Source organism: Bidens hawaiensis, unplaced genomic scaffold, assembly GCF_021521415.1.
Source record: "Bidens hawaiensis isolate Kalapana, Puna unplaced genomic scaffold, B.hawaiensis_p1.1 tig00021821_1, whole genome shotgun sequence".
Classification (NCBI taxonomy): domain Eukaryota; kingdom Viridiplantae; phylum Streptophyta; class Magnoliopsida; order Asterales; family Asteraceae; genus Bidens; species Bidens hawaiensis.
This window is the reverse complement of record NW_027493383.1, coordinates 233,537-305,625: the sequence shown is the minus strand read 5'-3', so window position 1 is coordinate 305,625 and position 72,089 is coordinate 233,537. Positions and strand designations below refer to the sequence as shown.

The window sequence follows — 72,089 nt, the reverse complement described above, 5'->3', positions numbered from 1 at the left end:
ACACTTAGAAAAATCTCTTTGTTGTTTTAGAACGTTAGAGAGAGTTTTTCGGTGATGCGCATCTTGGTGATTTATTTTGGGAAATTCTTCGCAAACAGTGAGTTTCACTTTCCCCTCTTTAAACTGTTTTCAAACGTTTTTCACTTGGGGGAGATAACATACTCCACAACGCATTTAAGATTTTGTTATAAATTATATATCACTTGTAAAGGCTAAGTGGCAAACGAAATATTTGAAGTCCTACACATCGAACCGGTTAATATTTAGAATAGCGAGTCACTGTTGAGTAGTACTACTGGGTTTGACAAACCCCACCCAACGCTAAACTCGACTGGAGGTCGAGCGGGTGTAATTTTGGCTAACACGTACCATGGTCTGGAGGACCTGGTGACAAGGCACTTACTAAACGAGTCAGCTTCGGTGTCGAACACTTAGTAATACTTGTTGTATAGACTAGCTACCTATCGATATATAATTTGACATAACACTATCTGGTAACGCTAAACGCCGTAACGTTGTTACGCAAAACGCTTAACGCAAAACGCTGTAACGCTGTAACGCTGAACGCCCCGCTAAACGATTTATTTTTATATAACTTGTGAACTCACCAACCTTGTGTTGACACTTTTAGTATGTTATTCTCAGGTAGCCGAGGCGGGCGCGCGGTTTAGGAACATGCATTGATTGAAAACGCTTTTGTCCTGCAAACTTATTTTTAACGGTTATCTTTGGTTTTAAGTCGTCCTGCGTGACGCAACTTTTGATTAAAGATTTTTACGCTTCCGCATTTTATTACTCGTAAACGTTTTCATGGTTTTGAAACTTTATTTTATGGTTTGATTATAACTGATGATTCCGATCCTGCCAGTTCACACCCTCTGATGGTAAAACTCCGTTAGTGGATTTTGAGGGTGTGACATTACACTTTCCACATATCTGATTGGGCGGCGCTGAGGTAACGTGGTAGCAACATGATTCAAGATCATTTGGAGGAATCTTGGATACATGAGAAATCTCTCACGCGCCACCGCTCTTCTTTGACGATCAATCTCGTAGAATACCATCTGACTAAAGCTGTAACGCTTATTGTAAGTCAGAGCAGTCATCGCCGACTGCATGGTTGCACCCATACCATCTGTACTAGCCTTTCTCCCTGACATACACACGATCATCACGTGCATGAGAAAGCGCCACTGGTCTAGCAAGAACCCCTTGCGTCTCTGAGTATCCCCCAAGGGACCAGAATATCCCATTCTTAGAAACGCACCATCTCGGAATGGAGCCACGAAATCTGTCGGATCGTCTCTCGTTTCATCTCCGAACTGCAAAGCCGCCCGGATCTGTTCAGATGAGAACTGAACTATCTGATTATTGACTGTTGCACGCATGACCGGGGGCTCGACTCGACAGTCATATTCCACTGTCTGCCAGAAATCTTCAATGTTTGGCAAAGATATCGGCAGTGTTGTGGTAATCGCGTGGAATATACGCGAGTGGAGTAGAAATGTGATGATCTCGCGGAAATCATCAACACCACTCGCATCCGGGTCCAATGTGATGTACATGTTGTGCCCCGGGAAAAACTGTCGGTTGTTGTCTCCACCTTCATCACCACCTGCACCACCTGCTCCAGCTACAGCTGCCATTTCTGCAACAAACAGGCTAAGTTAGAGAATCGTCGAGGCAAATCACAAGTTCGCCTGTTACCATGAGCGAAGTTGTGATTTATTCTGTATAGGCGAAGTTAGAGGTGGGGCGAAGTTGGGAACAACTTCGCCTGAACTTGAACTTCGCCGGATAACAGTTAAGTAAAAAGGGACAGGCGAAGTTAACGATAACTTCGCCTAACCACAACATCGCCTCAAATACTGTTACATAATTAATTATCAGGCGAAGTTAAACCTCAGGCGAAGTTAAGAATAACTTCGCCTAACCTGTAAGTTCGCCTGAATATGAATCAGCAACAGTTAGGTTTTCGAATCGACGTGTAGTTGGTGAATTTGGAGATTGAGGATCTCGTAATACATGTTTTTATGAAGTTCTAGACGATCAATATGATTACGACTACGTAATAACAAGTTTGAAAATCGGGTATTGAGGTTTCGACTAAACAGGGTCGCGAATCGGGTCGATACGGCCTTTGATTTACATCAATGACATAGATTATACGATACTACAACCCTACACACCTTTAATCGAATTAGAACTGAGAAAGATTAACACAGACGAATCGATATGTAACTTCCCTTAGGGTTTCAGTGAGTGAGTTCGCCGGTTTATGAAAATAATAAACGGTTTTACCTTAAAAATCCTTTATATAGGGTCAAGGTTATACAGGCGAAGTTATGGATAACTTTGCCTATTGCATGCGAAGTTATGGATAAGTTCGCCGGTATCAAACTTTACAAAACAAACCCCTATAATTTGAACAGTTTGCAATTAAGTTTTAAAACATCCTTTAAAGAGTTAAATGATACGATCAAGACCAAGTAACCAGTTATAAAATCATACAACTACATAAGTAGAAAAACTTTTTTTAAAAATAAAGTACACGGGATCAAATTTCAGTCTCGACAGGGACTACCATGTCTTAGAAAAGATCCGAACAGGAATCATACTAATTACGTGACTGTCACACAGATCCGTGTTCAGCTATGACATAAAGAAACAGGTTGTAAGCAGGTAAATAACTTAAAATGGTTTTCATCGTTTCTGTGATACGGGTTAGGTTCAATTAAGCTCAAAACTTAAATGGGCAACAACTCAGAGATTATGATGTCTCCTATCTATTCTCAAAGCGTATTTGGCTTTCCCCAAGTCACCCCGAGTTGACCTCGACCCGTAGTGTCTGATTAAATAGTAAGTACTCTTCAATCTTTAGACTCTTCATCCCGTTCTCTTTCTTACATCTTGATTGAGAAGTATTAACATTATAAACTCTAGAATGTCTCAATAACACACATTTTTTTTAAAGTATTTACACAACTTCAGAGTAGTAAACAACTGCAAGTCCCGAATCTGGATTACTGCAGTTTCTTGACACGCTATCTTCACGGGAATCAGAACACTCACGGGCTCGTGTATGACTGGGTAATCGCTTTTCTGCCTATCATTCTGAAAGATATATATGGAGACATGCACAACTCTTAAGGAGTTTCCACGTAAAATCGAGGAGATTTAGTTAGTATCACTTCTACTTTTACGCACCATGAAAAGCTACCATGACATACAATGACTGTTCTAAAGTCTTTTAGGCCTAATAACTTCACTAGTTAAGCACACAGAATCAGTATATCTATCACTTTCCAAGGTTGGATCAATTTTCTGTTAAACATAGTAAAGGAACTTCTTACGAAGTAGTAGACTTGAAAAATAATTTCATCTCCCAAAAAAATTTTTAACATCTATCGCCCCGATCAAGTCGAAGTCTTCAGGTAAACGGCTATCCTGAAGATCCAATGGATCAGCTGGACCGACCACATACGAGTATGTGTCCTTCTAACTAAGTATGAACGACTTTCAGCGAAAGAACAAAAACACATCATAAACCGCCCCGGTCACTTTCAGTCATCTGGTTAATGGCTATCCTCATATTCTACAAGTAGAAATGAGGACCAAACATATCCGAAGATATGTCCTTCAAACTGAGGCAACCGACATAATTCTAAGCGATAGTGACGTTTTTTTTTTTTCAAAGACAAAAAAAACACGGTTACTCGGGATTGATCATCCCATTCAGCTCAACAAGGTTTTGAAATCGAGTTTTGTCAAACGCTTTAGTAAACAAGTCAGCGAAATTATCCAACGTATCAACCTTTTCGAGCACAATCAATTTCTTCTCAGCACAATCCCGTATAAAATGATGACGGATGTCAATGTGTTTAGTTTTGCTATGCTTTACGGGATTGTTAGTTACTGAGATAGCAGCAGTGTTATCAATGCAAATAGGAGTATGAGTGAAATTCAGACCATAATCGCGCAATTGCTGTTGAATCCAAAGAACCTGGGAGCAGCAGTTCGATGCTGCCATGTATTCTGCTTCACAGGTTGAAATGGCGACTGAGGTCTGCTTCTTGCACTGCCATGACACTAATCTGCCTCCAAGAAACTGACATCCACCTGTTGTTGACTTCCGATTCTGATTGCAACCTCCATAATCAGAATCTGTGTAGGCGACCAACTCCAAGTCTCCTCCTTTCGTGTACCACAACCCTAGCTTAGGTTTGCCTTTGAGATAGCGCAATATCCTCTTCGCACCCTTCAAGTGAGATTCCTTTGGGTTTGCCTGAAAGCGTGCACAAAGACAAACTGCAAACATAATATCAGGTCTAGAAGCAGTTAAGTACATTAAAGAACCTATTATTGCCCGATATTGGGTTGGGTCCACGTCTGCATCGTTGTCTGAATCAACACCCAATTTATGGTAGACGCAGACTGGAGTATCAAATGGAGTGCTGTCCTCCATCTTGAAGCGTTTGAGAACATCATGGACATACTTAGTCTGATGAATGAACATCCCATCTTTCTTCTGATCAACCTGCAGTCCTAAAAAGAAAGTTAGTTCACCCATAGCACTCATTTCAAACCTCTTTTTCATGACGGCCTCAAATTCCTGACACATGGCGACTTTTGATGCAGCAAAGATGATGTCGTCCACGTAGACTTGCACAAGAAGAAAGTCGCTTCCTTTTCTCTTAAAGAACAGTGTGCTATCGATCTTTCCCCTTTCAAACTCATTCTCAAGCAAGTAGTCGGATAGTGTTGAGTACCAGGCACGAGGGGCCTGATGTAGCCCATACAGTGCTTTACTTAGCTTGTATACGTGATCAGGAAAGTCTGGGTCAGGAAAACCCGGAGGTTGCTCAACGTACACAACCTCATCGACCTTACCGTTAAGAAACGCACTCTTCACATCTAACTGGAACACCTTCATCTCCTTGTGTGCAGCAAATGCCAAAAACAATCGAATGGCTTCCAATCTCGCCACAGGAGCAAACACCTCATTGTAGTCGATCCCCTCTTGCTGATTAAAACCTTTTACAACCAGCCTTGCCTTGTTCCTGATAATTATCCCCTTTTCATCTCTCTTGCATTTGAAAACCCATTTTGTGCCAATCGCATGCACATTCTTCGGTTTTGCTACCAAATTCCATACTTCCATCTTCTTGAACTGGGCTAACTCTTCTTGCATGGCTTCGACCCACGAGCTGTCCTTGAGAGCCATTTGATAGTTCTTTGGTTCAATCTGGCTGATGAAGCAGGTGTACAAGCATTCGTTTATGATTCCTGTATCTTTAATGCTTGTGTAAACACAGGTGTGCTCATTCAAGCTTTGTCTTGTTTGTACACCGTCGGACAGATCACCTATCACGTTCTCCAAATGGTGATTTTTGTGAACTCTCGTAGTCGGAACCGAACAGACTTGCAGATTGTCTTCCAGGTTCGAAGGTAGCTCATCAATGGGTGATTGTTGTTGAGAGTGAAAAGGATTGAAGAATTCCTCTTCTGTAGAGGCAGCAGGGGTATCGACAACATTTGACGAGGAAGGCTGACATTCATCATACTGCGGTCGTTGCACAAAATTGTCTTCCCCATCGTAAAGCATCTTCGTAGCAATTCTCTCATCAACTTCTGCACAATCCAAGTAAGGCATGTTAAAAGATTTAAAAAGCCTATCATAGTCGAAAACCCCAGCGGGTCTCGTGCTTGGTTTTGGTGATTTGTAACTTGTGATATCAGTGTTACACACCACCTCAACCTTGCTGGTCGATGTATTAAAGACTCGTCTGTTGGGAGTCCCAACAACATATCCGACTAAAATACCTTCGTCGGCTATTTCACCAAATTTAGAATTTGTCTTTAATATCGAACACGGGGACCCGAATGGTTCGAGACCACTCAAGTTGGGCTTTCTCCCATGCATAAGTTCATAACATGTTTTATTCAATCTTTTAACAGTTAACACTCTATTAAGGATATAACAGGCTGTTGCAACAGCTTCAGCCCAGAACACCACAGGAAGTTTCGAATCAGCCAGCATGGTTCTGGCTCCTTCAATTGACGTTCTGTTCTTCCTCTCAGCCACTCCATTTTGTTGCGGAGTATACGGAGCGCTGTACTGGTGGTCAATCCCTTTCTGTAAGCAGAAGATCTCCATCTGATAGTTTTTGAACTCTGTCCCATTGTCACTCCTGATGAATTTAACTCTTTTCCCCATAATATTCTCAACCTTGGTAATCAAATTTATTACCATCTGAACCGTTTCATCCTTTGACTTCAGGAAATATACCCAAGAGTATCGAGAGAAATCATCAGTGATCACCAAGCAGTATGATGTTCCACCTAGGCTTTTTACATTCACGAGACCGAAGAGATCCATGTGAAGTAGGTCTAGGGTACTGACTATTGAATTAACCTTCTTGGTGTGATGGATTTCTTGTGTTGCTTTCCCTTTTTGCACGATAAGCATTGGTCTTCAAAGTTGAAATTCTTCAAGGGAACACCCAGCACCAGCCCATTCTTGACAATGTAGTTCATTTTCCGAAGATGAATATGCCCCATTCTCCGATGCCATAACTCGGACTTCGATTTAGTTGCTTTTGACAGAAGGCACGATTCTTCTGTTGCCATCTCAGTCGACCTCATGTCCATAACATACGTATTCTTTTCCCTTGGAGCCTTCATTACTATCCAATCCTCTGGTATCTTGAAACCAGGATATAGTATCGCTTCATTCTTGGTAAAGTGCACAGTGTAATCTTTGTTACAGATCTGCGATACACTAAGCAGATTATGCTTCAGTTCTTCAACGAAATTCACTTTCTCTAACGTCATTTTACCATTAGTCACCGTCCCAATTCCAGTAATCCTTCCACCACTCTCTCCAGCAAAACTCACTCTTCCTCCCTGAACAGGTTTCCATTCGTGTAACAAATTCTTGTTACCCGTCATGTGCCGGGAACAGCCGCTATCCACAACCCATAGATTGTTTGCAGCCCTGTTCAACTGTTCCTGCACGATTAAAGCAGAGGATTAAAATCTGGGGACCCAAGACCTATTGGTCTTGGGTCGATACATCCCGTACTTTGGCTGTCCAAAGTTAGTATTAGAATGATATCTGTAAGTCCTAAAAGGATACCTTCTTGTAGATTGACTATGAGAACATCCAAACCTTCGTGAATTAAATGAATTATTACTCATGATTTGGTTGTTAACAGGGAAAAACTGAGATCGATTTCTTTGAAAACCTGGATTAGTCCAATTTCTGAACTTTGATGAGTTTTCATTTTTACCATTATAGTGATTACTGTTAGTTCTATTCTCAGTTTTTGAAGGCCTCATACCTCTGAATCTCTGCTTCAGAGGGCAATCAGCAATCAGGTGTCCTAATTGATTGCATCTGAAACAACTTCTGTGTTCAACTTTCGTATCAATAGTTGTTTTAGATGTTGAGGCTGTATTACTGCCCGTTTGTCTAACATATGGTGGGACATACGGGTTTAGTGGAGAATTCTTTTCATTTGGTTTATGTTCCTCTCCACGTTTTGGTAACACTGCCTCTTGTTTTGTCTCACTAGACTCGGATGTCTTGTTCGAATTTGATGTGACAGGACTAGGAATAGAAATCTTAACATTAGAAACAGTCTTACTCGTTTCGCCTTTACTAACTTCTGGATCTTTAATCGTTACCTTAACCGGAATTGTCTGACCAAAATCAACATCAACAGATTTCTGATTACTAGGATCATAAGTATAGTTATGATCGTAAGGTGGTGGAACTTCATGATATCCAATTCCTCCCCTTTTAACTGGGGAACCTTGATCACTAACGAGGTGATCAAGTATAGCGGAGGAATTTCTAAATTGCTCAAGTTTTCTGTTTAGTTTCACCACTTTCACCTGGTGATCAGCTATCTGTTTATCCCTTTCAGCTATTAGTTTGGTTTTCTCTTCTAACACTTCATAGCTAAGATCAATTACTTGTATTTTCTCAGCTAGACTGGCTTTAAGACTTCTAATATCTTTCTCACTAGCTTTTATTTTTACCTTATAACTGTTTTCTCTAGCTTTAGTGAAATGATGATCTTCTTTTAATGTTTTAAATTGAGCATCCAAACTAACAAACTGATCAGTTATAGTTGTCAATTGTTTAGACAGATTTTCACATTTCGTACAAGGGAGTTTAGTACTTACCTCGGAGAGCTGGTCTGCCACTTCTGCCATGTAAGCTTGATTTTCTCCAGTCACTTTCTCACTTCCTGCAGTTTCGATGGTCACCAAATTGGCCTGTTCGAACACTTCCTCAACATGCAGATTCCAGTTGTACTCCCCGTTCTGTCTGGATATCATCGCCCTATTCTCACTACTTCCACCACTCTGTTGTGTAGACCTGTTCTGACTGCGTTCTACACGTTCATTTGTGCACTCTTTAGCAAAGTGGCCATTCTGTTGACAGTTGTAACACCGTACCTTTGACTTATCAAAACCAGGTCTTTCACCAACAAACTTTCTACCAGTCTTCTTCATAAACCTCTTAACCCTTCTCACAATCATCGCCATCTGCCACTGCAGATCCATCTCTTCCAGATCATCAGCATCGATCTGATCATAGTCTTCGTCTAAGGTTGCAGGGTCAACAATCTTACCTTTAATGTAATTTTCATATGAAGCAATGAAAGATGCATAGAGAGCAAACTGCTGTTCAGCAGATTTAACACTCATGGGCATCTTAGAGTAGTTGTTGTTAGGAACACTTGAGGAAAAACTACTCTTGGTTGCTTGAGGTTTAGAAGCGTTTGATCCACCAGCTACAAAACACACATCACCATTCATGTTGAGAGATACATGACCTTCATGTGTTGAGTTAGCACCCGAGTCTCCTTTTGAGTAGTAAGCAGATGATTCAGACTTCGAACTTGAACTTGAATTAACCTTTGCACCATACATTCCCGGATCTTGAACCTGATCAGTTGGTGTCTCTTTACGAACCATGTTAAGTTCAAACGTTCGTAGTTTGTTGACTGCTGTTTCCAAGTCATAGTCGGCAAACTCTTTATCTTCTCTCATCAAGATAGTGTACATCTCACATTTCGGTGGGAGAGCATCAAGAAGCTTTTCCACGATCTCATCTTCTTTGTAAGCAATGGAATAATTGCTGAGTTCGGTCATCAGATGATAATATCTCGTGATGATATCATCAAGTGATTCATTCTTCAAGTACTTGAACACCGAGAATTGGGTTTTAAGTAGTTTAATCTTTGATGCACGAATCCCCACATTACCCTCAAATCGGTTTTCAAGCGCTTCCCAAAGCTCTCTGGCAGTTTTATACTTCCTAAAGGTGTAAAGAATCTCTTGTGGAAGAGCCATTGTTATCGCTGCATGAGCTTTGCTTTCAGCCTCATACATTTTCTTTTCTTCTTCTTCCATCTTATTGTATTTCTTTATCTGTTCACGACCCTCATACAAAGCAGTTGGTGGAATGTAACCATCTTGAATGCACACCCACATCTTAGCATCTTGGTATTTAACATACTGTTCAAACCGATCTTTCCAAGCCACGAAATCGGTTCCTTTAAGCATTTTCGGTGCCTTTGTAGCTGAACCCGCTTCCACTTCCATTTTCACCAGTTCCGTAATATTTATAGAAATCATCTTTCACGAAACGAAAACACAATAGAAACCCGAAAAATAAAAAATTTATTCTTAACAGTACTGTAGGCGAAGTTGAAGTTAACTTCGCTTAAGTCTTATCTTTGCTTGAATTCGTAACTTCGCTCTCTTTTCTAAATTCGCCTGATTTGGCGAAGTTGTGGATAACTTCGCTTAAGTTAAGCGAACTTGTGAGGTAGGCGAAGTTGTGGATAACTTCGCTTAACCTTATATCTTCGCCTAAACCCTACAAACAGTAGCGGCAACTTCGCCTGATGAACACGATGATTTTGCAGGTTTGATTTCTGGATTTTGCGAGGTATGCGAAGGTGTAATGGGTTGTTTATGATGGTGGGAGGTGAGTAGGACACAAAAACTCGGTAAACTCGTCCCGCGAATAGTCGAACGGAACGATTTCTACACCCGCGTGATAATCCCGAACCACACAATCACGAGCAAAGGCTCTGATACCAATTGTAGGTTCCCAGCCGGATCTACACGGAATATCTCGTTCTACGTAGGTGCGGAATCCCTACGTAAGACGTTACGAGCGTAGAAGACGATAAGAGCTAACACGATCAAACACACGTTACAATAAACAAAGACACGTTGTATTGCAACTGGAAACACGTGATTCACTGATCACCGATTACACAAACTCGTAAACAACTCGTACAATGATTCAATTGAAACACAGCCGTAACCTAGCTGCTTATAAAGCACGACAACTTCGCCAAGCATGTTTAGGCGAAGTTGTCCCTAACTTCGCTTGTTCCACAAGTTCGCCTATACAAGCGAACTTGTGAGAACTTCGCTTACATACAAAACACAAATCCAACTAACTCGATTACAGACACTATATACTGAACTACTGACATCATGCACCAACAAGTGGATTTTGAGGGTGTGACATACTTCACATCCTTCGTTTAACAGTCATACCCCTTGCCGATACTTGCAATATCCGAAGATCGTTCACGCCCCGACAAGTGTTCATTTATAATCTTTATACATCATCCATACATTACATATGACATTTATATCTTTATTTAAAAACTGACAGTACGTGCAATATCTGAAGATCGTTCGCGTACGACAATCAATCATTCATATATCATAGTTATTTATATAGTCGTATCTTTAACTATCACCTGGAAGTACATGCAATATCCGAAGATCATTCATGTACTAACATCATAACATACATACATCATTCACATATCATATATACACATCCATCATACCTTTAACTATCACTTGACGGTACATGCAATATCCAAAGATCGTTCATGCATCGTCAAACAATCATCATACATAAATCGTACAAGGCATACACTTATCACTTAAGGTAAGTGTATTAACTATCACATCGAGTATGCACACAGCCCCGAAAATATGACAGGGAAGTGGGGCTAGAAATTCACTTGAATGCGGTTACGTTCACCATTAATAGTTATTCCCTTCTTGAGCTGTGCACGGCTAACTATATAATAATTACATGTATCAATTAACTATTACTACTCATATCGTATTTCTTTCTTTATATAACCCACAACAAACGGGGATCCGGGGGCAGCGCCTCTGGCAGCTGGGTTCTAGGGGCGGCAGCCCCTAGCAGGGTCCAAGGGGCAGAGCCCCTAGCTGGGGTCGAGCTGTCTTAACACATTTTCCATTAGAATTTGAATTATTTTCTAATTCGCTAACTCCTTCGCCCTAACGAATTAAGCCTAATTCGTAAGCTAATTCATTACTTTCATAATCTAGTTCGTTAACGGATTCGTCATCTGATCATCATCTAATTCGCTACCTTATTATAACGAATTGGGTAAATAACGAATCACTTGCTTCGTTATCTTTCCATAGCGAATTGGCGGGTAACGAATCACTTGATTCGTTATCTTAGCATAACCTAGTTCGTTATTTGAACATAGCGAGGGGGGGGGGGTGAATAACGAATCACTTGATTCGTTATCTGAACTTAACGAATGGTGAACTAATTCCTTATCTAATCCAGACTTTGAAGTCAAAATTGCCAAGAACAGCAAATAGTCAACAGACCCCATAAATCTGCAATTAACCTTCGATACTCAACGAAACAACACAAATTTGGTACCATTAGATTCGTATTCTCAGCGCCAACAAACCCTAATCATCAAATCCGTCTAACATTAACGTTTAGTGGGTGCGATTTACACCTAAGCACCTACGGCTCGTTTATCAATCGATTAACCCGTCAATCGTTTATGGTTTTCAGTAAGGTTTGTTGTGCTAGGTTCGTTTTTATCATTAACATATAAATCTAAGGTTTCCAGCACCGAACCTTAATGGACGATTTCTAGATATAAACGCACCTTAAACGAGTCAAACTACAAACACGAGCTGATCTTGATGCAGGTTTGGTCCGTTACTACGTTCTAGCACCAACAAGCTCGGGTTTTCGCCTTCGGATCTTGGTTCGGGTTAGAGAATAGTGTTTGTGTGTGTTTATCAAGGTGTAGGCTATGGTGTAGAGAATGGATAAAAATGGAAAGGATTAGGGTTTAAGGGGGTATTTATACTCCCTTAAGCCCATGGACCTAAGACTCATCTTTCCATTTTGGTCCATAATTAATTTCATCTAAAAAGCTTACTTAACCTATCATATTTTATAATTATCAACCAAACGGAAAATTGGGATGTTACAATAACATTCCATGTTTAATCAATTAACCAAAAATATACATAATCTTACCTCCATATACAAAATGTATGACAGAAGTATTTTTACACCAACATTGATCGATCTAAGAAGCAAATCCACGATCATTTTAAGTTTCATTTTTATTACTCATTGTTCCATTTATATGTATTGTTATTAATATGCATACATTTACATTTATATCAATATACTTACGTGTATACAATCTTATTACTTCACAAACGGTAGAATGGAGCCATAAAACATTTTGGTTGATGTTGATCGTTTGTCCACTGCTACAATAGTGTTTTAGTTTTATCACTTCTCAGGATTATTGATATTCTGCTTACCGGTAATCTAATGTACTTTCTTTCGCTAATCCCTTCGACTTTTGTAATGCACATCTATTAAAATTGTTTATGAGGATCTTCATATTAACATGTTGAATAAACATAAAACTCTCTACACAATCTGTTTATTACATGTTATAATGCATACTATTGTATTACCCAGTTTTTCAATCAAAAAACATGCATAACCAATATTACATCAGAATCTTAAATTTATTATTAGTAATTATATTGTTTAATTGAACATTTTATGTATATAGTTATAAGATAACGCTAATTCCAAAGTTAAGTTATTGTGGTGCACTTTTTTTTATGATTTACATCAGAATCTTAAATTTATTATTAGAAATTATATTGTTTAACTCTGGATTTTATGTATACTGTTATAAGATAAATGTAATTCCAGAGTTATGTTATTATGGCACATTTTTTTATAATATAAGTGACTAACATTTGTATATGCATTAGGATATATTGTTGTAAATTTTGATTTAAGATTGTTTAACCTTAATTTAAATATACTATGATGTTTAACTAGTCAGTCGAATTGACAATTACATAGTGTTTTTTAATTAACTATTATTTCTTATGACAGGTTGTGAATGAAATTTCCTTCTTTTAGTTGACAATTATCTAGCCCGTGATGTTGATGTGCTATATGGTGGAATTTTTGGATGATATGTTACTTTTGATGCAACTTTTAAAGTTATTTGATCATGGTTATGTTTATAATGGTTTGTAACTAGATGTATATGTTTTAGTATTCTAAATACTCTTGGAACGTTGTTTGGGTTTATGAAGTTGTATTAATCTTATGATGGTTAGTAAGATATCTTAATGGTGTGTTGGTTTATGTATAATCCTTTTAGTTTCATTTTCTGTCTCATGTATGTTATATCCAACATTACAATAATTAATAATTTTCAATTATATAATAATCATTTGAATAGTTATTCGTAAAATCATATTATACAAATTGTCCATACTTTATATTCACTAACAATAATCTTACTCCGCCCCTCCATGTATGTTTAATTAACATTGTTTATGTTAACATCCGTGGCATCCACGGGTCAATAACATTGAGTACAATAAACAAACAAAGGATATTAGTCTCCAAAAAAATATATATAAAAAATCAAATTCTCCAAATATTAAAAACATAACAATGAAAACATATCATCCCTTTATTAGTCAATAAATGCTAATAATAATTTGAAGAAGTTATCAATTATATCATTTGATGATAAACTGAAGAGGAAACTTGTGGATGCGTTTGACGTTGAGGATGAATCTAACATGTCAGCAACTAAGTGTAAAACATTAAATGTGGAAGAAAAGACCAATGTGTTTAGTGGTGTTGTTAAAGATGAAGTTGATGTCAAAATGATGTTGAATTTGTAACTCCAAAGTTGGAGGAAGTTTTAAAAGAATGGTTATGATTACCATTTATTGATTAATAAATAAAGATGATATGTTTTTATTGTTATGTTTTAAGATTTGGAGACTTTTTTTTATTTGTAGACTAATTTTTTTTGTTTGCTTATTGTACTCTTGGTATACGTTATAAAATGTTATAATTTTTCATTTATCTTCTTTATCTTTATTAATTTTCGTATGTTTTTGTAGTTGAGTTAAAATAAGTTATGTAAAATTATTATTTGTATTCAAATACGACATTTGCATTTAATTAAATTGATATGATTTTACCTATATATTACGTTTTATATATGTTCCATCCGTGTGTAATACGCGTACTATCCTAGTATAACATTAATCCACAAACCATTTTTAAATCCATAACCCACCAAACCAACACATGTTGCTTGCCAATCATTTTTATTACAAATTTTATTTTTATCTATTTAAAAACATGGAAATAGGGTTAAAAAAATAAATATGTTATTTGGTAACATATAAGATAGATGATTATGTTATTTACAATGGAACCACAGCCGCCGAGCGTGATTTTAAAGACTCATTTGAAGTTCTCGATTTTAACGAGAGCTCGATAAAATATCAATCTATATATTTTTTAAATATTTTTAAATATTTGTGATAAACTATAAAGTGGTTAAAGCTCTAGTGTAAAATTAATGCATAAAAGTTTAAAAGATACAAAACTTAAATATAAACAAGGTCTATACAAGTCACGAGTTGGGGCTCGATAGCCTTCGTGTAATGACTGTTTATATGTTCTTTAATCATATGTAAACTGTGGCTCAGAACAGTTTTTCAAATCGTTAATTTATTTAAATATATAGTTAGCGTGTCAAACATGATGTTACGTCATATGGTTCCTTTTGGTCACCTCGTGTGTATTGACCTCGTCATGCAGTTGGACAATTAGCCCATTCCCAATGCATACAATCTGCACTCTCTATCATGTCGGGTAATCATGCACCCTTGCATGGGCCTCGTATAGACGTAGTAGATCGTTCCAGTTGGACTCTCTCAGATAATGTGATCCATATCGTTTCAATATTCCTATATTTTACACAACTTTTATAGAATAATTGATTAAAGTAAACAAGTGATATACTTATTTAAAAAGAGACAGAATTACAGAAATTGTCCTTTATGTTTACATTAGATTTCAGTGGTTGTCCTTTATCTTTAAAAGTAACAGAATTTATACTTTACGTTTCAAAATGTTACACCGTTTGTCATTTTGGCCTAACCCAGTTAAGTTTTCTCGTTAAGTTAGGTCATGTGCGTTGCACATGAGGGCAAATTCGTCAATTAACATTTTAATAAAAAAACAAATTAAATAACTTGATATATATGTATATTTAATTTAACCCAACCCCCCTCCTCTCTTCCTCCCTCCATACCACTGAGCTCCATCTCCGGCGAGCCACCACCGTCGCCGTCTTCGATGACGAAAACATATTCACTCCCACCAGAAACCACCACCAACAATACTGCCGTAGCCCCGTGTCTTCACCATCATCGCCCGCCATCGTCTTCCACCTTCATCGCCGCCACCAACCCACCACGACCACACCACTAACTAAGAAGGACGCTTCCACAGCCAAACCCCACCAATGGTGTCGCCGGAAAAACATGGAGCACACCAGCCAAACCCCACCACCGGTCTTGCTGGAAAAAGGTGGAGCACCACTTGCAAAACACCACCGACTAATGAGAGGGGATGATATTTCATATGAACAGCGGCGCCAAAATCATCTGTATGCAATCCCCAAATGCCGGCAACGGTACCAAAATCAAAAACCCTAATTTCGTATTTAATCCCTAAATGCCAAATTTATCTTTCTATATTTCAATCAGATCTACCTACATATCAAGATCAACCTTACAAACCATAAACACCAACGATTTCGTGTCCCTGCAACTTTAATCGCCGGAAACATGGCCGTATTTTGTGGACTTCAGATTTAATGGAATACTCCGGCCACTCCAAACAACATCCGTACCTAAGGTGGCCGGATTTAACAGTGGACTCCGGCAGGGAGGGAGCTTGACTGGCGATGGTTTCCGATGGGTGGTGGTCTGGGTTGGGTACTTGGGTGAATGAAGAGAGAGAGAGAGAGTGTGTGTGTGTGTGTTTTTCTTTATATATATATTTATAGTTAATTTTAATTTTAAAATGTTTTTTTTTTCTAAATAATGGGTAAAATGACTAATATGCCCTCATGTGCAACGCACATGATCTGATTTAACAAGAAAAATTAACTGGGTTAGGCCAAAAGGACAAACGGTATAACATTTTGAAACGTAAAGTACAAATTCTGTTACTTTTAAAGATAAATGACAACCACTGAAATTTGGTGTAAACATAAAGGACAATTTATGTAATTCTGTCTTTAAAAAAATGAAACGTATCGTAACAAAAATACTCCAAGGTGTCCCGAGTTGTTTTATCGGCCATCTTTAAATACTCGTCGTTGATGTTGGCCGTGTTTCCGCAGGCGAGCACGCGTATGGCTAACGTAACCTTCTGAATAGCCGTGAATCCTAGCGTCTCTCGGCCGTCCGGTTTTTGCTTAAAGTAATCAAGCTCACACTCCAAATCAATGGTGATGCGCATAAATAAATTTTTAGACATCCGAAAGCGACGCCTAAAGGTTATCGGGTTCTTGTATCTCGGCGAGACGTTGTAGTAATCCGCCATCAACCGGTTATTGACATCGATACGATCTTGTTCGATGTATGCTCTTTTTGAAATGAGGGGTGGAGGAGAGCTAACATAATTCATATAAGTTGTCGCGAGCACAATCGCACTCGTAACCGCCTCTTCCTTCGCGTCGTCTTCGGCTTGTCGGCCATGCCCGAAAAATTGATTATATATAGAAGTAGGAGAATCCATTTAGGGTTTATAGGGAAGTTGGTGTGAGGAAATATAGAGTAGAAAAGAAAGATTTATAAATTTGGTGAGTTTTGATTGGGGATGAAACTGGTTAATATATATAAAAACAAATTTTTTTTACAACGGCCATATGACCATTGGGGGATTAAAAAAATATTTTTTAATCTTCGAGCCACCATCACGTTATACACAAAACGTTGGCCACATTTTAAACACCCAAAAACGCCGGGGGGGGGGAGAGGTTGCCTCCGGCGTTATATCCCAAAATGCAGCCGTAACGCTGCCACTACGGAAGGTCTTAATTTCTTATGACCTTAAATTCCATACATATGTATGTGTCATGACAAGAAAAAGATTCATGGAGCTACAGGGTCAATGGACTCTCTTTGTATTAGTCGGGGCAAACGTTTTTTCCACAATTTTTATACCTTTTTTTACATAATTAGAGTGTCAAACACGATTACAAGTATTTCAACAATAATCCACTTTCTTTTTAAGCTATTAGAACACTTTGACACTCTGGAAATGGGCTTTGAAAAGATTGTAAGAATAGCACGTACCATATCTAAAGCAAGCAAGAACACTTTCAAAGTTTCATGAACAAAATGCTCTTTGGTTGCTGGAATATCCTTCATGAACACAAGCTCCCTAACTGTCACAACACTAGTCTACCCATACGACCCTACGTGTTATACACACATAAGTCTATCATAATAAAGACTACGCATCATACAAATACCCAAGTCTACCATGAGACTCTACCCTTCGTACACATACCCAAGTCTACCATAAGACTACATATCGTACACGTACACACAACTCTGTCATAAGACTCCACACTAGACCGACTATGGTCACCCATGTCGTCCCACACCCATACCCATACCCATACCCACACAAGGTGTATTAAGTCCCGGATCGATAATCAAACACCAACTAAACGAATAACTCTCGTTTATATTAATCAGAAAATATCACTCTAAAAACTTATTACAAACCCTCAAACCCTAACTCGGTTCGCTCTTGATGAACCCTAACTCGGTTACACCAAATTCACAATCTCTAATGTCTAACCATAACTCGGTTTATATATATACTAATCTAACTTGCTAGCCAAGACATAATAAAACCTTAATTCTTGGGTTGGGCCTTACACTTGGGCCAAACAACAATTGAGCCAACAGTGTAAATCCCCACCAATGACTCGGACACAACGCCTAAAGCGCTATGTCGCTAACACTTTACCATAACCCGCATTTTAAGTCAAAAGATAGTTTTAAGCATAGTTTATACGACACATGTATGCTAGCCCCAGAAACAGTAAATATGGGGAATAGAACTCACTCGAGCAAAGCTTCAGACTTGCTTGATTTCCCAATCCTAGCCTCAATCCATACGCTACTGAAACTATCGAGTCGAACCCGAGCCTAGCTAGCACCACCGTTGCCAGCAACATTCGCATCCACTTCCTGACACTTTGTCAAATAGATCCTTTTTTCGAGTTAACCCCGTCAACTAGAATGATGCCCGCATTGACTGAAATTTTCATTTAACCTCAATCGTTAACCGACCGATTTCAGGATGTTAGAAAATATTTTTTTCTGTTAGGTAATTGTTCTAAGATTATTACATTAATATTATTTATATTAAAATTAAAATATAGAAAACTTAAGTGAAGATTGAAGCGTATACTCTTTTGAGTTAATGAGTGGAAAGTAGATAGGTGGTAATGTGCTAATGTCACACATGATAGTGAGTGAAGAGTGACTTAGTATACCTTAAGGTCTTTATGTGTGTTTACAGTTTAGTTTACAATCTGAAACAGTCTAAGCTGGTCATCAGCTTTATTTTCAGGTTGGTCTTCTTTTTTAACTTGTGGGTTTGGTTTCAAATATTTCAAACTCATAGCTAACCGTCTGGCTGTGGGTGACACGAAACCTTCATGGTTTTACCGACTGTAAAAATAAAACTTACCTAGCTAGATAAGAAAGAAAGAAAAAACAAAACAGCATCACATAATTTGGAACAAGACAATAAGAAAAACCAATTTAACATTAGTTGTTGGTCATGTCTATATTGATTCATCCACACACTCAAACAATCCTATTCACTTCGAAAAACTTTACAATGACATCCAATGTAGTTGTCGTGATTTTGTTGTAATTAAAAGTTGATTAAGAAGCTAATCATATATATATATATATATATATATATTCTTACACCGAACTGTTGTTAATTAGTTAAAAACGGGTAGCTTTATCTTGGCCAGGATGGCCGCAAAAAGTAAAAACACCGTAAAAGAATTGATATTCCAGACACTATTTACCATAACTGCTATTCACACCATCTCTAAAACTAAAACATTTGTGTTGTCTAAATAGTAGCTCCCTTGTATTATCTTGTAGAAACCTTTTTTTCTTAAAAATTTCTATTAGCTTAATATGAAAAGAAGTTGAAATATAAACAGGTTGTGTATGACAAAGAAGCAAAGAGCATCACGTGATTTGGAAGAAAACAAAAGATACATAATTATACGACACATACACAAACAAACAACACAAACGTTGAACATGACATCCAATGTAGTTGTCGTGATGGTGCCCTTCGTCGCCCAAGGCCATCTCAACCAGCTCCTCCACCTCTCCCGCCTCATCTCCGCCTACAACATCCCCATCCACTTCATTTCCACCACCACCCACAACCGCCAAGCCCGCCTTCGCCTTCACTGCTGGAACCCGAATAATATTATCCAATTCCACGACCTCTCCGACCCTATTCAATCAATCGACACACCAACGGTTCCAGACGCCAACCACCACTTCCCTACTCATCTCCAGCCGTTGTTTAACTCATCCGTCAATCTCCGTGGCCCCGTCACCGACTTCGTCCACTCTCTTGCGAAAACATGCAATATGTAACATCCTAAAATTTTAATGATGAATAAAGGAAGTTATGTTTAGTGATTTCGCGTAATTAATTAATATCGGGTAAGGAGCGGGTCTTGGACTTGGATTAATTGAGAGGGGTTAAATGAGAATGGGATTTCAGGGATATAAATACCCCAAAATCCCAAAATATCTTCATTTTTCACCAAACTCCCTAACACTCCAAAAACACACACATACCACACTAACTTCGCCGCCGGACCGAAGGCAGATCCGGGCAGATCCGGCAGACCCGAGTGAGAGAGAGAGAGAGCGATTAGTGGTGACAAGCAAGTAAACGAGATCCAAACAAGCCCAAAAAGGTATGATTCTTGATCTTTGAAGTTTAAAGATCCAAGCTTTTTAGTGTATAAACGACCAAAAATGGTCGGGTAGCGTAGTGGGTGATATTGAACCATAGCAAGGGTGTTAAAATCGCTCGAAATGCCGATCAGAAACTAAAACAGCGGCTGCCTGGGCAACTTCGCCTTCAAAGCGACGAACTTCGCCTGCAAGCTAAGTTCGCCTGATGAACTTCGCCTGCAAGCTAAGTTCGCCTGATGGCAACTTCGCTGTAAAGTTAAGTTTGCCTAACTGGTAACTTCGCCTGAGGCCAAGTTCGCCTGATGACAACTTCGCCTGAAGCCAAGTTCGCCTGATGGCAACTTCGCTGTAAAGCTAAGTTCGCCTAGCTGGTAATTTCGCCTAAAGCTAAGTTCGCCTAAGGTTAACTTCGCCTAAAGTCAAGTTCGATTAGAAAATAAATTAAAAATCTAATGAAAAATGTGTTAAGACAGTTAATGGAAATAAAATTTTTCCAAGCTGACCTGGCAGCTCGACCCCAGCCAGGGGCTCTGCCCCTTGGACCCTGCTAGGGGCTGCCGCCCCTAGACCCCGCTGCCAGGGGCGCTGCCCCCGGACCCCCGTTCGTTGTGGGTAGTAATTAAGACTAGAAAGATGTTATAAGTAGTGATAGTTAAATTGATATGTATACTTGTTATACAGTCAGCCGTGCACAACTGAAGAAAGGGATTACGATCAACGGAGAACGTAACCGTGTTCAGGTGAGTTTCTAGCCCCATTTATGTGTTACGTTTTCGGGGCTGTGTGCATACTCAATATGTTTGTTAATACACTTATCCTAAGATATAAGTGTATGCCTTATGTGGATAATGTGAAATGTATGAATGATTGCTTGATAGTACGCGAACGATCTTCGGATATTGCACGTACTGTCAGGTTGTAACGCTATGTATAAGGTAAGTATGTTATGTATGTTTATGTGTATGAACATGATAGAGATAATAGAAGAAAGAAATGATAATACTCGAGGTATGATGTATAATGTATGGTTACGAAAAGGGTACCGAGCCCTAATAATACTCGAGGTATGATGTATGGTTGTATGGTTACGAAAAGGGTACCGAGCCCTACTAATACTCGAGGTATGATGTATGGTTGTATGGTAACGAAGAAGGAATCGAACCCTTCTAATATTCGAAAACAAGGGACCAGACCCTTATAATATCTGTGATGATAGGGACCAGACCCTTATAATATCTGTGATGTTAGGGAATCGAACCCTTCTAATATTCGAAAACTAGGGACCAGACCCTTATAATATCTGTGATGATAGGGACCAGACCCTTATAATATCTGTGATGTTAGGGAATCGAACTCTTCTAATATTCGAAAACTAGGGACCAGACCCTTATAATATCTGTGAGGTTATAGGGCGAAAGGCTCTTTAAAAAGTATGATTATGTATGTAAGGAAAGCATGAAGGTAAAAATGAACGTATGATTATGAATGTAAAGAAAGTATGAAAGTAAAAATGAAAGTAAAAGCACTTAGGTGTATATGAAAGAAAGTTAAGAGATGAAGTATGAAGCGTAAGAATGTATTGTATGATTATGTGATTAACTAGAACTCACTCAGCGTAGCTGACTTTTAGTATGCACGCATGTGAGTAGGATGAGGCACCTCGCTTGAGGAGACACATGGCACTGAACAAGAATCTGGCATCTGAAGACTTATGATGTTTTAATTTAATGCTTTAATGTTGAAAGACAAAGGATGTTTTGAGACAAGTTATGAAGTATGTAAAGTTTTATGAAAGTTTTATATTCCGCGTAAATGTTTTAATTAACTCTGATATTTAGAACTGTGTTTATGAGTAAATCCAACACGAAAGTAGGGCTACCGGTAACGGGGCCTTACACAATAGAGTTGCTGTCGTGCATGACTCCGCAATGTCATACGTGGTTCAAGACGTGAAAGTTATACCCAACGCTGAGACTTATGTTTTCCGAGCTCTTTCCGTTTTCTATACTTATTGTTTCCTTTTAGATAGGCTTGGGAAACCGCTACCGTTTGCGCGTGAAATGATGCCTCGGCTACCGCCTTCTACCGAAACCATGAGCCGAGAGTTCATGGAGTTTATTAATCTTCAATACTCTCACCAAACGTTTCATGTTGGAAACTTGTACGACTCGTCGAGAGTCATCGAAGGGGAGTATCTTGAATCACTCGAAAAGGATAACATATGCGGGGAAAATCATTGGGCGGTGGGACCGTTTAACCCGGTCCAGATCCAATCCGATGTCTCGGATTGGATCTTTGACAACTTGGGTAAGCGACATGCCTGCTTGAAATGGCTAGACAACAAACCTGAAAAATCGGTTATTTACGTTTCGTTTGGGACTACCACAACGTTTACCGAGTCACAAATCCAAGAGCTTGCGGTGGGATTAGAGGAAAGTGAGCAAAGATTTTTGTGGGTGTTGCGGGATGCGGATAAAGTGGATGTGTTCGGGAATGAGGCGGGTAGGCGGGTGGTGTTGCCCGTAGGGTTTGAGGATAGGGTGGAGGGGTGAGGGTTGGTTGTGAGAGAGTTGGCCCCGCAAGTTGAGATTTTAGGTCATTTTTCGGTTGGTGGGTTTGTGAGTCATTGTGGTTGGAACTCGTGCATGGAGGCCATGACTAGTGGAGTTGCGGTTGCTGCATGGCCGATCCATTCGGACCAACCGCGCAATGCTTTTTTGTTGGTGGAAGTTTTAAGGGTGGCGTTGATGATGAGGGAATGGGCGTGTCAAGATGAGTTGCGTCATTGATGGTGGAGAAGGTTGTTAGAGAGTTGATGGATTCGAAGGAAGGGGCGGCGTTAAGGAAGAGGGCGGCGGATTTGGGTGGTGAGTTGCGGATGTCTCTAGCGGAAGGTGGTGTTAGTCGGAAAGAATTAGACTCACTAATTGCTTATCTTCGTAGGTAGTAAGATGCTGCTATTCATGAGATCATGGCAATAATTGTTGGGACACTATATTTGTCCAATATTGTTTCAATAGTAATTTTATGTCGGTAGATATTCTTTTGGTCATGAATGTATAACACCATCATTAGTAACATGGTAGACGTTTTTGAAGGATGATCAATTGTAACATGGTATATGTTTTCGAAGGATGATCAATGTGATAGATTTTGGGTGTTTACACTATTATATCGATGGTGTTTTACGATTTTGGTTTGTGAGTATTCCCATCCATATCATCATTTTCCTTGTTTAAGTTTATTAAAAATTCTAAAGCTTACTACATTTCATTTTCAATTTTTTTATCGAGAAAATTACCATTTGCCTCTGTGAAAAATATCGTCGCGAGATGGATTGACCATTGAAAAAGAATTTGTGAAGGTTGTGCCCTTATATAACTCGGGCGGGCTTTTTTGGCTTGTTCCGTCAGTTGACTGACAGATGCCAAGGGCATTTTGGTAATCATCTCTTAACAACAACAACAACAATAATAATAATAATAATAATAATAATAATAATAATAATAAAGCTCATCATCTTCGTAACAGCAGCAAACCCCCCATATCTACGATTTCTTCCACCTTCAAAATCCCTAATTCAATCCAATTCCAAACCCTAGATCCATTTCACACTCACAATTCAACACACAATTGCACATCACCAGATCTATTCCAATTCAAATCCCAATTCCAATTCCAATTCAATCCCCTAGGGTTTTACAATCCGATTGATCTATTAACTATTAATAACTACACGAGTTGAATATGAGTTTATGAGTGGTCGGAGTTAGCGGCGACGGTTTTACAACAAGAGTTTACGAGTATCACCGATTAGTTGAGGAAATCGTCGGCGTCGGTGAATGCGGTGGCCGGAGTTAGCGGCGGCGGTGGTAGTAGTGACGGTGGTGGTGGTGGAGTGAGATCGAGTGTAGCGTTTCAGTCAGAGTTTAATAAGAGAAATTCGAATATGGGGTATGGGATGCGATGTGAGTTGATATGTATTTGTTATTAATTATTAGTTATTATGATGTGGTGATTTTGTTTGTAGTAAATGAGTAGAGTATTAATGTTGATCTGGATTCTTATTAAAGTGTTGAATTGTGTAATACTGTTAGACCACAAATCTCATTCGTTTATGTTTTCCCCAATATTAGGTTAAAACACCAAGAACACACATTGTGTGTGAGAGATGATGCCAAGAACAAATCTATAATTTTCTTTTTCTAAATTCTTTTATGTATCACAAATATGCTATAATATTGTAGGAAAATATTTGAAATTAGAATTGTAGATTTTGGACAAGATTTGAGAAAGCCCCAAATTTAAAAAATAGGGTTCTTGAGATTTTGAACAAGATTTCTGGGTTAGATGATGAAGATGAAGATATAGGGGTAAATGGGTCATTAAGGAAGGTCAAGTAACGGTAGGAGTCAAAAAAACCCGCCCGAGAAATCCAATGGTACAACATGCGCAAATTCTTTTTCAGTGGTTATTCCATCTCGCGACGATATTTTCCAGGGAGGCAAACGGTAATTTTCTCTTTTTTATCCCAACTCTAAATTATAAAATTATAACTTTTATATATAAAAAGCTATCTGTCAAATTATTATGAGTGCATAAAAATAAAAATATATATATATAGTTTAATAAATGTTTGTTAATAAATTGTAAAGATAAGAGTAATAGCCGAAGAGATGTGAGATTTTTAAAATGAAATTAATTTAAAAAATATAAGATTTGGAGTTAAATTATAAATGAGTGGAGCATGCTTTTACTACATAGATGTGAATGCTCTTAAAGTGAGTTTTGGCTTTGATAAAAACCGGTGGAGATGGATGAGGCTTGTGCCAACCTATTGAGTTAGGGTAATAAGAAAAATATTTAATTACATATATGCATGTAGTTTGGATAGATTAACACCTTTAAAGTATAATGTTAAAGGTAACAAGTTGAGGTTTATGATTTCAGTTTTGTAATAAGTTTAGGGTTTAAGGGTAACCTCCATTAACTTTTCTACTATGTTTGAGTAAAAAATGTTCATTATACCCTTATATAACTACATTTATGTAGTTAACCTTATTTAAGTATAAGGGCCATTTGCATAAATTACAAAAATAACAAAAAAAAAATATAAAAACACTTAACACCGGTCCCCTCTCCGGCCCGTCCTCCTTTGACTTTCCTGGTGACTGGTGTTATTCACTTATTCCGACAACCACACCAACATCGACACATGTTTCAGATCTAGAACCTGATGAGTTCACAAATGGTGATAGATATGTGTGAGCATAAACTAGGTTAGACCAACAAAACCTGAAAGATCCGTCAAATCTGTACCTATCAAACCAGTTTATTGTTAAATAGGGTCAGTTCACGAGGTATAACCGTATAGCATAGCGATACATACAGATATCAGGTCGGGCAGACTCTAGCACGGGTATGAAGAGAAGACCCACGAGTACTCATAAGTGTTTCAATTCAAATAAAAAAGCTGCTTTTATACATAGAAAATCACGATCAGTATCGACACCTAGTTTTGGAGATCACTGTCATTGAGTATCGACGTCACATAGATTGCCAAATTGGATACCATTCCGTGAAATCATCAATAATCGCATAGATCATCGTTGTTGTTGTTGTTGTTATTTTGTCTTAGCCAATAGTAGAGCGTTCTTCACAATTGGTTTGTAAGGCTTGATAAAGCGGTATGCGATGATCGTACGGTTCCAACATCATTTCCACGTTCCCATAATTATGTGAACCCAATTCTTTTTTGGCCTAAATATCGGTTCCAATGGTTCTAGGCGATTCACAAACCCATCAAGCATGCCTAGGAATCTGACTGAGTATACAAAATGGGTTGATTCGCGGGTATGACATTTACAATTAAATAGATACGGCCCCATTCGGTTCGATTTTGGTGGGTAAGACCTACTGTGCGCCCTAGTGATAAAGACAATGTATATTTATATGTGGAATTGTCATTTGTTTATTTGAAGCGGGGTAGGCTTAGAAGGATGACCGACATGAATGAGATAGGGGTTTTAGTGTAAGGGTACTTAAGTAATCTAACTATTTAAATATCCCAACGCTTATTTTTTTTAATCAAAATTACATACAAAACACTACACAATTTTTCAAGGATTTCATTTTCGGTCCAAGCTATATATAATTCCATCCAAAAACATTTTGTGAATCAAACGGGTTCTTAGGGATAGCGAAATGGTTGTGGTATAGGATGGCAAACAAAAAAATTGAGGGGCGAAGATGCGAAATGGAGAGAAGCATTGAGCAGAAGACACATCCTGAATGAAGTAGTAACAAATAAGAAATTATGAGAGGATATGCATAAAAGCATAATTAACGCTCCTTCTATTTGGATCAGAAGATGAGTAGGGTGAACCTATGATAAACGTCTCCTATCTCTCATGTCGAAAATTAATTATGAGTACTTTTTTCAAAAGACCTGTTATTTGTACGCATCCAACTCAATTAAGCAAACATTTGACAAATCTCAAATGACCTTTTAAAAGTAAGGTGTTATGATTTAGTGCAATAAACATAGGGTATATTGGATTTTAATAATCTCAATGTTGACTTACTGCTCTGCTCTAACTCCAACTTAAGAAATATATCAAGACAGTCTCAATTTTCAACCTAATATCCTCTAACGATATTTTTCTAACAGAGTCTAATTCCGTTAGATTCTTACAACATGGATGCCAATGAGTCTTATTCCGTTAATTTTCAACCTAATAGCCGTACAAAGCCCTTAAACGTCTCCAGTTTCCAGTTCTAAAGAAAACTCACCCGTCCAAAGACGATACAATTTTTTTTAAGTTGAAGTATGAAATTAAAATATCTTATTTTAGTCTTTATTTTTTTCTATCAATGGGTGGCTTTGGCCAATTCTTTATTTCATTTCCTACATATTTCTTGTAGTTAAATGCGTGGGGCCCTGTCCTATTAATGCTTAAATCCTCCACTTGTATCCATCCGCTCGCATAAACTCCTCCGATTCCTTTCTCGCTCCGATCCTAGTCAACTCTCAGCCAGCAATGGTGGAAAGCTATCTATCGGAGGAGTTTCATGTTCCGCACAAGCATCCGTCGGAGGACGCCCTCCGCAACTGGCGGAAAGCCGTCACGCTCGTCAAAAACCACCGGCGAAGATTCCGGCATGTAGCTGACCTCAAAAGGAGATCTCTTCATAATGACAGACTGTCTGAAATCAAGGTTCACTTCCTCTTCCTTCACCTTCAAATGCACACTATATAGTCACTCGTGTTAGTTAGATCGATCACTAATTGGTTTTAGATCTGTGATTTGCTGTGTGTGAACAAAAATTAGTAAAGTTTTATCAGTTTGTTAGCTGAATGCAATTGTGAACTGGTCCTACTATCAATTGACGATAACATTGACTTATTTGGCCATTTTTTATTGGAGGGTGTTGAAAAGGCCTCTTTATCGACTTTCCCTTTATTTTCTTCCGTGCTTTCCTTTGTCATTAAAAATTAATGTCATTATGTATAGAAGTATTAACCGATAATAATCTCGGCATATACTTTAAATTGCCTAGAACGATCCCGATCATAGTTATAATAGATTTTACATTTTAATTTATATTTGATTTTTACTCCATTTCGTTACTATATTTCTTCATTTCGTCCTATTCATTATTATGAGAGAAAGTCAAGTGTAAATCTATGATAGGGCAACAGAAAATGAAATAAAGGATTATCATTGGTCAAAACTCAAAATGTAATAATAGATTATAAGAGGGGAATGGGCACCCATGGGTATTACCTATGCGCTAGTCAATCATGTACTGTCACATCATTTCTACCCTTAATTACCCACAAATCACAAAGTTACTAACAACACCTACCTACAAGTACCCTAGAACTTTATTAATTTATTTTAATTCGTAAATGGTCAACAGTGAATCAGTTTTGTGTGACAAACATTTGCCATAAAATGAAGCCATGCACCTACCCACATGGTGTGAGGTGGTGTTGCCATATGGTTTGGAATCCATACACCCTACCCACATGGATGCCCTTCCTCTCTAATAATTAGCTAATAGGTGATAATTTAAATTATTAAAATTCAGTCATTTTTATTTATGTTGTGGTCATATTTTGGTAGATATAGTTTCGGGAATAGGATCTCCTTCCCCAATAGTTAGTATACAACATATATGAACGAAATTAATATTTTTAATGCTCTCTGTTGGTAGATATAGTTTCGGGAATAGGATCTCCTTCCCCAATAGTTAGTATACAACATATATGAACGAAATTAATATTTTTAATGCTCTCTGTTATATTAATAACTACTTTGACAATGAATATTTCGTGATTAATATATGTTTATACACAAGTGGTAGACATTATTGAGGTAGCACAATAATTCATAATATTCTAAGATTTACCAATATAGAAAAGCCACCTAATTTTTGGGTCCATTATATGCTCCACTAATTTCTTTTATTAATTTACCACTTTTTTATCAATCAAATTATTTTAGGTTTGATCATTTGTTGTACCGGTTTCTTTATCATATAATTTCTTGAAAGTGATTTTAATAACGGATTCATGAGTTACCAAAAAAATCACTTCTACTTGTTTTAAGTTCATCTAGCTCGTTTGACGTGTTTTTCTTTGTTTATCCGTTTCAATCAATTAATCACCGATAAAACTTAAATCTTTTTGTTTTAAAAATGTTTTGCTTTTTTAAATTTTACATTTGTTTTTGTTTATGTAAAACATTTGTTAGAACTATTAGACTCAATGGTTCGCTTTCTTAATAGGGTTTGTCTTTTCTTTTTCATTTCTCATATGTGCGTTGCGCGAAATTCCATCCCTTTGGTTAAAACGAATCGTCAATGCACGTGGTTGGTTGGTGTTGACATGCATCAGAGGTGGAGGCGTTATGTGTCAGACCTTTCGTGTGCTCGAGGTGCTACAGTGGCATTTCATGTCTCCTCATACAGTGTCAGGAACACGTGTCGCGCTTATGTTGGCCTACGCCTGCGAGTGGGGGCGCGTGAGCGTAGGTCTGATTATTACTTGTTTCTCTTTCTCTCCCCTGGGCCTATAAAACCAAACCTTTTTGAACGGTTTTTTCTTCATCTCCATTGTCACTTTAGAGCTTTACTTGTCTTCTAACCCTTCGATTCAGAGCCTTTATCTTTGCTTCCGGATTCTGTGTTTAAACAATCGGATTGCTCTTATTCTGCAATCGCATGTCTCTTAACCCAGACACTACCGAGTCCCCCAGTAAAGGCCGTGTGAATTCGATGGTTATCTCTAACTTGAAGAAGACCGGCAAGGGTATTCGGTTTGCCGAGGCTTCGTCGGAGGAGGGGGGAAAGAATAAAACGGCGAAAAGATGGGACGAGATCCCCTGCAAGTTGAAACAGCCTGAGCTTGATAGTCTCATTGCTTCTCAGGGTTTTCTCCCTGAGTATGGTTGTCTGCTCCCGGCAGCCGGGCAGACGGCTGCGGATCCTCCTGCCGGCTATATCTCTCTATATTCTCATTTTTTTACTCACTGTAACCTTCGTCTTCCGATGACAAGGTTTATAGGTGCGCTCCTTCGATTTTATGGGATTCACATATCCCAAGTTCACCCTTTTGGGTTGGTGCGCATGACTCATTTTGAGTTTATGTGCAAAGCTCAGCGCGAAGAGCCTACTCCTCGCCGCTTTCAATATTTCTATAAACCAAAGGTTCAAGATTCTTGGTTTTCGTTTATTCCGCGCAGTCAGAAGGTTAAATGCTGTACTGTCACTTTTAAGAGCCTTCATGACTGGACTGAGAAGTTTTTCTACGTCAAGGCTGGTGTGATTCCAATCCGCATGACTATGCGCGCGATCACTTCTGCGCCCGCGGATGACAATGTCCTTAAGAACCCAACGGGCACATGGGTTAAGAAGTTATCTGCTGAACCATCCCCCGCCAAGAATATTTGCGAGGAAGCGCTGGTGGGGGTTGGTATGAGCAAGAGGTGGACTGACAGCGAGACTGAGCCTGTCATCCGTGTTGATGGCTCAGGTGGGTTGTTTGTTCATTGCATTAATTATGCGCGAGTATAATTCGTTTTGCTGATATCACTTGTCTTGTTTTATGCAGACAGCAAGGAATACATCCACGCCGCCTATGACAAGCATACGGAGGGTGGATATGCTGCGCTGAACCCTGGGGAAACCGCCTTTCCTGATCGTTTTGACGATATGTTTATTCCTGTTGACTTAGAGTTTTGCCTTGACAGCGATGTGCCTGGTAAGCCTTTGTATTTGTGCTTAGGCCCTTAGAATACCAAATTTGGTTTTATCATTTCTGTTGCGCGTATTGTAGATGCGCTCGCTAATTATGAGTTAGAGCCTGTGGAAGAAGAAGGGGAGGAGGCAGAAGCTGAAGCGCAAAAACTCAAGCGCAAGGCTAAAGGCAAAACTGGCGCAGGGGCACCAACAATGAAAATCATGAGTATACTTACCCAATCAGGTTGGATTTCAAGAGCACCAACAATGAAGCTGAGTATGAAGCCCTGCTGGCTGGTTTGCGCATCGCGCACAAGTTCGGAGTTAAAAAGCTAGAGGCTCATGTAGATTCATACCTAGCAGCACAAGTCAATGGCCTTTATGATGCCAATGAAAACACCATGCCTCTGTATATAGAGCAGGCGAAGAAACTCACCGAACAATTTGACTTTTTCAGAATCATACACATTCCGCGCAGTGAAAATAAGTCTGCCGACGCGCTAAGCAAGATGGCATCAACCAGCTTCGATCATTTTGGCAAAGATGTCAAGGTGGAAGTAACGAGCAACCCGTCAGTGGGAGCGAAGTCTGTTCTTGTAATTCATACAGCACCTTTATCATGGATAACTCCAATAATGGAATTCTTGAAGGAGGGAAAGGTACCAGACGATCGCGCACAGGCGAGGAAGATAAGACACAAGTCGCAGAACTACGAAATGCTCGATGGTACGTTATATCAACGCTCTTATCTTGGACCACTCATGAAATGCCTAGACGCTGAGGAAGCAAGCTATGTGATCATAGAGATACACGAAGGAATCTGTGGAATAAATGCTGGCCCGCGCATGGTGACCGCCAAGGCAATGAACGCAGGTTACTATTGGCCAGGCATGTACTTGGACGCGTTAAAAGAGATCCAAAAATGCAAAGCGTGTCAGAGATATGCGCCAAATACCATGCGGCCAAAGAACAACTTGATTCCGGTGACCTCTGCATGGCCTTTCCACAAGTGGGCAATCGATATTGTGGGTCCCTTACCACAAGAACCAGGGCGAGTAAAGTTTTTGGTAGTGGCAGTAGACTATTTCACAAAATGGGTTGAAGCCAAGCCACTGGCAAAAATCACAGCCGAGGCAATGAAGCAATTTATTTGGAGCCACATCGTATGCCGTTTTGGCCTGCCCATGGAAATCGTGAGCGACAATGGCAAACAATTCACTGACAGGAAGATATCCAGTTGGTTCAAGGAATTGCATATCAATCAGGTCTTCACTTCAGTATACCACCCTCAAGGGAATGGCCAAGTGGAACGCGCGAACCAAAGCTTGCTGAATGGGCTGAAGAAAAGGTTGGAGGGAGAGTCCCATGCATGGGTCGAGGAGTTACCTAATGTCCTGTGGGCGCACAGGACATTAAGCAAAACCAGCAATGGCGAGTCCCCGTTCAGCCTAACCTATGGAACGGAGGCTATGATTCCAGCAGAGATTGGATGCCCATCCTATAGAGTGCTCATGATGAGTAAGATGGATAACGAGCAAGAAAGGAGGTTGGATCTCAATTTACTTGAGGGACGCAGAGAGGCGGCTATCATCAGTGAAGCCAAATACAAGAAAAAGCTAGAAAAATACTACAATCAGCGCGTGAAAGAATGCCACTTCAAGAAGAATGATTTTGTCCTTCGGAACAATGAAGCTAGTCGCGCAATACCCCCGGGAAAGATGTCTCCCACCTGGGAGGGACCTTATCAAGTTTCGGAAGAATTGGGAAAAGGCGCATACGCTTTAAAAGATTTAAATGGAAAGAAGATCCCGCGCACATGGAACGCAGCACAACTTAGAAAATGTTTCATGTAAAAGTTGTCAAGTTTGTAATCAAGGCTTTTTAAGCCATTATGAATAATGATACGCTCTATTTTTTCTTAATATGCGTTCTATTACCTTTTGCATACATGTTTCACACTTCCCTTTATTAATTTTGAGCAATATGACAACATTGTATTGACATCAAACTAAAAATAAAACGAAGTAAAACATACATGCGCGAGCTTCAAGCTCAGACGCGTTAACGAGTTTTAACTCTAAAACGTCAGGGCCTTAGCCCAATAATATGAGCCTTAGCTCAAATTACTCATAGCATCCATCCTACGTATTGCGCAGCTGGACCATAAAAATACCTAAGCACAACTAAGGCAAAGCACATGCCAAAGCATAGTTGTTAAGGTCTCAGGTCGGGGCCGCGCATGGGATTATAATGGATATAGGCAGAGTAACACATACTGACACGTAAAGGCTAAAAAACTCATTCATAATTCCCTATAATAAATGCACGATAACGTCGCGCAAAAGAGGAATAATGAAATGCCAAGGCACGTGTCAGCATATTCAGAATATCGCAAAATAACTTGAAATATGACAACTGTTAAGGATTAAGTAAAAATAATTTCCTTACAACCTTGTTCAAGTTTCAATGTGTAAGCATACCTTATATTCAACAAGCACACACATGCAATATAAAGAGATGAATTGGGAATGCGCAAGATGCGAATAAGGGAAAAACAAAATTTCATTCCGAAACATAGAAGTTTACAAATTTATAAATGATGAGGTAAAAACTACAAACACAAAAAAAAAAAAAAACAAGAAGGGCTTTTCAAGTCTCTATGTTAATATCAGCCTCTTCATCTTCCTCATCATTATTTCCTCCCTCAGCATCTGGCGCAGCCCGCTCCTCGTCATCTCCAAACTTACCATAATCAAGCTGTTCGTCTTGAATATAGTCGTCTTCTGTCATGATAGCGTCAGGAGTAGGTCCTTTGGCCACGCCAGAGCCGCTGGCAGAGGTAGCGTTGCCCGCACCATCATCATTGCCACCAGTCCCTTCACATTCATCAAGTAATTTCTTTAAAGCGCCAAGATCGGGCTGGTCAGCAAGCGCGGCTATTTGCAAGTCACAAGGAACAGTATAAGTACAAAAGATTATGAAAATAAGTCAAGTAAACTCATTAAGGTTAAAATACCTGCTCAAGGATGGGAATTGGAGTATTCAAGTACTTCTCCCCCACCTCAGCCATGTCAGCGCAGACAGCGTCGAGCTGATAAGGGTAGTCGGATGGATTCTTCTTTAGCATGCCATATTCATAACCATCCTTAAACCCCTCAGCCCGACCCACCAAGCGCGACGCCGCATTACAGTCCATCACAAGGGTCTGAAACTCGTCTGAGTATTTCATGGCATAAGCACAACGAGTCACACCCTGTGAAATCAGCCATTGACGGTCCTGCGCGAGGGAAGAAACAGACGTCTCAAGAGCAGGGATTTGAGAGTTTAACAACTTAACAGCTTCCTTGGCTTGTTTTAGCTCTTCTTTGTCAGACGCTGCTGCCGCCAAGGCTTCATTCTTTTCCGCTCGCGCAGCATCGAGCTCTTTCTTCAGGCGCGCAACCTCACTTTCCAATAAAGATTTTTCAATATTAACCTGCGCAATAGTTTGGTCATGCGCCTCCACTGCCAACTCCAGGTCACGCGCTCGACGCGCGTACTTGGCCGCATCTGCCTCTGCCACTTGCAGTTTCTCCCGCGCAGCTTGCAGCTCAAGCCCGCGCTTCACAAAAGCAGCGTTGGAACTTGCCCGGTTCTCGCTAAGTTCTGCTTGGAGTTTCTCAGCTTTCTCTCGGGCATCAGAAAGATTCCAAGCAGAAATCTTAGCCTCTTGCTTGGCCTCCGCAAGGGCATCATGTACCTTTATATAATCATTGCGAAGCTCTTGGGAGGCAGCAAAAAACGCATACCCAGCAAAAAGGTGGTCATTAAGCAAATCCACGCGAACGCGGTCCTCTTGAAACCTCCTTTTAGCTGGAGGAACAGAGTGAGCCCAAAAGTCTTCACATACGCCCAAGGATTGGAATGAGCTCTCTTCAGTGATACTCCAGCTCGGGCGGTATATGTGATCGGCTCCCTACAAACACAAAGCAACGCAAAGAAACGTTTTAGTTATCTAAACACTAATTTGGAAGTCTGCACAGCGGAGCAAAATAAACTTATACCTGGGGAGAACCGGCAGAAAGATTAACGCCAGCTGATGAGCTCCTGCCTGCCACATGAGAAAAAGACTGCGCCACGAAATCTCGTGGCGCTATAGGGCTTACGCGGCCACCATCAGAATTTTCAAAATTAACCTCCTCATCATCCTCTATAACAGGTCTCTTCTCCTGCGACTTGGAAGAATCAAAAATAGTCTCACGAGGAGGGCTGCGCGCAGGAGGAGGTGAGGGAGGTCTTGACGCTGTTAGAGCAGCGCGAAAAATAGTCTCCTGCTCCTTAGTGATCCCAATGAGGGGAGATTCAGTACTTGTTGGAGCAGGAGCAGAACTGACGGCGCCAGCGCTAGCAGTGCCACCAGCAGCTTGTGTGCCAGCTATAATTCCTATGAAAAAACCAACAAGGAGAAATGATTCATGACTTGAACTACAGGAAAAAATCAGACAATCAAAGCGCAATAAATACCTTGGCGCACCGCAGTCCGCGAATTAAGCATCGCCATGAAGTCCATTTTCCCCCTTTTTGAGGGCAAAACAGAGGACTTCAAAACAACCTTCGGCATAGCCTTGGCACCTTGCTGCGCCTGAGGTTGAGCCACCAACGTTGCCGGCTCTACAAACATTTGAGTGAACAAAGCTTCATTAATAACTCTATCGGAATCACGCTCATAAAACCACAAAATATAAACAAAGTATACCTGTTGGAGAAGACGAAACAGGGGCGCAGCACCGCTTCCCTTGTCCGCCGCGCGCAGAGATGAGGTGGCAGCACCATACCTCGTGTGGACTGGAGGATTGCCCACACCTTGAGGCGAAGAAGACGAGGAAAATTTGGAAGTAAAACCCTTGGTTTTCTCAAGTCCCTTCACTTGAGTAGGAGGAAGATTCTGGGCAACAGAGGCATCATCTTTTTTCTGTTTTTTACTGGCCCCTGCGCCAGTTTTGCCTTTAGCCTTGCGCTTGAGTTTTTGCGCTTCAGCTTCTGCCTCCTCCCCTTCTTCTTCCACAGGCTCTAACTCATAATTAGCGAGCGCATCTACAATACGCGCAACAGAAATGATAAAACCAAATTTGGTATTCTAAGGGCCTAAGCACAAATACAAAGGCTTACCAGGCACATCGCTGTCAAGGCAAAACTCTAAGTCAACAGGAATAAACATATCGTCAAAACGATCAGGAAAGGCGGTTTCCCCAGGGTTCAGCGCAGCAGATCCACCCTCCGTATGCTCGTCATAGGCGGCGTGGATGTATTCCTTGCTGTCTGCATAAAACAAGACAAGTGATATCAGCAAAACGAATTATACTCGCGCATAATTAATGCAATGAACAAACAACCCACCTGAGCCATCAACACGGATGACAGGCTCAGTCTCGCTGTCAGTCCACCTCTTGCTCATACCAACCCCCACCAGCGCTTCCTCGCAAATATTCTTGGCGGGGGATGGTTCAGCAGATAACTTCTTAACCCATGTGCCCGTTGGGTTCTTAAGGACATTGTCATCCGCGGGCGCAGAAGTGATCGCGCGCATAGTCATGCGGATTGGAATCACACCAGCCTTGACGTAGAAAAACTTCTCAGTCCAGTCATGAAGGCTCTTAAAAGTGACAGTAAAGCATTTAACCTTCTGACTGCGCGGAATAAACGAAAACCAAGAATCTTGAACCTTTGGTTTATAGAAATATTGAAAGCGGCGAGGAGTAGGCTCTTCGCGCTGAGCTTTGCACATAAACTCAAAATGAGTCATGCGCACCAACCCAAAAGGGTGAACTTGGGATATGTGAATCCCATAAAATCGAAGGAGCGCACCTATAAACCTTGTCATCGGAAGACGAAGGTTACAGTGAGTAAAAAAATGAGAATATAGAGAGATATAGCCGGCAGGAGGATCCGCAGCCGTCTGCCCGGCTGCCGGGAGCAGACAACCATACTCAGGGAGAAAACCCTGAGAAGCAATGAGACTATCAAGCTCAGGCTGTTTCAACTTGCAGGGGATCTCGTCCCATCTTTTCGCCGTTTTATTCTTTCCCCCCTCCTCCGACGAAGCCTCGGCAACCCGAATACCCTTGCTGGTCTTCTTCAAGTTAGAGATAACCATCGACTTCACACGGCCTTTACTGGGGGACTCGGTAGTGTCTGGGTTAAGAGACATGCGATTGCAGAATAAGAGCAATCCGATTGTTTAAACACAGAATCCGGAAGCAAAGATAAAGGCTCTGAATCGAAGGGTTAGAAGACAAGTAAAGCTCTAAAGTGACAATGGAGATGAAGAAAAAACCGTTCAAAAAGGTTTGGTTTTATAGGCCCAGGGGAGAGAAAGAGAAACAAGTAATAATCAGACCTACGCTCACGCGCCCCCACTCGCAGGCGTAGGCCAACATAAGCGCGACACGTGTTCCTGACACTGTATGAGGAGACATGAATGGCCACTGTAGCACCTCGAGCACACGAAAGGTCTGACACATAACGCCTCCACCTCTGATGCATGTCAACACCAACCAACCACGTGCATTGACGATTCGTTTTAACCAAAGGGATGGAATTTCGCGCAACGCACATATGAGAAATGAAAAAGAAAAGACAAACCCTATTAAGAAAGCGAACCATTGAGTCTAATATCTCCCTTACCTCGCTCGCGCGAGAAAAGAAACACATTAGACTGGGGGGCTTGAAGGGGTATGCACTCGCCCCAACATCGAGCGGGGCGGGTCAACCCATAAAGTACGGATAAGAAGTTTGAAATCAAGATATCACGAAGACACAAAGCCGAAACCTATGCGCAAGCGCACGAAACACCTGTGCGTGGCGCATATCGCATATGCACACAGCGCGCACACTCAGTGTGAGAATAAGAGAAGACCCCGCGCATCCCCAGGATAGGCGCATAAATGAGACAATAATCTAATCCAAATCAGGATAAGGACAACCGTGATTGTGCTCATCAGACAACCTTCCAGAAGGTATCTTTTAAGGAATAAAGAATGTGCTGAGGTTGACAGCTGCCAATGAATGGTGGACAACTCAGCAAAGCCCATGTGCTACCACGTGATGGCACATGGGTCAGGTGAAATACCTTGGTCAGAGAATAATCAATGAAAGAGCACCAGGTGTCCTAAATACACGTGGCGCGAAGCAATAGGGGAGGCTAAAAAGGCCCTAATTGGGTCTGAGCCAAATCATTGGAAACCCTAGCACTATAAATACTAGGCCGCCTCCACAGTTGGGGGCAGGCAAGAAAATATATTCTAAGTCCTTTACTCATTTTCACATCCTGATTATCCTCTCCTACAATATCTGATTCTCACACCGGAGGGTTACCCCAAAGAGGACCCCTCTGTCCCTTTCTGAGGGGTAAGCTCACGGTGCTGTTCGTTTTGTAGGTGGAAGAACTCGTATCTCGGAAAACCATCGGTGATATAGCACACTCATACCCGAGGAACGTTGATCGTATACAAGTAAGTCGATACACGCTTCTTCAGTTACTGATTAATTTGAAAAGCCCAAAAGGTAATCAAAGAAAAAAAAGTAGGAATATGTTTAAAGTTCTTGGCTCATGTCAGCAAATACGCGTTAAAATAGCGTTAAATATTTTGAGTCTATTTTCTCATTCGTCTCGGCCCCTTGAATTTTCGAGAATTCTTTAGGCCAGTATATCTATCAAATTTTGAGAACTTATTTTTATCTATAATTTAAATTTTAATCATTATGTATTGTATGTACTTTTAGAGTAAGTAATATTTTGAGGGCTATTTTTCACTCGTCTCGGCCCCTTGAATTTTCAGGAATTCTCCAGGCCAGCATAATAATATGTAACATTCAAATTTATAATCTCTTGGTTACCAGTGAATAATATCTTTTTTTTGAACGGTACCAGTGAATAATATCTCGCTATCAACTTTGCTCATTGTCGTGCTTATCATGGAATCCATAGAAAAAAAAAAAGAAAACATCAATGTCTCAATATCGTTGTTTTCTTGAACTTGTTCAAAATATAATTAGAGATCTAGTCAATTTCTGTGTACATTTTTTTAATATTCTTTTCTTTGTTTTTTTGTGTGACGGTATAGGGTTTTTTATTTTTATTTTAATAAGAAAAAAAACGAATCTTTATTGTTAAAGTCAAATGGTTCAAATTATTATATTCGCAACACCCTTTTATAGATATAATATTTTCGGCATGGTTTCTTGCAAGTTGCACTGGGACCCACCAGCTACGGAGAGAATTTATATACCTTGATCGAGTCGAAATAAAAATGTCCGTAGGCTCTAACGAGTAAGAAATATATAAGCTAATAACCTAAATTTTATCCAATGAATTATGAATAAAAAAAAATTTAAGCCCGATAATTTTAAGTAAATAAGAATTATTATATTTATATATTGCACCCCGGCCGAGGGTGCGGCTCGCACACCCTTAAGACCGGTCATGCCATCCGCACCAGCATCTGGACCCATAATGTGGGGCAAAAACTAGTTTTTTTTTCTTCAAAACTTAAAAAAGATTTTACCCTTTCTTTCTCTGGATAGAATTTGGTAGAACTGATCCATCATATGTATTGAATTTTCATATTGTCACATGCTGACATCAACAACCATCCCAAATGGTCCATTTGTTATTTTCATGACTTATGTTTATGTATATGAGAAGTTTCCTAGAAATTTCCTTCACTTTGAGCACCACTAACATGGTCTTGTCACATTCAACTATATTAGTTGATTCGGTTACAGAAAATGCAGAAAGTGAGTTGGAAAAGTAAGTGGACAGGGGTGCATCAAAACTTTAATATTCTGAGATTTGTTTTAATTGTATTTTGTTTTATTTTATGTTCCAAAAATGGTTATAAAATACCTTTAATAGTTGTTAAGTGATTTTAATAATTAATAGTGATAGTGCCGATGTTGAATAAAATAAATTTAAGAAATAAAGATTTCAATACGTTTGATTCGTCAGTTCACTCTAGTTTACTTTTTGGTTTTTACTAATCCTAACTAACAAACTAGTATGTTCTCTCATTTCTTTCATGTCTCACCTTTGTCAGGATAGTCTTCGGGTTACCTTCCTGGCTATGAGAGCAGCATTGCGGTTTATTGATGGTATGCTACGTTGCAACACCTGCATTTTTATGACTCAATACAGATTTTTTACTGCAGAGATTGGTCCAACTTTTTCAAATATTGAACACGTGGACATGATACCCAACTTGCGTAATATCAGACATAAATTATTTATTTACGTAAATCACAACTACACTTAAAAACATGGTAGTTTAAGTCTCTATATTTTGTAACCACAGCCACAACCGGCATTTCTCAAATGTTATGATTAACAACTTATTAGCTAATGCTAAATGAGTATACATGATAACATACATGAGTGATCACGTCAACATTAATTCACAACTCACCCTGGCATACCATACACCGATCAAATAGGATAACCTTACTAATACTCCAGGGCTAAATCACAGATACAATCGAATTTCATGACACCACATAAAATCCATACATGTACGTTCTTCGCCCATAGGATTCTCGATTTCTTGAGTTCTTCCCCTTGTTGACTTCCTGAAGTCAATATTTCCACACCTATTATACAAGTCTTAAGCATATCAACAACTCATATCACCACTAGTTGATCATTCCAACTGATTCCAACCATAATCAACTTTTAAGACATCTATAATGGCTGTTGGGGCTCATATCAATACCTTAACACCTACATTCAGCTTTAAGTCCTTTATCCCAAATCTTGGCATATGGTCACTGTGCATATGTTTACTTCAACTGAAGATACATCCTACAACTTGCCAGACTCTATTAGTTACATAAGTTAACATCTTCTAAACCCAATTGCACTAGTATAGTCTAGTAAACAACATAATTAACTTTAATCATAAACTGATCTTTGTTTATTTGAGTCTAAATACTTTCATATGATACGCCCAAATGCCGGATATTACATTCGTATATACATATGTAAAGCTGTATAAGTTAGAAGGCAAGTTCACTTGTTGTATAACATTTGGACTCCCATTATAATGTTTTCTTTTATGCAAATTTAAAGTCATTCACTTATTAAAGATGTCATGTTTCTTGAATTATACATTCCTATATATGATCTTAATACCTGAAAACTACATTCACAGCTGGTCATTCTGCAAACCACCATCCCGAAGAAGCAAAAGCTTCCGACTTCCACAATGATCCAGACAAACTTGCATCCATGGTTCAAAACTACCATGTGAAAATCTTAAGATCCCTTGGTGGAGTCAAAGGAGTTGCAGAAGCAGTACAAGTCAATATAGATGAAGGAGTCAAGTCAACAGAGTTGACCAGTAGACAAGAAACTTATGGTGCCAACAAATACACTGAAAAACCCTCTAAAAGCTTCTTCATGTTTGTATGGGAAGCTCTTCATGATCTAACCCTAATCATCCTTATGGTTTGTGGTGTCGTATCAATTGGTGTCGGCCTCGCAACCGAAGGCTTTCCAGATGGATTATATGATGGGTTAGGAATATTATTAAGTATTTTATTAGTGGTTACAGTTACTGCTGTTAGTGACTACAGACAATCTTTACAGTTTAAAGATTTAGACAAAGAGAAGAAAAAGATATCGTGTCAAGTAACGCGTGATGGGTGTCGAAAAAAGGTCTCAATTTATGACTTAGTTGTTGGAGATATTGTTCATTTATCCATTGGTGATCAAGTTCCTGCTGATGGTATATTCATATCCGGTTACAGTTTGTTAATCGATGAATCGAGTTTAACCGGTGAAAGTGAAGCTGTGCATATAGACGAGAAAAAACCGTTTATTCTCGGTGGGACCAAAGTGCAAGACGGCTCGGCCAAAATGCTCGTTGCAGCGGTCGGTACGCGAACCGAATGGGGAAAGTTAATGGAAACGTTAAGTGACGAAGGGGAAACCGAGACCCCATTGCAAGTGAAGTTAAACGGTGTGGCTACGATTATTGGTAAGATCGGGTTAGTGTTTGCAGTGTTGACCTTTCTCGTGTTGATTGTGAGGTTTCTTGTGGACAAAGCGATGCGAAATGATTTTTCGAGCTGGACTATGAGTGATGCGTTGAGTATTCTTGACTATTTTGCGACTGCGGTTACAATTATTGTGGTCGCAGTACCAGAAGGATTACCGTTAGCTGTAACGTTAAGTCTTGCATTTGCAATGAAGAAATTGATGGATGATAAAGCACTCGTGAGACATTTATCCGCTTGTGAAACTATGGGTTCGTCTACTTGCATATGCACGGATAAAACCGGGACTTTAACAACCAATCATATGGTGGTTGATAAAATATGGGTATCTGGTCAAACACAAGTTGTTAAAGAACGTGTACCGTTACACGAAAACGTGTCAACCGTTCTTTTACAGTGTATATTTGAATGTACAGGGTCTGAAGTGGTCAAAGGTGCAAATGGTCAAACTTCCATTTTGGGCACTCCAACTGAATCAGCAATATTGGAATTTGGTTTGCTTTTAGGTGGTGATTTTGGTGCCGTTCGTAGTGAGATTACACTACTAAAAATGGAGCCGTTTAATTCTAAAAAAAAGAATATGTCGGTTATTACCCGCTTACCTAACGGGCAAATACGTGCATTCTGCAAAGGTGCATCAGAAATAGTATTGCAAATTTGTGACAAGATTATAGATGAGAGTCTAGAACCGGTTGAAATGACTGAAGAGAAAGCAAAGGCCGTTACAAAAGTGATTAACGAGTTTGCGGATCAGGCTTTAAGAACTCTTTGTTTGGCTTATGTTGATGTGGAAGGTGAGTTTGATATGCAAAAAGACATTCCTGCCTTTGGATATACTTTGATTGCGGTTGTGGGTATTAAGGATCCGCTTAGACCAGGGGTAAACGAGGCGGTTAAGACGTGTTTGGATGCTGGTATTACTGTGCGTATGGTCACGGGTGATAATATAAATACGGCTAGAGCCATTGCGAAAGAATGTGGTATACTTACTAATGGTGTTGCTATTGAAGGACCCGAATTTAGAAATAAAACTGATCAAGAAAAGAGGAGACTTGCACCATTGATTCAGGTACAACACATTAATATATCACACAAATAATTAAAAGTATTTATGATGGAAACTGGATTATAGATGTAGCAATTTTGACCCATTTACAGAATGGGTCAATTCGGTCTGTGTTTTGTCTCTAACGGGTTTAAAATATTCAAAATTGGTTGAATGTGCTAAAAGGCCCAAGTCTATTTTAAAGCATACAACCTCCTGCATCATTAAAAATTTTGGTAGTTATATTAACTTATATTGTTTTTCTGTAATAACCTTAACTTTTTCCAAGAAAGACAACTAAGTGCTAGCAACCCAATCAACCCGTTTGCACCTGTTCTAGAAAGTAACCCGTTTTCAACTTGAATCCATTTTGAAAAGGAGGTTAGTGGGTCTAACTGACCCATTTGCACCAGTACTAGAAAGTAACCTGTTTTCAGCCTGAATCCATTTTGACAAGAAAAAAGATTGAGTGGGTCAGACTGACCCGTTTGCACCCGTTCTAGAAGTTAAACCCGTTTTCTACCCAAATCCATTTTAACAAAAGGAGTTTGTGGGTCAGCCCGACCCGTTTGAACCTTACTAGAAAGTAACTCGTTTTCAACTTGAATCCATTTAAACAAAATAGGTTTGTTGGTCAGACTGACTTGTTTGCACTCTGTAGTCTGTACTAGAAAGTAACCCATTTTCAACCCGAATCAATTTTGACAAAAAGGGATTAGTGGGCCAGACCGACCCATTTGCACCCATGCTAGAAAGTAATCATTTTCCAACCTGAATCCATTTTGACAAAAAAATGGTTCTGGGTCAGCTCGGCCTGTCTGCATTCATACTATAAAGTAACCTATTTTCAACCCGAATCCATTTTGACAAACAACGGGTTAACGGGTCAGCCCAACCGAGTCATCTAACTGCCTATACTGAACTTTTACATGCTTTTCCACATGTGCAGGTCATGGCCAGATCATCACCAACAGACAAGTTGGAGTTGGTTAAGAACTTGAGGGCTTTATCCGAGGTAGTTGCAGTCACTGGTGATGGGACAAACGATGCACCCGCGTTGCACGAATCTGATATTGGATTTGCAATGGGGATAGCAGGAACAGAGGTTTGTAACTTGGCATCTCTTATTTTCTGTTTCAAATAATTCCGATATTAAATTCTGAATCTGGTACGTCACGTGTCATGCATCCATAGGTTGCTAAAGAACAAGCTGATGTCATTGTTATGGATGATGATTTTGCAACAATTGTTAAAGTAGCCAAATGGGGGCGTGCAGTTTACATAAACATTCAAAAGTTTGTGCAGTTTCAGTTAACAGTGAATATAGTTGCTTTGATGATAAACTTTGTTTCTGCATGCATCACAGGTGCGTTTTTCTTTATCTGCATGAAACCGAAAAACCGATCTGTTATCAGGAAAGACGAAATAACTGAACCCAAACAAAAACCGACGCTTTGGTTTTATATTTTGGTAAAAACCGAATTTTGGTTTTGCATGTAAATATGACAGGAAAAAACCGAACTGAACCAAATTTGTGGATTTTCATTATTTACTTGCATTTAAAAGAATTTAACAGATAGTGTAACCAAAATGCTTTAGCCCAAATGTATAATAATCAATTAATTATTGATTAACAAAAAGATTTAAAACTAAATTCATTATTGTTTGTAAAAACTGAATTTCGGTTTGCTTTTGCTTGCAAGTAAAACAGAAAAATCAATCAATCAATCAAGCCCTGTATATTCCTAGGCAAGTCTTTCCTCTATCCGTGAGAATAGAGAGGCTGCTTACAGAGAGACCCCCGGCTCATAAAGCTACATACAGGTAAACATAGTAAACATACATCCTACAAGCAAAGACACTTAGCAATACATAGATAGCAAACTACCAAAAGCAAGGAATCTGTAACCTACTAAGAATACTAAGAATAGGGCATAAGAATCAAAAAGCAGCATCAAACAAACTATATACATAAACCACAAGGAGCCAGGCTAGACAATTAGACCCTAAATACAGAAAGCTAACAAGGTACTTTCCCCTAGAAGTCGCTAACCTTAATCCTACGTCTCCACGAATCTCTATCCTGGACCATGTCCTCAGAGAGTTGCAACTCTGTCAAGTCATGTCTAATTCTCTCATCCCAAGTCAATTTAGGCCTGCCTCGACTCCTCTTCCCTTTCACAATGAAGCTTTCCACTACTCTAACTGGTGTTGTTGTCAATCTCCTCTTCACATGCCCAAACCATCTCAATCTCCCTTCCTTGATTTTCTCTGATATGCTAACTATTCCTAACCTTTCCCTAAAGACCTCATTTCTAATCCTATCTAATCTAGTGTGTCCGCACATCCACCTCAGCATCCTCATCTCTGTGACCTCCATCTTGCGCGCCTGTGTCTTCTTTATGGCCCAACAGTCAACCGAACCAAATTTATAGAATTTCATTTTTTTTCTTTTAAATTGGTTAATTATTTAAAAGAATGTAATAAATAGCATAACCTAAATACTTTAGCTCAAATGTATAATAATCAATTAATTTTAATTATTAATTATAAAATGATTTAGGCCAAAGCTCATCATTGCGGGCCGAATTTCTTTTTGCCCTAAAATTTCATGCCCAAATGGTAAAACCGAAAAAAAAACTAACTGAATGATTTTCAAAAACTCATAAACGGAATTTTTGGTTTTTGGTTTGGTTCGCTACTCAAACCGATTCATGCACACCCGTAATGCATGGGCCAGATAAATGATCAACAATTCGTGTGGTGTTAAGTTGACCTGAAACACTTTTGTGTGTTGTTTTTCAGGGTCTGCTCCTTTAACTGCTGTGCAATTGCTATGGGTGAACCTGATCATGGACACTTTGGGTGCGTTAGCACTGGCTACTGAACCGCCAAATGACGGGCTAATGAAGAGACAGCCGGTTTTGCGAACCGAAAGTTTCATCACAAAGACTATGTGGAGGAATATTATTGGTCAAAGTGTTTACCAGATGGCTATTCTATTTGTGTTGAATTTTGCTGGAAAGCCCATTCTGAATTTGCATGGAGATAATGCAACTGCTATTCTCAATACTTTCATATTCAACACCTTTGTTTTCTGTCAGGTATAGTTTTATAATTTAAAAGGTCCAGAAACTGTTTTGAGTTACTATATTTTACCCCTTGTACTAAAGGGGTTGTGTTTAGTTTGACCCATTTAATTAAAATGGTTGACTGACCACCCGTTTGACTCATTTATCTTAATGGGTTAAACAGGTCGGTTACACGATTTTAGTGTCTTTGACACGGATTTAATAGTTCAACCCGTGAGCCTGACACAGTTGACACCCTAAAAAGCAGCTTATATAGATGAAAGTTGTCCAAAATGCTCTTTTAATTCATAAACCTTTGAAATAAGTTTATTTCAAAAATTTTTTTAAGTGTTTGTAATTGAAAACCAATAAAGTTACAGATCAAAATAGTTGATACTTGATATGAAGTATAATACTCAAATGCATAAAGACCTCATAAATTGCTCTATTAAATTATACTTGTAACAATAAGATGATATAAAATATATTTTAATAAAAAAATATTTTTCGGCACATTTTTTTTGTAGGTATTTAACGAAGTAAACAGCCGAGATATCAACGAGATAAACATTTTCCGTGGAATGTTGAGCAGTTGGGTCTTCATCGGTGTGATGTTCTCGACTGTTGTTTTCCAAATCATCATCGTCGAGTTTCTTGGTACTTTTGCAAGCACTGTGCCCCTAGATTGGGACCTGTGGTTGCTCAGCATTGCAATAGGTTTTGTGAGCATGCCCATTGCAGTTGTTTTGAAGTGCATTCCTGTCGAAAAACCTCATGATGGTTATGTGAGACTCGCTGGTGGTCCAGAAGAAAATGTTTGATGAAATGTGAAAGAGAACACAACCTTGCTTCGATTTGTCATGGCATGAAAATGTAACTTCTGAATCATTGTCTGTGTAGGTTTTTTTCTTTTTAAACGGCAACTCACACACTCTCTAACTCTACTCCTACAACTTCTTTTGATAACCAAGAGACTTGAACCCTCGACATTTGGAAGTTGGATAGATGTGAGGGAGAGAAAAAAACTATATATGCGGGTGAACCGCTGAACCATTGATGTTATGAGCCGGCCGTGCATCGGTCGTTTATTGTATGTGATTATACTTTCCCATTGATACATCCATTGTAATAAATTAAAAAGTAAAAACACTATTTCTACTTTCTAGCACCAAGAAAGTAGAAGAAAAGTGGTATAAAAAAGTAGCATTTGAATAATAAACAAGGGAGTTGAGTAGTTTACAATTGCATTGAAACATATTTCACTAAAACAAGGATTAAAAATTGTGTCACTATTCAAAGAGTTTGTCACTTCTCATTTGATTAAACTTTTCTTAATCAATATTCCTTTCTGTTTTCTCTTTTGACATTTTCTTAAGTGTTAAGTTCTTTTTGATGGTTTATAAAACTTTGTGGTTTTAGACAATAAGTTCTTAAAAAATTGTAATATAGTCCATCAGTTGGACTATCTATTTATGGTCGATAGATAACATCAATTGCGAGGCTGATGCTTCTTGTTGATCGCATTTGTAAGTTATACTTCAGACATTAGGCACTAAACCCGACCATGAATTCCCATTTCAACCGATCACCAAGATATATGGTAGTGTCTATACATGTTCGTTATGTAGCATCACTCGTAAATCCATTGTATGTTCTACAAGCTTCATGTGAGATGGTGAGAGCTTGTTTGAGTTAAGGTCGATCGATACACTACACCTTTGTAATGTTATCAGTACATCAATGGCTTTTTCTTGACTTTGGGAGAGCTTTTGTAGTTAAACATGAAGAGAGCCCGAGAGGAGTAGATTATATACATAGAGCATTTATATTTTTATTTACTTCACATGTTTATATTTAATTATCTTTTAACTTGTTATGTGAATAACACAATTACATATAAGTGATTTAAGTTCAATAAGTTTCAAGCAATGAACCTTTTTATAAAAGTGAGTGATTTTTGTAAATTTTATTTAACTTTGAAATAAATTGGCAATTAAAGAAATATATATAACTTTTAAACAAGTAAAACGGATAAATCACAATATTTATTTTATATTCACCTTTTTATTTGTTACTAATTAATCCTTATAAATTGTTAGATACATATAGAGATGACAATGAGACAGGCATCGATACTTTTGATTAATGACCGTGTTGATTAATTAATCCTCATATAAGATTGTAAAACAATGTGTTGATTAATTAATCCTCATATAAGATTGTAAAACAATGTTTCATATGAAACATGGCTCAATACCATGTTGATTAATTACCCATAGGGCAAGAGGCATAACCACGTATGGGTAATGGGTATGCTCATGGGTCATGAGTTTGTTAAAAAACACCGGCCCATTGTAGATTCTCAAATACATTTCAATACATTTCTTACTATCTTAATACTTATATAATTATATCACACAAAGAAATTAAAAATATGAAAACTAAAATTAGTAAATTAGTAGATTATTCTATCATTAAAAACAAAAGAACATAAAAATAAAAAGAAAACATAAATCGTATGTTACTTTCGAGTAATCAAGTCAGGCATCACTTGATATCATCCCCGTTCTATACTTACGAATTTTCTTAAAAGCTAATCTCATACCTAATCACATATCATATATCCAATTACCCATCTTATTACCCGTCACAAATGTTTCCGGCTCTTTTCGTCGTCCATTCCAAATATATTTTTATCAAACCAATTCCTAATTATTATATATAACAACTACCAAGTTTGGTGCCGATAAGTCCCAATTAGGCCACTTGGAGACACCTTATTGGTCATTGACATTTTTTTTGTTTTAGTTATGGTACTATAACAAACATAACAGAAACCGACCGCATTCGCATAAACTCACAACCTCAACGTCCGAGACCGACAACTCTCAAGTTTTACCAACGTCCGAGTTTACCAACCGAAGCCACCCTATTCGTCCACCTCAATTTTTTATATATTTTCCCGTTTTTTAGCTCCGGTAGTATAACGAAAGTAACCGAAACCGACCAAACTCGCGCCGAGTAACCGAAACCGACCAAACTCGCATCGAAAGTAACCGAAACCAACTAACAACGTTTAATTTTTACCACCATCCGAATTTTACCAACTTTTCCGACGCTAGTTTTGAATAATTCAAATTAAAATCTTATTACCGACCTTAACCCAGTCTTACAACAATCAATCCATCCATCCCTGGGGCAAAGACGTCCTTTCATTACAAACTAGGGTTTCCCATCTCTCCAACAACACACCTATATAACCCAAAAAGACCACACACACCAAACCCTCACGAACCATACGCACCGCCGTTGCCTGTGATTTAACATTCAACAAACAAATCACCGGAAAATGGGAGTTTACACCTTCGTATGCAAATCCTCTGGCGGCGATTGGACTGCTAAGCAGCTTAAGGGAGACCTTGAAGGCTCCGCCGATTCCACCTACGCTCTTCAGAGGAAGCTTGTTAACGCCGCTCTTTCATGCGACTCCTCCGGCGGTGTTCAGTCGTCTTTCAGCTATGTTCTTCCTAATTCAGCTGTGTTTCAGGTATATTATTATTATTATTATTATTAGATCTGTTTGTTTGTTTTTTATTCGAATTGATTTGTGCTTTTGTTTAGATCTGGTAGTGTTGATGTTAATTAGTGGATAATTAGTTGTTTAGTTAACGATTAGTGATTAATTGTTGTGAATTTGAGTTGTTTTTAACTTTTTATGTGTTTTGTTCGTCAAATTATAGCGGATGTTGTTGATTTACTTATTCAATTCAGGATTTTAAGGTGGAGCTATTATCTAATGTTAAAGTTTGTGAAAATATGCTATAGTTAGGGTTTTTTTATTTTTACATAGAGGTAATAATTTATCACTGTTTTTTTTATAAAATTCAGTGTTTCTGTTGAAACTAATATTAGAATTGAACTCTGAAGCTTTATGATGTTGGTATGGTTTTTGTTATTACATATACACATTTTAGTTATACATATATGATTAGCAGATGCAGTTTTTATGCTGCAGTATTGATATAAAATAAATAAGGATCAATGGTGATCATTTGTATAGAATTTCAATTGTATCTAGGGATGATCATTTTCAGCATCGGTACCTAACCAACTTTTGAGTTTTCGGTACCTGTACCGGTTTTTCCAGTTTTTTGCATGAAATACAGGTACCGTGCTGGTACCGAAAAGATACTGGTATTGAACCAAATATTTTGGTGCCGGTACCACAATTTTGCGGTTTTTGGTACTGGTACTGATTTAATCTCTAATTGTAACAAATTCTAGAAGGCAAGTTCTAGCATTTTTATTTATTACAACACTAGGTTTTTATTATATTAGACTATTTTTTATTATTATTTTTAGTTTTCTCATTCATTAGTTTTTTTAAAAGTAATCTTGTCACATGCTAGTCAAGTTGGTTAATCAAATTGACAAGCAGTTTAATGGGTGTTAGTTCGTGTTAATATGCAGTTAAATGGTTGTAGTTTGTTGTTGTAGTTTGTTAAGATGCTCTTAATTGGTATTTTGTTTTTTAATAACCACTTAATTGGTTTTAGGTTGTTTTTTAATCTGTGGTAATTTTTGTGTTTGTGTAGGTGATTATTGGTGGAGGTGGTGGTGGAGCTTCTTTCGGTGGTGATGCTGCTGCAGCATCTGCACCGGCTGGAGGTGCGGCAGCTGCTGCGGCACCTGCAGCTGAAGAGAAGAAGGAAGAGAAGGAGGAGAGTGATGATGACATGGGTTTCTCCCTCTTTGATTAAGTCTAGTTTTTATTGATACAATGTTTGGGTTTTTGTTGTGTTGATCACTTCATATTATGAGGTTTTTATATTGTTGCCTAGATTCTGGACCAAAAGTTTTTTGTTTTAGTGTTAAATTGGATGTTATGTTTTGGCCTTGGAAGTAGGTACTTTGGGTAGAGATGATAGAAAAATAAATATGCTATATTATGAAATAATAATAATAATAATAATAATAATAATAATAATAATAATAATAGTTTTTTAAAGATTTAAAAAACCCAAAATTATTAGAGTATGATTAGGTAAACAATATTATGTTCTAACAAGTAATATTTTTATCATAAAATGAGAAAACAAAACATGGAGACAAAATTGCAAATTTTGTCATTTTAAAAAAGTTAAATTACGATTCGTGTTCTTTTTTTAGTTTCTTTGTAGGTGTTGTATTTAAATTTTTTTTCTACACGTTATGTCCTTTACACTAACTGGATTAGAAAAATTCAGTTAAATGCTCTCATGTGAGGCGTATGTGAGGGCATATTAGTCTTTTCGTCTACACCTGCAAAAAGTATATATAACACTCTCTTTCTTTCAGAATTCATCCACCACCACCAACACCCACCATCAACACCCACCTTCAACCTCTAGCAACCACCACCAAACCCACCAACCTGCCCTCCAAAACCCAATTCCATCTTCTAGACCAAACCAAAAACCCCAATTCCATCACCTCCGCCGTCAGATTTGACAAATTCAAATCACCAGAACCCTAGTTTGCAGGACAAAATTATTGACGGGGAGTTCAGACAACAATAGGTTGTACTTGACTGACTTTTTGGTTTTCACAGGACCACGATGGTTGCCCAATTTGAACCCAGATCTAGTTCGAATGCTACTGGTGGTTATCGGTAAGTTACCTTCAGCGCCGCAAGGCGGAGACTCCTTACCGGAGTCAATTTCAGAAGCAATTGAGGAGGTAATCGAGCTCTCAGCCATGTTAGTGTCATCTCGTGTCTCCGATTGGGGTTTAATTTCATGATATTGGACAGAATCGGTGTTTTTGGTGATGTATTTGGTGGGTTTAACCCACCACTTGAAGATATCATGATCGAAAAGAGAGAACGGCTAGAGAGAAGGGTGTTGATGGTGGGTTTGGTGGTGGTTGCTGGAGGTTGAATGGTGGTGTGAAGGTGAGTGTTGGTGGTGGGTTTGGTGGTAGTGGATGAGTTCTGGAAGAAAGAGATAGTGTTATATAAACTTTTTGCAGGTGTAGACGAAAAGACTAATATTCCCTCACATGCGCCTCACGTGAGGACATTTAACTGAGGTTTTCTAACTCAGTTAGCGCAAAGGACATAACGTGTAGAAAAAAAAAGTTTAAAATACACCGCCTGCAAAGAAACTAAAAAAAAGACACAGAACGTAATTTGGCTTTTTTTAAAGGACAAAGTTTGTAATTCTGTCAAACATGGAGCATATTATGTTCTAACAAAATATTTTTATCATAAAATGAAAAAACAAAACAAAATGAGAAAATAAATGGTGAACTCTCATTATTTCAAAACATGGAGCATCGTTGTTAGTACGTGGAATACACATAATCTACCAATGACTGTCTGTCGACTTTACTTGTATCATATTAAAGCGATCCGAACAAACTCGCTACCAAAACACCCGGAAACATGGGGTTTGAAATATTTTAGACTAAAACTCTACTGCATATGTTTTTATTACACACATATGTGTGTGAGTTAATCTTTGATTATACTAAAAGATTATGATGACTTAAAAGCTAAGCAGTTTATGCGGAAAAATATCGGATATCGGTCAAGGACTAATATCTGAGATATCGGTTATCGCAGTGAGATATAGGTAGGATATCGGTAATTTTAATATCATGTAAAATTCATATATATAGCAATTTAACATTAATAATTCTGTATAGTCTCCTATCATTAACAAATTAACCTTTTGCAAATTGCAAGACACTAATAATCGTTGCAAGTAAGAATTGATTAAAACTTAAAACAATAACATTGAACACTAAAAATGGATAATTAAGACTTAAAACACTGATATCAGGAATATCGGTGATATATCAGTCAAATATTAGCCAAATATTGGTCATATATCGATCAATATCGTTGATATTATCGGTACCGATATTCTGAACCAATATTCTGATTTATACATCGCCAAGGGACCGATAACCAATATATCACTGTTATATCGACGATATTGACTGCATCTCTTAAAAGTATACGAGAAAATGTAGACCACTGATCAAGTGTAATTAAACATCTGATAAGGAGGAAAGGAGTAATAATGTAATATACACCCATAGCTGACTTTTAATTTGCTCTACTAATTTTAAAGAGAGAATTCCAATTTGCCTCCCTGAGATATATTGGCGGGAGATAGACTGACCACTGAAAACTAATTTGCGCACCTGTGTTTACTAGGCGGTTTTTTTGGCTCCCTGCAGTGTTTATTATGATCAGAATGCTCCATGCGGTGTTAATAGTTGGTTAAATGACCATTATACCCTTCAACTTCATCTTCATCATTACCATTCAAACACATCAAGAACATCAAGAACATAAACCCAGAAAATCAAGAACATCAAGAACCCTAACACAAACACAAACCCAAAAATTCAAGAACATCAAGAACACCATCTTCGTCTAAGAACCCTAACCCATAAATCTTATACAAACTGTAACATCCCAAAATTTCGAATATTAATAATAATGTATGTTGACTCGTTACAACGGAAAAGTTTACTTGAGTTATTAAATAACTAATAAAATGGTAAAAGGGAAGGATAAGTAGGCTAATTAAATGGAATTAAGCATGGACTAAAAAGGAAAGATGAGTCTTAGGTCAATGGGCTTAAGGGAGTATAAATACCCCTCTTAAACCCTAAATCTTTCCATTTACATCCATCTTATTCCCTCTATACACCATAACACACCTACAAACCCTTCCTTTTCGGCCGCAAGCAAGAACGGAGATCCGAGATCAAAAATCAAACCTTGTATTGATAGATCCTTAATATACAACCTAGATACAAGATTAATACTTCATAACGAGCTAAGTCGTGACCTAATAACCGTATAAAGGTATGTTCTTGACCTTAAAGCTTACATTTTCATGAACGGTTAGCCATGAAACTTAAACATAGATTAGATCGGGTCTAGACAAATCATAAAGTTTCAAACCTGATGATTAAAATGAACTTAAGGAGCTTATGGCAACATACGGTTCATAGATAAACCCTAGATCTAGCCTATAACATTTTAAACCCATAAAGGTTTAAGGTTTACTCCTAAACGGTTAGGGATCTAGGTGATGTATTAATAATTAGGTGTAACGGTTAGGGAAAATGGCAAAAAGGTGGTTAAAAATTATGTTATGGACGGTTAGCCGTTAACTGGGCTAGGAAAGAAATGAAAAAGATAGAAAAAAGTGAACTAGAAGCATCAGACTCGATATCTCGGCCTCCTGGAGTTCTCGGCCAGACCGGGGTCTCGGTCTATGTGTTCTCGGTCAGGGTTCTCGGCCGAAAACACGGGTTCTCGGTCAGCGATCTCGGCCAGAACAGGTTTTCGGTCAAATCAAGGTTCTCTGCCTTGAGTTTTCGGCCATCCAGTTCTGTTTGGGCCTGACCCTAGTTGGGCCTAAGTGCTTTAATGGACAGTTGGGCCTGGCCTAAGCCCATAACCCATCTAAGCTAAACAAGCCCAATTTAGAAAATGCAATGGTTAACTAAAATACCTATTAAATCAAGTACACGGTTACTTAACAAGAAAAATATATTTAACAGTTAGTCGTGCTCAATTAAAGAAGGGGATTACAATTAACGGCGAGCGCAACAGGATCCAGGTGAGTTTCTAGCCCCATTCCTTGTTATGTTTTCGGGGCTGTGTGCATACTCGATGTGATTAGTTAATACACTTACCTTAAGTGGTAAGTGTATGCCTATTATGATATATGTGTATGTTATAAAAGAATGCTTGACGGTGCATGAACGATCTTCGGATATTGCATGTACTGTCAGGAGATAGTTAGATGATGTGATTGTTTATATATATGTTGTATGTATGAAGTATGTACGTTATAGAATATGAGAATGAAAGAAAGTATGTAAAATATATAAATGAAAAGGAATGTATGATACGAAGGAATTGACGGTAAAGGGTGGCAAACCCTAATAATATCTGTGAAGAAGGGTGGCAGACCCTAATAATATCTGTGAAGAAGGGTGGCAGACCCTAATAATATATGTGAAAAAGGGTAGCAGACGCTAATAATTTCTGTGAGGTTATAGGGCGAAAGGCTCTTTAAGAGTGGCAGACCCTAATAATATCCGTGAGGTTATAGGCAAAATGCTCTTTAAAATGTATAAGTATGTATGTAAAGAAAGATAAAATATGAAGTATGAAAGAAAGAAAGTATGAAAGTAAGAATGAAAGTATATACTTACGTATGTATGAAAGAAAGTAAAGAAGGACAAGTATGTAATATAAGAACGTATTGCATGTTGATTGTATTAACTAGAACTCACTCAGCGTAGCTGATTTTTAGTATGCACACAGGTGAGTAGAATGAGACAGCTAGCTTGAGGAGGACACATGGCAGAGTTGGACGAAGCTAGCATATGAGGATTTTGCTTTGATGTTTTATTTCTTTAATTTAAGTTATGTTTTAAAAGACAAGAATATGGATGTTTGTAACGAATCGTTTAAGTTTTATTATTTCCGCGAAAGTTTTTAATTACTCTGATATATAGAACTGCGTTTATGAGTAAATCCAACGTCAAATGTGAGGCACCGGTAACGGGGCCTTACACAAACACATAAATTAACATCATCATTCAAACACAAACTCATATATTCATCTTCATCATTCATCTTCATCTTCTTCACCCGCAACCCATCACCGTCGCCGTCACCACCATTCCTTCACCACACCATATCTTCATCTTCATCACCACCACCTATCTTCTTCACCTGCAACCCGTCACCGTCGCCTTAACTTCTAATTCGATCTCTTCGCCATCGCCGTCACCACCGCTGAAAATCGTATTCTGGTCATTAAACATTACAACCGCCATCCTCTCATGCCTCTCTGCCGGAAAATCGGATTCCGGCCACCGGCTGCCGGGAAATCGGATTCCGGCCCTTTTCACATCTTCAACCTCCATCATCACATCACTACTAACCAAACACCATGCGCTACCATTCTTGCTCACCAAAGTGACATCACCATATTTATTTTCAAATCTCATTCACACCTTAGATCTAGATCTATGCTTTTTTTTTCAAACTATTGTATAAAACCTATGGGTTTGGTGGTTGGAAGTTTTCCGGTGGACGACGACGCGACGGTGGCGACGGGGGAGGGATGAGAGAGTTGAGAAGATGATGATGGTTGAGATGATGATAATGATGATGATGAGCTGCTCTAGTATTATTATTATTACTATTATTATTATTTGTCTAATTACTAAAGTTCCCTCAACCAGGGGCTCAATACACTCAACCAGGGGCTCATATTACAATTATAACAAACATAATGTTACATAATGCGGAAATTCTTTTTCAGTGGTCAATCCATCTCCCTCCGATATATCTCAGGGAGGCAAATTGGAATTTTCTCATTTTTAAAATATAACATAATTAGGTTTTTAATTCCACCACAAACTTGTATATTTTTATTCTCAGTTCAATATTATACATATATTTAATTTACAACTTTCTAAACAAGAGTAGTTGTACTTTTCGTTACTTTTGTGGTAAGTTGTGTTAAATAGTTGTACTTGGTTTGTAACTGTCAATTTTACTCTTTACACGTGTCTTTTCAACGGTAGACACCCTGCTTAAACTTTCTATGTATCAATACGTATCCCTTGCTCTACCTCTTTCTTTTGTCATGACAGTGTATCTTTCTTCTGCTCAACTCACACTCTTCACAGTTATCCACCGTTCAATCTCTGGTACCACCATCTTCAACCCCACCTACTGTTGCCGGGTTTCATTTGGAAACCATAGGTGGCGGTAGTGTGAGGCGTCAGATCATCTCTGTACGTTGGTGGTTTGGAGGGCTGGTGGGTATGTGTTGCCGCCCGGGTTCTATTTTAGAAACCATAGGCGGTGGTGAACCATCGTTGCCAACAGCCTTTTTGGTGGCGAAGATAAAACAGTGATATTTGACTGTCGTTGGGTTCCATTTTTGGAGCCTTAAACGAAGTCGCTGGTGCTCTATCGTGGTTGAGGACCTTTTGCTTTTCTCTGTGGTTATGGTTATTGTAGCATAAACCTTCTAATAAAAAGTTATGATCTGTGGTGCTAAAAGAATTAGAGCTATTGACTCAAATTGGGTAATTGTGGCTTTGCTGTCTTGGATCAGATAGATGATGTTGATGACATTGTTGTAGCGCTCATAAGCTGCTCGATGAAATGCCTATACTTATAAATTGAATCTCTCTACTTTAGATGCTTTGTATCGTTAACATACTGTTTTCCTTCTTTGTTTGGGGATAATATTGCACGTTTGTGCTGGGCGGTGGTATGTTGGTTTCTTTGTCCTCTTTGTTGAGGGTTTTAGTCTGCTATGATGGTTGCTTGGTACCTGGCATGGTAACTTCGGTTACAACTGTGTCGGTACTGAGTCGTGCTTTGTAGGCGATGGGAATAAGGAATTGTGCATATGCATCTGTTTCTTTTGCAATGTTATTGATGAAGCCGTTCGTTGTGTGACCTTATGGCAATTGTTGGTAGTAGTGTCCAAGTTTGTTTCTTTATCAGTTTTACCAGGTGATGATGATGACCCGCTACTTGGCATGGCAACTTGGGTTGCAGCTGTAGCGTCACTGAGCCGTGCTTTTTTAGTTATGGCATTGACGGACTATGTATGTGAGCATCTTTGTTTTGTAAAGAGTATGATAACGCGTTTCTTTTTTTTAAGTTTTTTCGTACGTTTTTGCACTTGTGTTTTCACCAGCGTTAACATTTTTTGATGTAAGCGGGTTTGTTTTGGTTTGTCACAGTTTTTCGCTTGAATCTTATGCCTGGGCCATGATGATCGTTTGCTATTTGGAACAGTTGGAACGAGAACGTATGTTGCAACCGTAACAGCGAATATCTGAGGCTCAAAACATTTACATATTTTTTCCTTTCACAGGCACACACTGATTATACTGTCTTAAATACGTGCTTATGTTTTACTTTAGTTTTGTTGCGTTTTAAATACATATCTGTAACTTTGTTCTTAAATTTTCATCTTTAGTACTATGTTAATCCTGTTAGTTTTGTGAATTCTGACATATGTGAAGGTAATTGATTTGTGGCAGGACATGACTTTTATGTTGATATTAGCATGTCTAGCCAGTTTTAAATCAGATGCAACGGTTGCGATTGTGTGTAATTTCTACCTATGCTCATTACTTCCAACAACAATGTACCCAACAGTGGAAGTAAGTTGTAGCTATTCGCACACTTTTGCATGTTAGTTTCATTTATGTGCTGAAATTTTGGATAATTTTTTTTTAAATATTCAACGTATTTTTGTTTTATATTAAGATAATTAAGGAGATTGTTGATGATGAGAAACAACGTGAGAACATTGGTTCTGAACAATTAAAGAGGTATAATAAAGGTTTCTCTAAGAATGATGAAAGCCCTTCGCATCAAGTTTTCTTAAAAAACTCGAGCAGTGTTCCAGTGTTGGAAGGTGAAGATGTTTTCTTTAAAATAAAAGCTCCAATTTGATGAATGTTATAAAAATACATGTTTCGACCCATTAGCCTACCCATACATGTTTGACCCATTAGTCTAACCATACATGTTTTGACCCATTAGTCTACCCATCTTGAGTGTTGTCCATAGTTTATCATTAAAAAAATGACATGTTTTGACCCATTAGCTTACCCAATCAGGTTGAGTGTTGTCCATAGCTTATCATTTTAAAGAAAAGTTTTACAGTCATCGACACTTTTGTGTGTTGCATTTTGAAATTATGACAAGGATGGGGACGCTTAGTAAGTCAATAAGGGTTAATTGACCTAGGGAAAATTTGAATGGCAGTGATTTGTGTAATTATTTTTCTTTGGTTTTTTTCAGGCAACCTGTGCAAAACGCCACATGACTTTGAACTGAAGAAGGCGGAACACCTTTGGTGATAAAGAAGACCTTTCAAGAAACAAAGAGTTTTTGTAGACCACTACATCAGGAAAGTAAAATAAACACAAGCCCATCAAAGACCAGCCACCATCATTTTGTAAACCAATTGTAGGCTACTGATCTTCTAATATTTAGATAAGTGCTTTACTCATTTCTTAAACAAATTGAAGGTATAGATCATAACTCTTTTTGTACCAACTCCTAACACGCTATATGATGTGTCCATACGGAACGCTCTTCAAAACCCAGCGCAACGCGCGGGTCCTAATAATTAGTTGGTATAATATTTACAAAGTTGAAGTGTCATGAGCTGTACTACATATAACGATATATAACCATGCATCTTGATATTTAACTAACGTGTGTTAGAATTTTACAACACTACATCTGTAATTTGTGAGCTTCTGCACTTTTATTTTGTAAAAAGAAAAACAGATTAGCCACTTTTACCCAATCATTGAGACATGTAACAATGTATGATGGGTTTGTACACTTTTTAGACGTAACATTATGCTTAGGAAAAATTTCAAACTAAAAAGAATACGAAATTGTTTCTCAAAAGAATATGAAATGGTCTCATTTTCTCCTTTGCTTTCATTTATATTATTGCATGGGCCATCACAGCTAAAGAAGCATGGATGCCTTTCGTGAACAACACATAAAAGAGAAGTTGGTGGTCCAGAATGTTTTTCAATAAAATGGCCCACACATGACACATGAGTTTAGTGGTTGACATGCATTTTTGAAAGTTTCAAAGAAAGAGTCGGAGATCAATAAAAGCATGTGAGTTTCTGTTTTCTCATTGTACCGTATTAAAAGCTTGCGACTCGAAGCTCAAGCTTATAGGTAGCTTGATAAAACTTGAATAAAACTAGCTAAAAAAACATGATTTCAAATGAACTGAGTCAAACTGGCTCGTTTATGTAAACGAGCTGAACCCGACCCAAGTTCGGCTCGCTGGCTCGATCTTAGACTCTTTTAACTTCAAGATTAAGCTCGAGTCTAGCCGAGTTATCTCGTTTAGTTTTGAGCTGGCTCAAACCCACCCTGACTCAACTTGTGAACAACCTTATTTTCTCAGCACTAAAAAAATACCAACTAAAATATATCATACGAACAACACAATCATATAAAATTAAGTATGAAGAATAATTAGAAAATACTACATATGGCTTATATTGAACAAACAAGTCAAGAGTCATTTCGTTCGGAAATGGTAAGTTAGACATAATGATATCATAAATTCTCGAAATGTCTCTTCTTTAAAGAGAGATTCAAAATAAGTCCCTATAAATTTCAAATTCTCATTGTTCCCTTACTAACCTGTCGTCGCTGCTATGTTAGAAGTTTGAGATGACATGTTTCTAAACTCGTTGGCTCTCCGCTATGTTAGCTTAAAACTCGTCGACTCCCCGCCATGTTAGCTCAAAACCCGCCGCCTCCCTGCCATGTTAGCTCAAAACCCGTCCCATCCTTGCTATGTTAGCAAAAAAATTATACCTTATCTTTACAAAAATAGGGATCCTAAACTGATTTAATAAATATTTGGACATTTTTTTTATTTTATTGATTTTTAAGTTCTTGTATATAGAATATTAGATATTAACATGATCAAGAAATATCAAGCGTACCATCAAAATCATTTGATGTATACCTTGTTTAGATATAATTTTTTAAATAACAAAATTTATTAGTTTTAAATGTTTAAGCTAACATAGCGGGGAGACGACATGTTTTAAGCTAACATAACGGGGACATAGTGAGTTTTGAACTAACATGGATGGGAGATGATGAGTTTTAAGCTAACATAATGGAGAGATGATGAGTTTAGAAACATGTTGTCTCGGACTCTTAACGTGGCGGAGACGACGAGTTAGTAAGAGAACAAAGAGATGATTTGAACATTGGATAAACATATTTAGAATCTCTATCTAAAGTAGAACATTGTATAAAATTCCCTCATAAATTATATGTAAAGTTATTTGTGCATAACTATTTAGATATTGGGGTAAAGTTAAAATACAAAGGACAATAAAAATGAGAAGGTGAGAAGGAATCAAGTCCATTAATCACAGATTTGAATGACTGAGATTAATTTAATAAATAAAAATTGATGGAAATGACATGAAGGTAATAACCCATCTTTGTTGACTTTCTCTCTCCACATGCAAGGCACATGCCAATTTCCCCCATCATTTTAAAATATCCATAACTTTTTCATACGACATTATTTTTTTAAAAAAAGTCACCATAATAATAAGTGTTTTTTTATCTTTAATATGAGTATCATATTGTTATATAAAAATAAAAATAAAATTAATGGGTTTTTTAATTGTGTTTTTTTTGTTGTTCATTGTGTCATTGTGTAATATGTTGTTTCCATTGTGTTTTAAGTTTCAAGTAATTGTGTTATATATATTCACCATTGTGTGTTACGTTTTAGGCCATTGTGTTATACATATTCACCTTGTGTCTTACGTTTTAGATCATTGTGTTATACGTATTCACCATTGTGTTTTACGTTTCAAGTTATTGTGTAACATGTATTAATCATTGTGTTTTTATGTATTAGATAATGTGTTGTTATTTTATCATTATTTTTACATATTATTATTACACAGTAGTGTTATTAGTATTTATAAAAACATAATGATGAGTTGAAAGAAACAATGACGAAAAAACACAATGACGAAAAAAGACACAATGATAAACGAAAAGACACAATGGTGTGCGAAAAGACACAATGACGAAAAGAGACACAATGATAAGCGAAAAGACACAATGACGAAAAAAGACACAATGATAAGCGAAAAGACACAATGACGAAAAAAGACACAATGATAAGCGAAAAGACACAATGGTGTGTGAAAAGACACAATGATGAAAAAGGACACAATGGTGTGTGAAAAGACACAATGACGAAAAAAGACACAATTATAAGCGAAAAGACATAATGGTGTGCGAAAAGACACAATGACAAAAAAAAACATAATGATAAGCGAAAAGACACAATGGTGTGCAAAAAGACACAATGACGAAAAAAGACACAATGATAAGCGAAAAGACACAATGACGAAAAAAAAAACAATGATAAGCGAAAAGACACAATGGTGTGCGAAAAGACACAATGACGAAAAAAGACACAATAATAAGCGAAACGACACAATGGTGTGCGAAAAGACACAATGACGTGATTTTTGTTTTAAATTTTGTATAACAAAAATCATACTCATATTAAAGATAAAAAAACGTTTGTTATTATGATGAATTTTTTTTTTATAAAAAATATCATATGAAAAAGTTATAAACGTTCTAAAACGATGGGGGTATTAACATGTGTTTTGCATGTGAAGAGAGAAAATATATACAATTACCTTTATACCCCTTTTTCTTTGGTCCCTACTTGACACATGTCAATTATTTATGACTTCTCACCCTTATTATTTTTATTACCCTTTATAGAATAATTTGACCCTTAAATATTGAATTCCTAAAATTCATCAGTTAAACAATTAATCCTCAAATTCCACCATATAAACAATTAAGCCATAACCTTTTAGTACGATAACCATAATATTTCATGAAGTTACACAAACAACCCAACAACTCTTCATCATATAGCTGATATCTCTACGCAATGATCCAAGACGTGTTACAGTAATAATAGTTACCATTCTAAAAACACGTTCCAAAAAGAATAGAATAGATAAGAGAATAGAATTACACGTGACAAGTAACATTATTTGGGAGGGTCCTAGACAGGCCACGTGACAGTTAAGACTGCACTTTATTTCTTTCTTTCCAATAATAATAATAATAATAATAATAATTTACGAGTCTGCCATTCCGCCTCACTCTGCATTCACTCCACAGTCCAGTCTCCCTACAAATATACACTACCACAACTTCCGAGAAGCAACCATTCCCCAATAATATTATTATTCCGTACATAAAATATCCTCTCTTTCTCTCGAAAACCTAATTCCATCACCGTCTCAACAATCACTCAACCGATTACTCAAAATCACAGGTATGATTGTTACTTCTCTCCGTGTTTACGTCACTCGTCGTTGTTTGTTTTACGCTTATTATTTCATAATTTCATGTGGTGAATCGATTTTATGACCTAGATATAACCTTTTCACTTTATGAAGTGTAAATGTGTGATTGATGATCGTTTTAGCTGATTTATCAAGTTCATGAGACTAATAATCATTTATCTGTGTAAAACATCTCTTGATCGTTTGATATTTCACGTGGCGAATCGATTACGTGACTTCCATACGAGTTTATCGGTTTATTAGTGTATATATGTGTGATTGATGATTGTGTTAGTGGATTTATTATTAGCTCATGAGATTAATAAAATGTATATCTGTCTAAAATGAAGTTGATTTGATCGGCATTTTCGTGTTTACATTTCTAGTTGTTGTTGATTTTTCACTTATTTTTCGATATTTCGTGTGGTGAATCGATTTCGTGACCTGGATGTAAGTTTTTCAGATTATGTAGTGTAAAAATGTGATTGATGATCAATTTAGTTGATTTATTTGCTCATGAGATTAATAAATTGTATATCTGTCTAAAATTGTGTTGATTTAATCGGTATTTTTGTGTTTATGTTTCTCGATGTGGTTGATTTTTTGCTTATTGTATGATATTTCATGATAAGTTTTTCAGATGAGGTGGTGTAAATGTGATTGATGATCGTGTTAGTGGATTTATTAGCTTATGAGATTAATAATTGTATATCTGTCTAAAATTGCATTGATTTAATTGGTATTTTCGTGTTTATGTTTCTCGATATTGTTGAAATTTTGTTTATTGTTTGATATCTCATGATAAGTTTTTCAGATTATGTAATGTAAATGTGATTGATGATTGTTTTAGTGAATTTATTAAGTTTATGAGATTAATAAATTGTATATTTGTCTAAAATTGTGTTGATTTAATCAGTTTACTCGCTGTTTTATCAAGTGTTAATATTAAATCACAGCTAATTGCTAAATTGATTACTGTGATCAATGTTAGATTAAGTATTCAAGGTTTTGTCCAGGGACGAAGGTTAGTTAGGGCCCGAGGTGGCCCGCCCCCCCTGTTTTTTTTTTTTTTGCGTAGTAGTGTAAATGTATCTGTTTTCGTCCAAAATTTGTTATACGTAGTGTAAATTTAGCCGCTTCGGCCGAAAATTTGAGCCCGGCCCCCATCGTTTGTGAAATTTTGTATACATTTTGAGTCCGGTCCCCCCGGTGTCTTAGTCCAAGCTTCGCCACTGGTTTTGTCTTTGATTTGGAAAAATCTGGATGAATTTTTTTTTCTGTTTATTGTTAGAAGTTGATAAGATGTTTTATTCTTCAGATTTAAAGGCTTTAATTATTCCTTAAAGCACTGGATTCTCCCTTTGCTTTTCTGTGTCTGGACTTTAGCATAAAGACTAAAGACCACTATTTTGTTGACTTATACTTCAAGTGATTGACTCCTGAATCAATGGATGGCTTATGGGACCCACCTTACTATGAAGGTTTCCACATATTTGCCTTTTATCACCATTCATTCTTTTCTTTCTTTATTCATGACATTTTATTTGATATCATTATTATTTTTTGGTTCAGAAACTGAAGATACAATATCATATTGTCATCCTTATGGTGGTCCACTGTCCCATTGCTTTATGCCTTTTCTATTATTTTAATTTCTTGGTATGTTGTGCACCTTACAAGGTTATTATACATGTAGATGTTATCGAAGAGACTGAAATAAATATGAAAAGCTGCATACAAGTGCTTGAAATTTTACTAAGCAAAGCAGATGAGGACATCATTGAACATGAAGAAGAGTTGATGGACTTACTGAGTCAACTCGCCTGCACTGATAAAGTATTTTCTGATATGTTCTCAATGGCTTTGAGAACAAAGATTGATTTCCTTGATACATCAATAAGGAAATTAAAAAATGATGCTGAAAGTGAAGAGTTTTTGTCAACAAACAGGGAGCCTGCTGAAAGCATATATGACATACTCAAGTGTCTATTCCCTCATTATTTAAAAAAGAAAGATTTACAGGTATACTATTTGGATATTGATAGATACATTTTTTTTTCATCTCTTATCATTAGCATCAACATTCATTTTTTATTTGCACATTGTAGAAAGTTTTACTTGCATGAATTGCATCTTTATAAAAGGGATGCCTTTTTATGTTTTCCCTTCAGAATCAAAAGTTTGTAGATGATACCGGGACTGTTTCAAGCTCCAACAGTCATGAGTGTGCAGACAAACAGAAGAAACAATTTGACAGTTCTTCAAATGCTAACCAAATCAAGAAATTCAAAACAGTCAACATCATTCCGGTGGAGAAAGAGCCAATTTCATGGGCCATAGTTAAGGTTAAAGAGGAAATGACAAATTATCATGTGAGTATTAATGATCTTCATTCGATGATAGACAATGGGTCAAAATGGGTTGGGTCAGGTTGACTTAGCAACATTTTTTGTCTTCTAGTTTGTGCATTTTATATATATCTAGTTTGTAAGATAATAAGAAAAGCTATATTAATACAATATTAGAATAAAGGGCTGGTTTAGGTTTAGGAGTTTATATGCGTTTTAAATACACTTCCGTGACCTTCGACCCGTTTGACTAGTTCTATTTTTGCTGATTTCTGAACTTTTAATGCTTTGAGTAGGGCTGTAAATGAACCGAACGTTCAGCGAACTGTTCGGCGGAAAGTTCGTCTCCATCTGTTCGTTTAATAAATGAGTGTGCGTGAACAAGGAATCCTGTTCTATTAAATAAATGAAGGAACATTAGCAGAGGTCACGTTCGTACATTTGTGTTCGTGAATGTTCGATAATGTGTTCGTTGATGTTTGTTCGTTAAAGTTCATTCAAGATTTTTTTATATTTTATATTTTTCAGTTTATTATGTCAAGTATAAACAAATTATTATGCCAAGGACTTAACTCTATGTTTATTTTGGGTGATTATGTGTAATGCTTGAGTATAAGAATGATGATTTTATTGTTAAATTAATATATATCCATTTGTGTTCATTTATGAAGCTAACGAACGAACATGAACAAAATCATTTTCTTAATGAACAAACATGAACAAGAAGTTCTGTTTGTCCAATTATCGAACGAACATGGACAAGGTCCCGTTCTGTTCGGTTCGTTTACAGCCCTAGGTCTGAGATAAAATACAAACCACATTCACACATATACCTATAAAACAGTTGTTTTAACTGTTGATATGATTCTGATATGCAACCCCACATTCCTATGCCTCTTTGTTGGGGCTCTACAAAAAAGACAAACAGAGAAGTGAGGAGATCGCCGATAAAGAGTCCTATAACAACGAAGAAGGATTTTCTACCGAAAAGGACTCCCAAATGCAACTCCGTATGCCCTAAACCATCTTTGGAAACTCAAGGGAAGTTGAAACATCAGTTAAGCATAGTCAAGTCCCAGGTAATGTTTCGTTAAAAGAAGTCTACATATAGATAAATGAAAGATGAAAAATTTGGATGATAATTGTCTTTTTTTGAATTTTAGGTTTAAATAGAGGTAAACGACCTTTTTGGTATGGGTGAAAATGAGCCGCAAGCAATTTTTGTCCACTTAGTTTTGTTAAATTCAGAAAGCGTTAATTGCGATTTTAAAATAATATTTTTTTGATTAGTTAGATTTAAAAGCACCATTGTTTTTTTTTTTGAGTTTTCTTTAAACCAGGTAAACAAGATTACTTTATATATATTTTCAATATATTTTTGTTTTATTTTTTTAGAGAGATCAATTCCAACTCATTTACTTATGAATGGGCCAATTTGGGTTGTGATTTATCTTAAACGGGTCAAATTTAATTAGGTTTGTCTAAAAGGGTAACAAGTCAAATGGGTCAAACGGTTGAAAGTCTCCTAAATGGACTAAAAAGTGTTCTTGGTCAACTCGACAGTGATGACTGATTTTAACCCAAGCTCATTTAGTAGGTTTGTGCATGAGTCAGTTTTGGGCTCAAATCGTGAAATCTAACCCAAAAACTCGGTTTATGAGTTTTTGAAAACAGTTCGATTTTGTTTCTTTTTTTAGTTTTACCATTTTGGCTTGAAAATTTTGAATCGATAATGATTATGGCCCAAACAATGAACTTTGGACAAAAATTTTGGGCCTGTGTCTTTTTGTTGGTCAATAATTATTTGATTATTATACATGGGGCTAATATATGTTGGTAACACTATTTATTAAATTCTTATAAACTACTTAAAATTTAATATAAAAAATAAAAATCCATAATATCAGTTTGGTTTGGTCTTAATTACGTGCAACACCTAAACTGAACTGAAAGTTCAGTTTTTATGAAAACATCAACGATCGGTTTTTGTTTTGTTTCAGTTATTCGGTTCATGCACACCCCTTACATTTAGACACCTTACCTATTCTTTATCCTTTTAAATAACTTGCATACCATATTGTTTCTTTAATCAAAAGTAGATACTTATATCAACTCTTATAAACTAATGCCAGACATATGATGGAAGCATGACCTTAGCAACCGTTCCGTATCAAGAACCATCTGAAGAAACAAACGCAGCGGTTCCTTATGTACATCCACACGAAGAACCAAATGCAATAGTTCCATATGTAGAACCACACAAAGAACCAAATGCACAGCAACTTATTACAAAAGAACTAGATTCTCCTCCGGGTTACCCTAGCCCACAATCCCACCAAAACCAAGTTATCTTACGTCCCCGGACCCCATATTCTACAGACCAAAGGCGGAAGCAACCTAATTCACCACAATTGCAGAAAAGTTCAAGCTCGTTTCGTGCACTCGCTGTGGGTAACCCGTTTAATAGAGCGGAAACATATAGTAACCTGTACAAGGAAGATTATTACACTTTACCTGATTTACGGGCCATCGCCAAACAACAAAATTTGAAAGGTTATTATAAGCTTCGTAAAGCTGAGCTGGCACGTGCACTAGGAATTAAGGTTATTGAAGGTACGTGGCAAAAACCGACACATAACTGAACAACACCAAACCGAAATAACTGAACCAAACAAAAACCAATGGTTTGGTTTTAAATTTCTGTAAAAACGAACTTTTGGTGTGTTTTGGTTTTGTGTGTAGTTAAAACTGAAAAAACTGAAACAAATCGAATTATAGGTTTTCATTTTTCTTTTTTTGAATTTTATATAGTTTATAAGAATTTAATAATGTAACCTGGATATTTTTGTCCAGATATACAATAACAAATAAATTATTTATTAACAAAATTAGTTAGGCTCAAATTCATTATTTTGGGCCCATTTTTTTCTTTTTAGCTCAAAAATTTCAAGCCTTGGTAGCAAAACCAAACCGAAACAAAAAAAAATGGCAATTGACGTTTTTCAAAAGCTCAAAATCTGAAATTTTTGTTTTTGGTTTGGTTTGAGCCCAAAACAGACCCAGACTGTGCATGAAACGGAGATAACCTGTCCGCAACTGCAAAACTGAACCGAAATAACCGAATCTAAACAAAAGCGAATGGGTTTGTTTTATGTCTATGTAAAAACTTAACTTTTGTTTTGGTTTCAGTCTTGCATATAATTAAAACCAAAAACGAATTTATGTATTTTCATTTTTATTTTGAATTTTAAATGATTTTTAGAATCTAATATATAGTGTTACTAAAATATTTTCGCCCAACTGGTATAATAATCGATTAATTATTAGTTAACAAAAAGATTTAGGCCCAGGTTCATTATTTGGGCTTTTTTTGCCCAAGTGGTAACACAGGTTCATTATTTGGGCTTTTTTTGCCCAAGTGGTAACACAGAATAAATCAACCGAACCGAATTTATGGATTTTCATTTTTTTTTGAAATTTAAGTGACTAAAAGAATTTAATAAATAGAGTTATTAATATTATAAGCCCAAATGTATAATATTCAAATAATTTTTAATTAACAAAAAGTTCTAGGCTATGCTGGGCTAATTTTAATTTAATCCCATAAACTTCAAGCCCAAATGGTAAAACTAAAAGACCCCAAACCGATTTCTGAAAACCGAGTTTTTGACTTTTGGTCCAGTTTGAGCCCAAACTCGACACCGGGTAAATTTTTAGTGCAAGTCGAAAATCCATGCTGTGTTGAGTTTGGCAATTTATATATAAAAACTATTTTTGACTCAGAAGTTGCATACATTTGAAATAGACCTGGGGCAACTTTTGACAGGTTCAGCCCTTTTGACTTGTGTCCTGTTAACTACATTTTTTCAAATTTGACCCGTTTGAGTTAAAACATAGCAGGAAGAATCTGCATGCAGGAAGAATCTGCATGCAGGAAGAAGAAAGCAGCCGAAAAGAAAGGAGAGACAGCCAGTTCCAATGATAAAGTGTGAGCCATAGAGATTGCTATTATAGGATTCTAACATCATTTCGGAAAAAAAGGCTTATAAATAGGGCTAAACAAATGACAGAAATCATAGTAGAATTAACTTGCTAAATAGAATAAAAAGGCCTAATTTTTGTAACTAAACCATATATGACAAACTCAATGCGGTTGGCTTAATAGTGGCTCATAGTTTGGTTAAGTTGGTTGGAGAGTTGGATCTCGGCCGCAATGACTTATTTAACGACTTTTACTTTCATAAAATTAATTTATAATTACAGATATATATATATACGAAACCTTTAAGAGTTCTCTAGTTGCTCTATATATTTTTCAAGCTAATAGATTGTATTATTTGTAAATGGAAGTTCTAAATTCACGGGTATGAGTCTTACCAAATCCAGATATTCCTTAGACGGGTTATAACATCTTATTCAATTAAAAATTAATCTCGTCAAGTATTTGATTTGAAAATCCTATAAATAAGGTTATACTAAAAATTAATATCTGATTTTTTTTTAAAATATATATTATTTATAATTAAAAACAACTTAAAAAACAATTTTATAAGCGGGTTATAAGTCTCATCAAACCTAAATAACTTTTAAATCAGGTTATAATATCTCATTGTGAAACCCGTTTACCATCAAATACCAGGTATATTATTAAATTATGTACAATAAATAAAATTAAATTTCAAAAAAATATTAAAATTATAAACGAATAATGTATATAAATATTATAAACGAATAATGTAAAACAACCCCCGTAATACGGGAGATACAAACTAGTTATATATATAAACGAAACCTTTAAAATATCTGCGGTTGCTCCATAGTCCATACATTCTCAAGCCACCAGATTGCTTTATTTGCAAATTGAGACTTTTCATTCATTTGACCCGAATTCATAGGTATGAGTCTCACTAACCCAGATTTCCCTTAAACGGGTTATAACATCTCATTAAATTAAAAATTGGTCTCATCAAATATTTGATATGAAAATCCTATAAAATAGGAATATATTAAAAATTATTATTTGATTTTTTTAGAAAGATATTATTTATAATTAATAAATAATTTTATAAAAAAAAATAGGCGGATCATGGGTCTCATCAAATCCAGATAGCTGTTAAACCGGGTTATAACATCTCATTTATTTGTGTTCATCATCAATCTTAAGTAAACTATTAACTTCCTTACAATAAATAAAATTAAAATCTAAAAAAATATACAAATACTATAAACGAATAATGTAAAACAACTTCGTAATACAGGGGATAAAAACTAGTGTTGTATAAAGATAAATTGAGTTAGTAAAAACGATTTTAAAAAGGTGTTTTTTTGTTATGTTTCGATAAAAAAGAAAGGAGAGTTGGGTATTTTTAGGCGTGCATGTAAATTCAATTTACTTTTTTTCCCCATCTGTTTGAATATTTTAATGCTTTTTTCTTTAAATGTGTAGATTTTTTAAGAGATGGTACCGTAATAAACAAAACCGACTAAATTTGTGTTAAGACGTCGTCGCAACGGTCGGATTTTTACGACCGAATAAACGTCGTGTTAAATATGTCATCATTTTTGTATCATAGTTTATAAAAGTGACAGTGGTGGTAGTGGGTGCAGTTGCAGTGGTGGTAATGCGTTGGCGGTGATGGCGGTCAGGTTGTGGTGGTGTTGATTTCGGAAATTAGGGCGAGAGAATGAAATGAAAAAAACGGGTGCTAATGAATGATTTTAATATGTTTAGAGAGAATGAGATTTCTTGTGTAATCGTCGATTACATTCCGCTGACCAATCAAACACCCATTTTTTCGTTCCTTATGATGATCTATTTCATCTTGTCCATCATTAGTGACAATTAATAATGATGGACAACTTACATATGCTAAAAAGATACAACTTTAAAGTGTTTTCAAGTTGTTAAGGAGGGAAAAAGAAATTTCAATTTCACTTTCTTTCCTTTACTATTATTTCCTTTCATATCTTTTTAATTTGGAAAGAAATGAAATATAACATCGTGAAAATTTCGAGTTGAAAATATCAAGTTTCCAAAGTCAAAGGATCAAAATTTGCCAAAATTCAAACCTTAGGGTTTAAAATAAAAATTCTGTTTTTCTGATCCCATCGAGATACGCGATGGATCAGAAGAGAGACCCATCGCGTATCGCAATGGATTGTCTGACACAGAGGCACGTGTCGTGCCACGTGTCAACACGTGGCACAACGGTCGCCACTAGTCACCACGTGGCAGCACGTCCGCCATGTGGTGCAACGCCTGTCATGTGTCGCCACGTGGCAGGTCTACGTGGTGACTAGCCAAGCCTACGTCGCGATACGCGACGGGCTAGCCAAAGAAGCCATCGCGTATCGCGATGGGCTTCCAGAAAATGTCTATAAATAGCAAGCTCGGGATTTCAATCTTGCATACCAAATCAGCTCTCCTCTCTCTCACTAAAACATCTCTCTAGCCTATTACATCATACCTCGAATTTCGTGCCAACTCTCGATCATTACCTCGTTAAACGTGCCTCGATTCCTCGATTTATGTGCCCATTACCTTGATAATCGTGCCACCTCCCGACGATGTTTAAGGCAAGAAGGTGTTATTGGTGTGACGTCCTGACGATCATCTCGAAGTACGTGCCGTGAAGTGTTGGTGTCTCATTAAGCATACCAAAGAAAATAGGGATCAACGAGTCTTGGGAAACAAAGCGGCGTTGCGGTGCTGCTCGAGTGTAGGGTTTTATAAGCCGACAAAGGTAGGCAAAATGTCCGAATAAAATAATAATAAAATATTATAAAGGCTTAAACCTTAAGTCGAGGTTATACTCGATACCTCGATAAAATAAAAGAAAATATATAAAGAAAAATAAAAGAAAGAAATTATGAATAAAGATATATATATATATATATGTGTGTGTGTGTGTGTGATTATATATACTTGATTCTTTGTTATTGAAATATTATTTAAAGGATAAATAATTATTCTTAAATAATAAAGAAAAGAAAAGAATACGTTTCATAGAGAAGAAGTAATGTAAGGTTTTATAAATCAACTAAAGGTTTATAATATTACTTTTTAACTAAAAGTTTTAAAGTAAAATAAATTTTGAACTAATAGTTCATCGAGGTAAAGTTTATAAAATA

General features: G+C 37.4%; 4 protein-coding genes and 1 pseudogene across 6 annotated transcripts; all 5 read left to right on the top strand.

The window, feature by feature from the left end:
• Positions 1–19,578: 19,578 nt before the first annotated feature.
• On the top strand, positions 19,579–23,241 carry LOC143564133 (zeatin O-glucosyltransferase-like; annotated as a pseudogene). Its single transcript, XR_013140795.1, has 2 exons — positions 19,579–19,922; positions 22,160–23,241. The product of XR_013140795.1 is annotated as a zeatin O-glucosyltransferase-like (transcript).
• Positions 23,242–27,256: 4,015 nt separating this feature from the next.
• Positions 27,257–46,892, top strand: LOC143564141 (putative calcium-transporting ATPase 11, plasma membrane-type). 2 transcript variants are annotated; one of them, XR_013140799.1, is made up of 8 exons: positions 27,257–27,473; positions 39,576–39,630; positions 40,683–42,598; positions 43,524–43,679; positions 43,769–43,940; positions 45,380–45,678; positions 46,173–46,785; positions 46,826–46,844. XR_013140799.1 is itself a non-coding variant. In XM_077051507.1 (7 exons), the coding sequence occupies exons 1-7, from the start codon at positions 27,297–27,299 to the stop codon at positions 46,464–46,466; spliced, it is 3,069 nt and encodes a 1,022-aa protein (XP_076907622.1). In that variant the 5' UTR covers positions 27,257–27,296; the 3' UTR covers positions 46,467–46,892. The 2 variants fall into 2 exon arrangements, 1 of the variants encoding a protein (XP_076907622.1); XM_077051507.1 differs by having other exon boundaries at positions 46,173–46,892.
• Positions 46,893–48,924: 2,032 nt separating this feature from the next.
• Positions 48,925–50,537, top strand: LOC143564132 (large ribosomal subunit protein P3-like). The gene is made up of 2 exons (XM_077051502.1): positions 48,925–49,192; positions 50,241–50,537. Exons 1-2 carry the CDS (start codon positions 48,995–48,997, stop codon positions 50,403–50,405), a joined length of 363 nt encoding a protein of 120 aa, XP_076907617.1. The 5' UTR covers positions 48,925–48,994; the 3' UTR covers positions 50,406–50,537.
• An 11,820-nt stretch (positions 50,538–62,357) lies between these two features.
• Positions 62,358–65,548, top strand: LOC143564131 (uncharacterized). The gene is made up of 3 exons (XM_077051501.1): positions 62,358–62,600; positions 63,929–64,632; positions 64,782–65,548. The coding sequence occupies exons 2-3, from the start codon at positions 64,216–64,218 to the stop codon at positions 65,043–65,045; spliced, it is 681 nt and encodes a 226-aa protein (XP_076907616.1). The 5' UTR covers positions 62,358–62,600; positions 63,929–64,215; the 3' UTR covers positions 65,046–65,548.
• A 296-nt stretch (positions 65,549–65,844) lies between these two features.
• On the top strand, positions 65,845–69,181 carry LOC143564130 (uncharacterized). The gene is made up of 3 exons (XM_077051500.1): positions 65,845–66,037; positions 67,091–67,571; positions 68,893–69,181. Exons 1-3 carry the CDS (start codon positions 65,849–65,851, stop codon positions 68,955–68,957), a joined length of 735 nt encoding a protein of 244 aa, XP_076907615.1. The 5' UTR covers positions 65,845–65,848; the 3' UTR covers positions 68,958–69,181.
• Positions 69,182–72,089: the final 2,908 nt, after the last annotated feature.

What these genes read in the sequence shown, in the direction of transcription:
- LOC143564132 (XM_077051502.1), top strand. Translation starts at nt 48,995, where the DNA reads ATGGGAGTTTACACCTTCGTATGCAAATCCTCTGGCGGCGATTGGACT. An exon ending in CTAATTCAGCTGTGTTTCAG is followed by an intron (nt 49,193 to 50,240) that starts GTATATTATTAT and finishes GTGTTTGTGTAG; the next exon opens with GTGATTATTGGTGGAGGTGG.
- LOC143564131 (XM_077051501.1), top strand. Translation starts at nt 64,216, where the DNA reads ATGGTGGTCCACTGTCCCATTGCTTTATGCCTTTTCTATTATTTTAAT. An exon ending in TAAAAAAGAAAGATTTACAG is followed by an intron (nt 64,633 to 64,781) that starts GTATACTATTTG and finishes TTTTCCCTTCAG; the next exon opens with AATCAAAAGTTTGTAGATGA.
- LOC143564141 (XM_077051507.1), top strand. Translation starts at nt 27,297, where the DNA reads ATGGTGGAAAGCTATCTATCGGAGGAGTTTCATGTTCCGCACAAGCAT. An exon ending in TGGGGATAGCAGGAACAGAG is followed by an intron (nt 43,680 to 43,768) that starts GTTTGTAACTTG and finishes ATGCATCCATAG; the next exon opens with GTTGCTAAAGAACAAGCTGA. An exon ending in TGTTTCTGCATGCATCACAG is followed by an intron (nt 43,941 to 45,379) that starts GTGCGTTTTTCT and finishes GTTGTTTTTCAG; the next exon opens with GGTCTGCTCCTTTAACTGCT.
- LOC143564130 (XM_077051500.1), top strand. Translation starts at nt 65,849, where the DNA reads ATGCCTCTTTGTTGGGGCTCTACAAAAAAGACAAACAGAGAAGTGAGG. An exon ending in TAAGCATAGTCAAGTCCCAG is followed by an intron (nt 66,038 to 67,090) that starts GTAATGTTTCGT and finishes AACTAATGCCAG; the next exon opens with ACATATGATGGAAGCATGAC. An exon ending in AGGAATTAAGGTTATTGAAG is followed by an intron (nt 67,572 to 68,892) that starts GTACGTGGCAAA and finishes ATCTGCATGCAG; the next exon opens with GAAGAAGAAAGCAGCCGAAA.